The 72089-nt window shown below is 40.8% G+C and overlaps 1 protein-coding gene across 1 annotated transcript; it reads right to left on the reverse strand.

Annotated features, from left to right (window-relative positions):
* Window positions 1-14937: 14937 nt before the first annotated feature.
* Window positions 14938-38355, reverse strand: mrps31 (mitochondrial ribosomal protein S31). The gene is made up of 7 exons (XM_060826793.1): window positions 38210-38355; window positions 33029-33337; window positions 32136-32294; window positions 19286-19432; window positions 17536-17612; window positions 15572-15715; window positions 14938-15434 (listed from the first exon to the last, which is right to left on the reverse strand). The coding sequence occupies exons 1-7, from the start codon at window positions 38299-38301 to the stop codon at window positions 15202-15204; spliced, it is 1161 nt and encodes a 386-aa protein (XP_060682776.1). The 5' UTR covers window positions 38302-38355; the 3' UTR covers window positions 14938-15201.
* Between the last annotated feature and the right edge of the window lie 33734 nt (window positions 38356-72089).

Below are 72089 nucleotides of genomic sequence, written 5' to 3' on the forward strand. Positions count from 1 at the left end.
ATCCCTCTCCACTCCATTTCAGCATTCTGGAGAGACCATTCTCTTCGCGACTCCCTCTTCAGGTCCACGCTCCACCCACCCCCTGTCAGCTCACACAACACTTCCAACATCTTCCCCTGCCACCGCAAGAAGTGCAAAACCTGTGCCCACACCACTCCCCTCACCTCCGTCCAAGGCCCCAAAGGATCCTTCCAAATCCATCAGAATTTACCAGTACCTCTACCAATGTCGTCTACTGTATCCCTTGCACCCGATGTGGTCTCCTCCACATCAGGGAGACAGGACGCCTCCTGACAAAATGTTTCAGAGAACATCTCTGGGATACTCACACCAACTAACTCCACCGCCCCCTGGCTGAACACTTCAAGGACATGCAGGCTCTGGGCCTTCTCCATCGCCAAACCCTTACCACCCAATGCCTGGAGGAAGAACGCCTCATATTCCGCCTTGGGACCCTGCAAACACACGGGATCAATGTGGATTTCAAAAGTTTCCTCATTTCTCCTTCCCCCACATTATCCCAGTCCCAAGCTTCCAACTCGGCAGCGCCCTCCTGACCTGTCCATCACCTTTCCCATCCATCCGCTCCACCCTCCTGTCCGACCTATCACCTTCTCCCTCACCTTGCTCCTCCGAAGCCCCAGCTTCTTCCCATTTATCTCTCAGCTCCATAACCCACAAACCTCACTCCTGATGAAGGGCTATGCCCAAAATGTCAATTTGCCTGCTCTTCAGATGCTGCCTGACCTTCTGTGCTTTTTCAGCACTACACTCTCAACTCTGACCTCCAGCATTTGCAGTCATCACTTTCTACCTATGCACAGAATCATAGGATTATTGCGGCATGGGAGGAGAGACCATTCTGCCTGTCATGCCTGCATCAGCTCTTCAACTGAACATCATTACCTCGTACCAATCACAGACCAAAGCAGGATCCCTATGCCATATCAAACTACTTCTAACTTTCTGCTGTAAGTTCAGTTGTGTCTATTATGCAAGAACAGCAGGTCACACAATTTCAAGTTGAACCAGACAGCAAGAGACAATTTTGTGAATCTAATAGCAGAGAGCAACATTTTGATCGCTATAATTAATCATTCACTTATTTCTTTTGTTGTTATTCTGACAGCAAATAATTAGATTGTGGAGGCTCAGAAAATAATACATGGCATAGAAAATTCAGTCCTTGGGAATGATCAGTCTAATCACCACTGGTGGCTCAATGTTTACCAAATAACTATATAGATCTGAACTATTCAAGGTTAAATCCCAATCTGTAAAAAGGTCTCAGCTGTGTGATGGCATAAGTACAAGAAACAGTCTCAGTACCCTTAGGGAAGGGATCCTTGTGGGAATATGTAAGCAAAGCCATTAGTTGAGAATAGAAAGAGCTTTGGCTGTGATGTAACCAGTGATAGTATATTGATGAGTTTAATGCTCAACCATGAATAACAGTCAAAAAGGTACAATACCAGAAAGCATGTGTTCTGGATTGAATACCCGCAGATGAACGAACAAGGGGGAGAAGAATTAATTTAGTCTAGAAATAGAGTTATTTAAAGGATGTACATTAATGATGGGTTGTGAGATGGTCTTTCCTGCTTATTTTGATTCTTTTTTAAGGTTCTTTTGAATCCTTCTCCATCACAACTCTAAAACTCATTGAACAGTAAAACATTTGATTTTATTTTGATCATATTTCTATGAAGCACCTTGGATTATTTTCTGTATGAAATACATATTGGCCTGGAATTTGCAAGAGGAATAATGGTGAGACAATTTATTTAATAGTAAATTGGAGAGCAACATCCAATGCCTACATTTTCAGTTAACATGGAATTGAGGAAATTACCTGGCCATTTCACAAGTTCCACTACACTGATATTTTGCAAGGTGATTCAGCTTTCAAACTCTTGAAGCATGTCAAGTTGTAGTACTCATTAAATATGCCAGAAACATTAGGATTTGTCCATTTAAGTGGTGCAGTAGTGGAGTTTATAGAATCCCAAAGTGTGGTGGCAGGCCATTTGGCTCAGCAAATCCACACAATTCTCCAAACAGCATCCCGCCTAGACCCAGCCCACTCCTGTAACCCTGCATTTCCAATGGCTAATCCACCAAATATGCAAATCCCTAGTCACTACAGGCAGATTAGCATGGCCAATCTGCCCAACATGGACTGCCTTGGACTATGGGAGGAAACTGGATTACCTGGAGGAGGCCCATGCAGATAAAGGGAGAATGTGCAAACTCCATACTCGCAGTTGCCCAAGGGTGGAGTTGAACCTGGTTCCTTAGCACCAAATATAGCAGTGCTACCCACTGAACTATCGTGCCAATAAGTCTTAACTGCTTCACAAATACTTCTCAAACACTGAAAAATAATTTCAGAAATTATGGAAACTCATTCCTTCAGATTTGAATTATTGTTGGAGACCTTTGAAACAAAAGTTTCAAAAATCTTTCTTTGCCTCATTCATTTCTTTCTCTTAGATCCAATACTATCAGGTTGGTGGCAGAGTAGCAGGGTTGCACGCGGGTTGTTGCCCAAGGCTCACCTACTTTTGCTTGCTTTTTTGTCTTACTTCTCTTTTAGAGTCATAGAATCATAGAGATGTACAGCATGGAAACAGACCCTTCGGTCCAACCCGTCTATGTCGACCAGATATTCCAACCCAATCTAGTCACACCTGCCAAATGCCTTTTCAATGTTGCAGTTGTACCAGCCTCCACCACATCCACTGGCAGCTCATTCCATACACGTATCACCCTCTGTGTGAAAAAGCTGCCCCTTAGGTCTCTTTTATATCTTTCCACTCTCCCTCTAGTTCTGTACTCCCCGACCTCAGGGAAAATACTTTGTTTATTTATCCTATCCATGCCCCTCATGATTTTGTAAACCTCTATAAGGTCACCCCTCAGCCACCGACTCTCCAGGGAAAACAGCCCCAGCCTGTTCAGCCTCTCCCTCTCGCTCAAATCCTCCAACCCTGGCAACATCCTTGCAAATTTTTTCTGAACCCTTTCAAGTTTCACGACGTCTTTCCAAGAGGAAGGAGACCAGAATTGCATGCAATATTCTAACAGTAACCTAACCAATGTCCTGTACATTCGTAACATGACCTCCCAACTCCTGTACTCAACACTCTGACCAATAAAAGAAAGCATACCAAACGCCTTCTTCACTATCCTATCTACCTGCAACTCCACTTTCAAGGAGCTATAAACCACTTTCACTTTTTCTGGGGACTTCTGGCATCATAGAGGCAGCAGCAGAGCGGGGTGCCCCGGTTTCGGGGTGAGTGTGGATTCAGCACGGGACTTGGTGGTGGCAAGGTGGGCCCAACGGTGAAGAGATAGCACCTAATGAGTGGCAACTCCTACATGAGTTGGGCCAGTGCAGGTGAGGTGTGGAGGACTCTCTTTCAGTTATATCCGTGTACTCTTTTTATTCTTGACCTATTCAAAATGGCGCCAGATAGTGACAAGAGTTAAAGCTTTTTACTGTATTTTACTGTACCATTGACTGTAAAACACAAATGACAATAATAAATCATTCATTCATTATTTCCTCTTTATATTTAATTTTTTTGTACATGCATTTACATTGAATTTAATATTCTAATATATTGCCTGGTTAAGACTCCATGAGCCTTTGTAAGGATCCTTCACTCTCATTTGTTGCTTGCCCTGTTCACACAGATCAAAGGTGTTCTGTCGACAGAACCATGTTACATAATATGATAGCTATAACTTTAATAAATACCAAGCATGATCATTCATTGCTAACACTGCTAAGCAGAATACCAGCCAGTGCAAATTTCAGTTGTTGTTGCCTATCTTCAGCAGTTACAACAATCTCTGAAATAAAACAATTTTTTTTAGTTCTGACAATGAATTCAACTGTTTAATCTTCCCATGCTCCTTGATAAGTGTCATCAGGTAATGAGATTTCCGCACTGTTTTAATGTGGATTATTTTGTCTCAAAAGTCTGCAGAATACAGCAAAAACCACAAAAGAACTTTTAGGCAGGCACTCCTTTTATCTTAATTACTTTGTAGGACAGATGAAGAACAATATTTTGCAGCTTTAAAACCATTCAAGGTTACTTTCATGCATGCCCGTTACTAAGTTTCAACATGCAACCACAACTAAACCACAGGTGTCTGAATGGCTGGGTCCTATGTAGAGGGCTCTTCTTATGAGCACTTGCTAAACACAGGAACTAACATTTCAATTTAGTGCAATCTTCAAATTAACAAAGATTATTTAAAGAACAAAGTTAATACCAGTTACATTTGATAGCCTCTGAAAACAGATGCAAGAATTGCAATGTAAAATTAACCTATGCCTGTTGATTGCAATACAGCAGGTATTAATCACAGTATTCAGCTGGTCACTCAAAATCTTAGGATGCTCACACCAACTAAAGTCAGCCTGCACTGTTGAAAGCTAGTACGCAGGGCTTAAGGTGGCAGAAGCACTGACAGTTGAGCTGAAAGTGAGTCTGACCTATGAAGTAGTGAAGGATGACTTCAAAGATTTCAGATGTTGCATTGGAGGCCTTTAGTAGAGGAGCAAAGGAGAAATGCTTTGTAGCCACAGGGGTTTAGGAGACCCTCCAAGCACAAGCTGAAAAAGCAAATGTTAGCAGATAGTTGTAGAGATGAACGCCAGGTATCAAGCTCCAAAAAATTGGATGCAGAAATGCAAGGAGGTCAATGATCTCAAGTTGAATGTTCTCGGTCAACGAGTGCTTGTCAAATGCCATATCTTATGTGCATTAGTAACACCAACTAATGCTCAAATCATCACACTCAAAACGATCTCCAGCATTCATTTGTTTTATTGCACAGCACAAACTTAGCACTGCTGTAAAGTTCACACTCACACTTTAAATGTTGCCACACTGCTAGCTATTCAACTATGGCAGCCAACTCAACCAAACCTATTGCACAACACAGACTTTTTCTTGCAGGAGATGGCAACATGGGCCACCTGCAGGGAAATAAGCACATGCCCATGAAGGAGATAGTGCTGGTCACTATTGGCATGTCCATTGGCAAGGTCATGGCCTGCATCAGGTGGATGATCTGAGATGGTGGTATCCTCATACCAAACCTTTCTTTTCACAGCCCATTCTCTTGTCATCCTACAATCTCTTCTAACTGCCAAGATGCAAGTGGTTTTAGCGCGCACCTCTTCTCTACCACCCCCCACCCCATATCACAACCTTACCTTTTCTTCTTTCCAACATCAAAAGAAAGGCATCATGGTGAACCAATGGAGAAATAGCAAAGACAATGATAATTAAAATACTCCATCACTGAACTTCACACTTCCAGTTTCCAAATCAGATACTGATCCTGAGATACAATTTAGAAGATAACATGGAGGCAAGGTCTACATATGGTGAGACATCAGGTTCAAGTGCATTGCAACCAGGGCACAAGGATAGCATAAATGCCAGCCTGCTTGAGAGCAAGGTGACACAAAGGTTTGACTGTAGAGAACTCTGATCAGACATTTGATGGGGAAGGCTTGAAGGCAGATGATGCATATGCACATCAATATGTTTGGTATTTTAGGAAGTCTGCCAGAAAGTTCATGTTTAATGCCAACAGACATGGAAGAGATGTGGGCCAACTTGTCATGGATCTCAGTTTATTGCCAAGCTTGTAGCCAGTCCTTTCCTATGTGCAAATTTGGCCGATTATGTTCACCCAATTGTGAATCCATCGATGCTACAGTGTCTGACTTTTAATACTGGAACTAACATTGCAGCATCAATAGCGACCATCAGTGTTGCAATTCAGACTGCTGTCATGGAAGGTCTGCTTATTCTATGTAAATGCAGATTGTTGTCATCATGACTGTCAACAGTATGCAAAGGAAATTGTAAAAGGCCTTTTTTATTCATTCAGGGATATGAGCTTTATTGGATGGGACAGCACTTATTGCTTATCCCGACTTGTCTTTGAGGAGGTGGTGATGAGTTTCTTCCCTGAACAGTCACAATACTATTAAGAAGGGAGTTCCATAATTTGGATTCAGTGACACTGAAAGAATGTATGGCGAATGGAACACTTGCAGTTGGTGGTGTTCCTATTTCTCCTGCCCTTGTCCTTCTAGATGATATAGAGGTGGTGGGTTTGGAGAACACTGTCTATGGAGGATTGGAGAATATTTGCAAAGCTTCTTGTCATGGCACACACTGCTGACAGTGTGTGTCGGTGTTAGGGGAACTGAGTATCTGTGGATGTGTGGCCAATCAATTAGACTGATTTGCCTGAATGATGTCAAGCTTCCTGAGTGTTGTTAGAGCTGCATTCAATCTGGCATATGGGGAGTATTCCATCACACTCCTGGTTTGTGCCTTGTAGATTGTAGACTGTCTTTGAAGAGTCATCAAGGTGAGTTACACACAGCAGGATTACTAGCTTCTGATCTGCTCTTGTAGCCACAGTCTTTATATGGATAGTCCAGTTCAGTTTCTGATCAATGATAACCATCCCAGGATGTTGATAACAGTAGATTCAGTGATGTAAGTGCCATTGAATTTTAAGGAGCAATGATTAGTTTCTCGCTTGTTGGACATTGGAACACTGCAACATGGAACAGGAGTAGGTCATTCAGCCCATCAAACATGCTCTGCCATTTAATACAATCACAGCTGATGGAACATTTCAATGCCTTTTACCCACACTCCCCTCTAAACACTTTACACCATTAATAATCAAAATTTATCAACCTCTACTTCAAATATACTTAAAAGACTGAGCTTCCATATCCTTGGGGTATTCCTAAGGTTCATCATCCTTTGAATAAAAACAATTCTCTTCATCTTAGTCCTAAATGGCATCTCCTTTATTTTTAAATTGTGACCCTTGGTTCTAGACTGCTTAACCAGCAGAAACAATCTTCAAGTAGATCATTCTTCATTTTTCGAAATACCAGTGAATACAGGCCCAGTTTCCCAACCTTTCTTCAAAAGGACAGATGGTCATTGTCTCACACTTGTGAAGCATGAATAATACTTGCCAATTGTCAGGCTAAAGTTTAAAAGGGTGGCGCTGGAAAAGCACCGATCAGACAGCATCTGAGGAACAAGAGAGTCAACATTTCAGGCATTCTGATGAAGGGCTTATGCCTGAAACATATACGCTTCTGCTCCTTGGATGCTGCCTGACCTGCTGTGCTTTTCCAGCGCCACCCTTTCTGACCCCGACTCTTCAGCATCTGCAACCTTCGCTTTCTCCTAAGTGTCAGGCCAAACCTGGATATTGTCCAGATCTTCCTCCATTTCGACCTAAGCTGCTTCAATTTCTGAGGAGACGCAAATTATGCTGAACACTATGCAATCATTTCTGTCCTTATGGTGGAGAAAAGGTCAATGATGAAGCAATTGAAGACAGATGGGCCTAGGACACTGCCCTGAGGAATTGCAGGGACTCTAGTGGCACAGCGATAATGTTCCTATTTCTGTGCTGGTAGTCCTGGGTTAAGTCCCATTTGCTGCAGAGATGTCATAACATCTTTGATGAATTCCTGCTGAAATGTCTGACTTCTGACAACTACAATCATCTTCTTTTAAGTCAACCCTCCAACCAGCAGAGTTTCACTCATTCACAATAACTTCCATTTTACTATGGTTCCTTAATGACACTTGGATAATATCCTCATGGACAACATCAGCATAACAGGCATGTCTAGGTTTTTTCCTCCTATCTTCTTTCTCCTTATGCTCTTGTTCCTCAGCCACTTATTGTATAACAGATAGAAAAAGCTATCCCCTCACTGTGAGTGAGGTTTTTCAGTATGGAGGAGGATGCAAAAATCTTAACACTCACACTGTCAAGAATTGCAGGGCAGCTCCATAGGACTCCAGGCAGAAAAAACATTGTATAGACCATTGGTGGACTGAAACAATGCGTCGAAGTTCTTTGGAGGGATTTTCATTGCAAAGCTTGGCAAGTTTTCTCACTGTATCTTAATAAACTTGCAGCATTATCAACTGTGTCCATGTGGTAACTTTCAGGTCTGACTCTTAACACCATTTTACTACTTGCCATGCCCAAATCAACCCAGCACTTAGCAGACATTCATTAAATGGCCAACGTCCCTTGTGCATGCACTGTCTGTAAAAGGCCACTGTGCATCCAGGCAAGCATTGGAATTGTAAAGCTGCTCTATTCACATAAGGACAGAATGTGAATATGGTTGACTGGGTGGTGTAAAGGAGTCCTCTTCTCAGAGGACTGGCAGAGGAAGCCATGACATCAGAACCTGGCAACTTGTTCTGAGGTCACCACCTGGTTTAGCACCATCTCAATAGTGTGGGCAAACTGTCAGGAGTGGTTTCCTCACCAAACTTCCAGGGGACAACTGTTGAGCAGGGTCCCTTCAAGAACCAGGATTACATTAAAATGCAGTGGGATTGTGCAGAAGGAGAAAATGTACTGCAGACTCTTTGTCAGCATGGATGATAGATGACCATCAGATAACATATAAATGCTTGTGCTTCAAAAATTCATATGCTTGCTCACCTCTCCCAAAACATACTGCTATACCACCCAGCATCACTATGGGTTCAGAGACAAGGCTCAGTCCACACGGAGAGCCTACTGCACTTTGTGGAAGCAGGGTGACATGCAGTATGCCATTGAATAATGCAGTCACTTTTGCCCTCCTCATTTAACATCCCTACTGTTTAGCTTCCTCTGTCATTGATAACTGAATTGTTCAGCACTGGCTGTGGCAGGAAGGTGCAACATAGAGGCCTGAGGATAACCAAGGAGCAGGCAGATTGCATATCTGCATCCTGTACACAGTATGGGTCTGTAACAAATATACGGTCATTTAAAAAGGCCTTGCTTAGTGTCTGCCATAGCCGCTCCCTTACAGACTGAGCCACTTACTCCGCCCACTCCCAGTGTTCTCACAACCACTTCTCTATTAGGCACTTTTTAACTCCAGCATGATGCAAGGTAACAGTCAGTGCTCCTCTACTAGTAGCTTCCAGCCTCTGCCTGAAGATAGCAATAAGCCCCTGAACATCCACATCCCCCTCCGAATAGCTCACCCCGTCAACCTCATAGGTATCACACTTATTCAGGTCTTCATCCAACCTGGTGATGTGAGCCCACACATACCCACCTGATAAATGACTATGCCAGGTGTGGACATACACAGGTCTCCTCCTTGAAGTCACGTGCTCTTGAACATGGACACACACCCCTTTCAACTCCACATCACTCTTTTCCCTGCCATGTTCGATGGCATTCATCCCTCTTGCAAAACTACTGCCTGCTTTCACAATTGTACTACACCTTCCACAAAGCCTGCAGGTCCAGGTGCCAAACAGTTATCTGCTAATGCTCAATATTGTGAAAACAACTGCACTTGTTCCACCCATTGCCATCTTTTCCCTCATTTCCCGGAGGTAGACCCAATGCACTCACCATGATCAAACACCTCAACTGACTTGGCCCGAAAACAAGACAAGCCCAGACCCATGGCTAGTACAATCGCACCCTCCCTCCGGACTACATGGAGCAAAAGGACTGACTGTGACCCATTCCTCAGACAGCAGAGGCATGCACCTGTGACTGAGACCATGTTAGTCAGGTCCCTAAATGTGGCCAATGGGAGGCTAGCTTTGACTTCCTGTATTGGAACTAATTCTCTACGGACTTTGATGAGGACTTCCCCCCTAAGATTTTACAATACAGCTGATTTCTTGCTGCACATGAGAGTGGGTACAAGATTTACATACCATACAAAGCATATCAAAGCAAGCCATCTTGTTGGGTAATTGAGCTAATTGGTACTACAAAGTATGGCAATGCAAGGCATGGCGATAGGGAGTTTTTAAATCATTCATGGGATACTGGCTAGGCCAACATTTATTGCACAGCCCTAATTACCCAGGGAGCAGTTAAGAATCAACTGCATTGCTCTGGACCTAGGTGCACTTGTAGACCAGGAAACACTGTCAGTTTCCTTCGCTGAAGGACATTAGTGAACCAGATGTATTTTTCTGACAATTGACAATAGATTCCTGGTCATCAGTCGACTCCAGATTTTTAATAAATTTAAATTCCAGAAGTTGATATAGCAGGATTTGGACCTGGATCCTCAGATGATCATCACTGGGCTGCTGATCCAGATGATACCACCAAGCCAGTCACCTCCCTTTATAAAGTAAATGAGCACTAGTAGAGTAAGCAAGCAGCCCTAAGATACAGGAGGAAAAGGTGAGGTCTGCTGATGCTGGAGATCAGAGCTGAAAATGTGTTGCTGGAAAAGCGCAGCAGGTCAGGCAGCATCCAAGGAACAGGAAATTCGACGTTTCGGGCACAAGCCCTTCATCAGGAATGAGCGCTTCATTCCTGATGAAGGGCTTGTGCCCGAAATGTCGAATTTCCTGTTCCTTGGATGCTGCCTGACCTGCTGCGCTTTTCCAGCAACACATTTTCAGCCCTAAGTTACAGCCTTGTACAATCTGTGAGCTAGTTGTGTGCTCCTGTGCAAATTGCCCTTGTGACTGCCTTTCAATATTAGTTGACAGTGTTCCTTTCATTACAAGTCTGTGATGCTAAAAAGCATATCTCCAATGCACTAACAATGTCAGGATGTCATGAGCAGCTAGCACTGCTAATGTCCATAGAGGAAGGGGATCCTGAGTTACAGTCAGTTGTAGATAACATGGAGATCATTTGGAGCAGGTGGAGAGCAAATCTATCAAGTATACAATGTAGTGTCAACATCGAGATTTCCTGACATCCAGCGTATTTGGCAGGTTTGGTAACGTGGTAAGCTGGATATTAATGAGTCAAGTTGCCATTAGCAAGGCATTTGAAAAGAAGTCTTTACGGTCAACTGACAATTTTCCTTAGCAAAAATCTTGCTTTGCCGGTTATGAAATGCATTCATTCTGGATGTCATGATGGGCCTGGCTGGACTTGTCTGAATCTACGATAGCCCATACCATTCAGGCCCTTAAGGCTTTGCCCTGTGTTTCAAACATCAGCATCTTTATTAAATTGGTTACACACTGAAGGCATCAGGCATGTTACCCAGAAGCCTCCACTATTTGAGGAAGGAAAAAGAGAGAGAAAAGCAGAGTTAACATTGGATTCAATATGAATTATTTAGAAGTGAAATCCAAAATATTAACTGTGTTTGTCTCTCCACAAATGCTGCTGAGTTTCTACAAAACTTTGTTTCTATTTCAGATTTCTATAGTTCATTGCTCTAGTCCCAGGTATTGGCCTGTGTAATTCATGGTTTATGGTTACAGGTCTACCTGACATTGAAAGCGTGATTCTGGCCTAAGATAAAGTTGACATTCAGCATGCACATATAAAAGGTGCCCTGGTCTCAAGTGAAACACTCAATCCTAGGAAAGCTCTATTCTTTCTCCATCTGCTTGTCTTGGGTGAGGGAGAAATACATTCAGCTCTCTAAACAGAGAGCCTCAGGAACCTTTCATGCACAACAGCCATTATCAAATTGCAAGCTGTTGTAAATTATCTCCAATTCTAGCCTTGAAGGAGTCAGATACATAATAATTTATAGCCAGAATGGCCTTCAAATTGACTGGCAAATTGATTATTGCCCTGCTCAGAGGATGTAGGAATGGCTGCAGCAGTAGGGACAGCTTCAACAACAACATCCTTAGTGAGGCACAGATGTCACACACATTGTTCCCCATTGAAGATCAGATAGAAGAATTTCTCCAAACGGCCTGTGCAGATAGTAACTTGCCCCGTTAGGAGTTGCTTCTGCAAGTCAAGTTGCGTTACAAGGGAAACGGCCAGGAGCAACTGTTTCATGCAGAAGCCTTGAAGTCAAGAACAAATCCTTCTGCACCTGCCACACCACTCCCTATAGGTTTGTGCAACTTGAAACAACAAGAAAACATCAAGCACTTGCAGAATAGTAGCAAAATATAGAGGTAATTAGACAGCAACTAGCCTATAAGTAGTTGATAATCCTTTTAACTGCTGTTAGTGCAAGACTCTTCCTTCTGCTCAACAGGCAGTGATTCAGAAAAGGCTCAGTTGGAAACAGCACTGCCAAATTCAAAATAAGCTTTAAATCGGTGTCCACATGCTCAACCTTCTGCCATTAAACATTCACTATGAATGCCTGCACTGATATGGGATCAGACAAGATTCATCCAGTGAGCACACAGCCAACATTGTGAAGCAGCAAGAATACTCCATGCACAAAACAAGTGCCAATTTCACATTCAAGGAACTCATGTTGAAGGTAAAGAACAGTTACATACATGTAACACTGCTTCGGTTATTCTAAAAAAAATTACATAGTTCACCATTCAAAACATGTCTGCTTCCTTCAACAAACAGAATACTGAAGAAACGCACAGGTCTGCCAGTAATTGTGGAGAAATCCGATAGGACCTTTCTTCACAATCATACCAGATGCAAAACGTTAATTATTTCTCTCTCCACAGACATAGCCAGTCTTTGCTGAGTTCCTCCAGTATTGTGTTTGTTTCAAATTTCCAACATGCACAGGATTTTGCTTTTTTTCTCTTCTTTCAATCTGCATTGAAATTAACATTTATTATGTACATTTCTATTGTAATACATTATGTCACAAGTGATCAAAGCTGTGGAAATTCTCCACTAAAAGCCCACATGTGGAATGTCATTTGTTCCTGGAAAGTACACAAATCTAGCAAGGTCACATATTATCTATTCCTAAATGTTCAGAAGTAAATAGTGTAACATTGATGTTTTTAATATGGTGTAATATCTTGGAATTTTTTACATGATGAAAAAGAATTTTCCTTTTTCCTCACTGAATGACATCTGTGAAGGTATCCTGGATTACTGACAAGAGTTTTTAAAAAGACTTGGGAGGAATGGATTCTTAAAAACTAACCAAACATATATGCTGAGAGAAAAAAAATAGACAGTTCAAAGCAACAGGCTTGAGTTATTTTTGACTTTGAACGCTTTGCACAATATGGTCAAAGTGTTTTAAGGTAGATTCCTGCCTACGGAAGGTAATGTGAAATACAAATTATATGAATGCAAGGTTACATTAGGACCCAATTGAAAGAAATATATGGCATTAAATAAAATTTGTCTACACTTAGTCTTTCCACATATTCAATAGTTAGTGCAACATTTATTAAATTAGAAAATTATATCTAAGAACACTGATCACCACAATGGTCTAAACGAAAATATTTTCAGACTGTAGCACCACCATGTGGTAAACGTCACTATGAGAAAATAAATACAATTTAGTCTTCTAATCGTCGTGCCAGTTACATCATAAAACTGCACAGACCACCCTAATGTCTGCTTGAAGTCTAAGTCATTGAGTGTATTTAGACAGAGACAGATAAGTTCTTGATGAGTAAGAGGGATCAAGAATTATAGGGAGAAGGAAGGAGAATGGAGTTGAGAAATGTATCGGCCTTGGTTAAATGGCAGAACAAACCCGATGGACTGAATAGCCCAATTTGCTCCTCTATGTTGTGGTAATTAATTGTTTAGTGTCAGGCTACACCCCAAAATACAATTGATTATGTGAAGGTAGAGAGGGAAAGAATACCTATTCTATGACTGATCCAGCCCAACAAGGTGCAATGTTAATAGCTCATCTGCCAAAGTCAAAAGGAAAAAAAAAACTTGACATTCTTGTGGCTTAGTGTATAGGCCTGCTGTGCATTTCTAGCATTTTCTATTTTTAGAAGTGACAAGCAATGTTCATAGACCCTTATGCATAGAAGACAGCCATTCAGTTCATCACGTGTGCATCAGCTTTTTGAGAGATTTCCCCCCAGAAGCCTACAAATTCAAATTCTTCGAAGTTGTGTCCAGTTGTTCGCAGAAACTTTACACAGACATTGTTTTCACAACTTCATGTAGTGTATTCCAGATTTCAACAACCTTCCAAGAAATTTGCAATTGTCCCCTAACCTTTTTAGCACGTATTTTAATCTGAGACTTTTGATTGCCTACTTGCAAAATAAAAAGTATTTGCCTACATTATCTGAATAAATTATGAAAACTCCTATTAGATCTATGGGTCTCTTATTTCTAAAATGTACATGTAAAATCAGTGCTCACAATAATAATGTTACATTTTGAATGGTAGGTTAGCACTTAGACCAGCATTTTCCTGTGATAAAATTTCAAATGATATTTCAGTGTCATAACTAGTAACTTTATCCTGATGACAAAGTATGACCTGAATGTCTTCACCACAAAGTAGTACAGTGCTCAATGCTTAAACTTCTGTTTGTAAGAGATCAAAAAATAATTTAAAATCTGATTGAAGAATTAGAATTGAGGAATCCAGTGTTAACCTGACACTATGTATACTATCATAATGGCACAATATAATCATATTAAATGACTTATGCAATAGTTCCATTAGATGGTGATCCCTCAAGTGCTTACTGATACTACATTTGTTTCATATTAACACAAGTATTATTTGTTCTAAATAGCAGGTGCTAACAAACAGGATCACAACATTTCGAAAGATACTTAAACAGGAATGATTTGAAACTAACGGGTTTAATGTGACAGTTTCACTATACCCCTGACCAGCAAGGGGGGAAAAGATTTCTTATTACGGATCTTTGGTAATTGGTCAGAGAGAAACACAATTCAGACCATCCCATCACCCAAACGGAGGACTATGGTATAAAACGATCCACAATGGAAAATAAAGTTTATTTTAAACTTAGCATTTATAGTTAAGGGTGACACAAAAAAGTGCCTTTTCTGGTTATGAAACAAAGACAGTTTGTTGCAAAGCTGTCAATTTTCAAAAGGAGCAAAACGTTTATGATAAGTCATTTCAAAGGCAATCCGGTGTGGTTTAAAAAAAAGACACAAATTGATTATTTGATTATCTTTGTATTTATTTTTCAAAATGGTACCTCACTGGCTGTGAAACATTCTAGGTTGTCCTAAGATTGTGGAAACATACGTTTATTCAGAGGTTTTTTTAAAAAAAAAGCCTTAATTCAACATTACATCTATAATGTGAACATTATTACCTTGTGTACATTTTCTAATGGAAATAATAGCAGCCAGTAGGGACAGAGTTATGGTAATCAGCTTATAGTACATTCAGAATCATACAATAATTTATATCTGTACAAATGTATTAAAAGTGTCCACAGTACACTTGAAGAAATAATTTCAATTAATGTATACTTCACTTTCCTTCAAAATATCTTCTTTGTCTTGGAAATACTGACGAAACCATTCTATGTGTTCACTTTTTTGTTGTACCGTTAAGTACGGATTCTTAGATAACCCATTGACAACCAGCTCCATGAAATGGCGTATTGGTCCTTGTTCTGGAAATCCCTTTAAATGTTTCTCCAGAAATATGTGCTCATGGAATTCCACGCCTTCCTCAGCTTCCATTCCTAAAGCAGCGCCATTAATTTAAAATCTAGTTAGCTATATGAGGCAAGCAAAGCATTTTACCACTCAAATTAGTTCTAACAAGATGTGTCCTTTGTCATTCATAACTCTTACTACAATTCTTTTAAATAAAACTCACCAGCTTCATTGTTAATAGGAAACTGCCTGAGTTTTCCTTCCTTTGTCCAGCGGATCATCTCTTCAAACCCATTTCGAGGCAATTGTTCTGTCGCAGCTGCTATTTGATTGGCCAGTTCAGTGTCCCATAGTGATGGCAGAGACACTGTTTCAAATGCAATTTAATCAAATGATTATACACAGAAGCACTACTCTCAAACATGGAGACAATTAGCAATGAACATTTACCCTTATTACTACAATGACAATCCAACTAATTTTTAGGAGGTGCAACAGTAGTTTGACAAATAGCAAATCATCGTGTTTAACTTGTAGGAAAATCCAGGGGTGATAACTGAGAGAGAATAGCAGGAATTCCATTTCTGTGCTACTAACACAAATGGCTGTACAGAATTAGAATGTTCATACAAATACAGCTGTCCAAAGATATACTGTATTAATATTTTTCTATAACTTTGATAGTAAAGAATGCATGCAATAACGGTTGAACTTCTTAAAAAATTAAAACGTTAAAGAATACATATACAGAGGGGGAGCAAAGCTAAGTAAGTCCCCTAATTATGAAGCAGTCCCACATACAGTTTGTTCCAAAATATCACCTAACTTCAGTCCATCTGGTGCCTCCAGACCGGACTGTTTTGTAAAGCCTCTCAAATTCCACCCTTCATTAAGAGATTTTTCCAGTATACTTTACCCCGTTCCTAGCTCTCACAAGGTTCTGTACATTTAATCAACCCCATGGTCTCTATCCTATATTGGCTTCTGATCCACTAGTCCCATGATGTTAAAATTTTCATCCTCACGTTCAAATTCATCCATGATCTCACCCCTTCTGGTCTCTAACTCCCTCAAGCTGTACAACCCTCCAATTATGGCTACTTGTCCACAATTTTATTTTGGGAAGTGTCAGGGAACTATAACCCATGTAAGTGAACAAGGTTTAAAAAAATGAGGGGCAAGCAGAACGGCATGTTGAATGGCAAAGAGTAGAATTTTGGATGAGTTAGATTACAAAGTAGGGAACATTGTTGGAATGCCAGAACAAACAGACCACTGAAATGATTAAGTCTGAAAGTGACAAAGAAACTATCGCCTCAACTTGTGTGCAATAGGAACTGTAGACGAGATTAGCAATATTAGAGGTGGAAGTAGGATAGTACATGATAGAGAAGGATGAATAAGAGACATGGCTCATAGCTGAATATGAAATTACAATTAAAACGTATTTGGTTCAATCTGGGACAGTGACAGGAAGGGGGATGAAATCATTGTCAGGGGCATGGAAAGGGAAAGTTCCCAACTATCCTTCAATTGAGTAGCCACATTAACTATTGTACAGAGAATTGAAACAAAGGTTTCAAATTCTAATACCCACATTCTATTTTTTTAAAAAATTAACATTTTTCTCATGAAGGTCTGCAGAGATATTACTTCACACCTCTGGTGCAAGTAGGACTTGAACCTGGGCCTCTCAATCCAGAGGCAGTGACACTACCACTGTGCCACAATCTATAGATTCTACTAAAAATGAAGAACATTTACTTCAAATGCTATTGTTGAATTTGGTCTGGCCATAAGTTAGCTAAGCAATCCACTGGCGATATAGGCTGGAAATGCAATATCCCTTTGCTGTATATTCACATTCCCTGCACTATCAATCATTAAAAAACAAAAATACCAATAGCATACTGAATTATTGTTCCTTATACATCAAAGTTTTTTTTGTTGATGCATAAACAGACAAACTGAAAAGATACATGTGTCTTAAAGTTTCATCACAGCAGCTAAGACGAATTACACAGTAAACAGATAGAGGCATTGCACCAGATTCAATAGTGGCATATGATGAGGCATAAAGAAAAAAGTATCAGTTGGCATTTATCATTCAAATTTATATTTAAAAGAAATAGGAGTTAAGTGTTGCCAAATAAATATAAAAGATAGCCCAAGAGAAGTACAACTAACCAGCTTCTGGCACATCCTCAGAATCACCAGCATGTATAGGAAAAATGTTTAATTTCTTCCCAGTAAACAGTCCTTTCCTAAGTAAAGAAGAAAATGCTATGGAGTTTTTGTTCTTAGTAGATAAAAGGAACAACACTGTTCATATAAAAAAAGGTGATCAAGTAACGTTTCTATATAAAAAAAACAAAATCACCACATTATAGTATATGCACGGATTCTTAAGTGTAGGTATTTATTCATGACAGTTCCTTTAAAAGCATCATACATTCCACTTCTTAAGTGTGCTCCTCTGGAAATTTATAGTTTTAGGTTTTCCCAATACTGAAATGCTAAGAATTACACAGAGGAAGAACTTTGTCTTTCATATTCTCAAGGTACCTCAAAATTCTGATTCTCTGTATATCTCGGTGGTCTTCATAAACACTGAGGTTTGAAAATTTTAAAGATTATTTAACCTGTTATTAGTCTAGTGATATTACAATATTAAGATGGTGCAGCGATAATGTAACCAGATGCAGCTACTGATTTATGCCCAGCAAGGCATGCTTTAAATGATTTTGGTTGACAAATCAAAGTTGGCTCATTGGCTCTCCTTTAAATATTGTCTGAGGAACTTTAATATCTGAGAGGAGGTGATGGGACCTTGGTTTAATAGCGCATTTGAAATAATGCCCTCCCTACAATGCAGTATGCCTTTAATACTGCTCCAAAGAGACAACTGACATTATGTGCTCAAGTTTCTGGATTGGGAGTTGAATCTCAGACTTTCAGATTCGTGAGGGAAGCTGCTGCCATTTAGTTAAAGCGATAAGAAAAATAGGAGTTTGTTTACAACACCTCTGAAGTACAGGATTCAGCCACAGGCACTGCACTTCAGCAAAGATGCATTGGGGCAAAATAGCTGGGATTAACTGTACAAACTGCAAGTACAATTTGTATAAATCGGGTTTGCATTCCCTCGAGTTTAGCAGTTGGGTAATGGTCTAACCAACATAAATAAAGTAATAAAGGATTTGCCAGAGGAGATAGAAAGAAACCAAGGCATCTGGGGTGAAATGAGGAAGCACTGTTTGCACAAAAAAGCAAGTGGAAATGACAATCCTTTGCTTGAGGTTTGAATTAAACATTTTCAAGGCTGAGATCAACAGATTTTATTGGATAATAGTAATCAAAGCCTAGTAAATACATAAGAGTTAAAAACTATGGATTAGCCATGATTTAATTAAATGGAATAACAGGCTTACTCCTGGTTCCATACATTAATTTAAATAAAGTAACATTTCAGACCAACTTGGGGCACCAATCTGGATCCACCAATCCCAGGAATGCTTTCTGCCATCAGCATTCAGTTCATAGCATTTTTGTGCACCTTTCTGGGATATTACTGTATATTTGATGATTTGACCCAGAAACAGTGTTGCATTTTTATCTCTTCTCCCCACCCCAGTAAATCTTTGTTTTAACTGGTGTATTGGACTTTAAGAGGAAAAAGCTTTCTGTAAGATCAGTCCAATACAATTATCCAAAAAAGACATTTGCAAGATTTCATGAAAAAGTCCTATTTGGATCTTCTTTCCATAAGACATTAACAATTCATACAAATAATTAATTGGGAATCACCGAGTAAGCTTGCAACTTATTAAACAAAGACTTACAATTAGAACAAGTAACTGTTCTAAAAATGAAAATAATTTCTCCCAACTATCTGCACAACATTCCGTTTCGTGTTATACTAGATTAATCACATTACCTCTTCCTCATTGCATTAAATTCACTTGTGACACCTCGATCAGGAGTATATCCTTGCCCATCATCATCAAAGCGGATTTGACTGACTGATCTTATCCCAGCACGTGCACCAGGACGCTTCCCAATCTTCATGTCCGCAATGATATCACTACGTCAACACAATTCAAAAACAAAGTTTACCTATAAATCCAGGTAAGCTAAAACTCCATTTGCTTATTTCAGCACTACAGATGTCATTTGAGATGCAGGGTTTTAGAAATGAAATTACACAATCCTTGCAAGTAATTAACTACAAGGTAAACAAAGATTTAAGCAGCTTTCAACTGATCCCAAGGAAATCAATTTGCTATATGCACAGAATTTACCCAATATCAAGATCTGAATAAACAACAGGAAATAAATTGACCCAGTTTCCAGAACTCTATGTTACTGTTAAAACACACAATGCCAAATGAATTCTACTCTCAAAATTAGAAGAATAATCCTAATTTTGTACAACTGCTTTCTCCCCATATCCATTCAGTCCTTAAAATGTATTTTTTTCCAGTGTTCTGGATTCCACAGCTTTCTGGGGTAGCTAATTTCACAGGTTTAATACTGAGTGAAGATTTTTTTTTGTTATTTCAACGCTTAATGGCCTACCTATATCCTGAGACTAAGAACCTTGGTTCTACACTGCCCAACCAGGGGAAACGTCCGCCCTGCATTTAGTATGTTATAACTGAATACATTTCAAACTGTACTGTTCATCGCAGCAAAAGAAAAATTCTGCAATCATTTCTAGACATTAGAGTCATAGAGATGTACCGCATGGAAACAGACCCTTTGGTCCAACCCGTCCATGCCGACCTGATATCTCAACCCAATCTAGTCCCACCTGCTTTTGAATAACTTGTTAACAATTGAGCAGTAAACAGTGAATTCAACCATTAGAATTCTGTGTTGTAAACAAGTTGACATGTGACAGATTACAGTTACGAAGTCTCTCAACTAGCTGAATTGGGTTTGACTTCCAGACACTGGTATTTCTGTGCTTTGCTTTTGCAGCTTAACTGAAACTACAGTACTTCTTACTTTTCACAATACCTTTTTTCCCCACCAGTGTGATGTTCAACTAAGACCTTCTACCCACTCAGGTGGACATACAGGTAGTAATCCTAGGGTACTGCTCTGAAGAATAATCGTGCTTGGTCGATATTTATTTCTCAAGTCAACATCAGAGGAGAAAAAAAAACTGGTCATTGTCACGCTGTCATTTGTAATAACAGCATTGAGAAACTAATTTGCCACACAATTGAGGTACAAGGTTATTTAGTTTTGGAACTACAACATTAAATTTAGGGTCACTGAAGGAGGTCATATGACTTGCTCTACAGTCTGCTAGACAGTAAACCTAGGTAACAAATAAAACTAAAAGTATTGCAGATGCTGGCAATCTGAAATAAAAATCAGTGTGAAGAAATTCAGCAAGTCTGGCAGTATCAGTACAGAGAGCGCGAAGCAGAGTTAATGTTTTCACTCAGAGATGAACTCTCTAATTGGGGATTTAAAATTGTTAGAAATCAAAAGTCAATACTGGTTAGAGCATTGAGTGTAGGAGTTGGGAGGACATGTTGCGACTGTACAGGATATTAGTTAGGCCAATATTGGAATACTGTCTGTAGTTCTGGTCTCCCTGCTATAGGAAGGATGTTGTCAAATTTGAAAGGGTTCAGCAAAGATTTACAAGGATGTTATCAGGGTTGCAGGGTTGAGGGAAGAATATCAAATATACTGGGGCTTTTTCCCTGGAGTGTCAGAGGCCGAGGAGTGACTTTACAGAGATTTATAAAATCACACAGAGCAGGGATAGAATAAATAGACAATGTCCAAAACTAGACGGCATAGTTTAAGGTGTGAGGGAAAAGATTTAAAAGGGATTTAAAATAGGGGCAACTTTTTCATTCAGAGGGTGGTATGTGTATGAAATCAGCTGTCACAGGAAGTGATGGAGGCTGGTACAATTAAAAGGCATCTGGATGGGAATTTGAACACAAAGGAATATGCACCAAATGCTGGAAAATGGGATTAGATCAATTTAAAGATAACTGATTGGCATGAACGAATTGGATCAAAGGGTCTGTTTTTGAGCTGTATATCTCTACGACTCTGACTGAGAATATGGCACATGGAAACAATTGCACAAGTCACTGAATTTACAATCAGTAGACCCCAAGTCTCCCAAGCTCCAGAAAGGTTTATAAGGTATCAGATTGTAAAGTTGTGTTATAGACTGTCTATTTACTTTGCAGATCAAAGAAATTTTGGACCAAACATTGCTAATTACTATTTTTAACCTGGCAAAAGATTAACATGTTTCATGTTACAACGGGCAAGAGATTAAAGGAAACAAGTTCAGGTTACAGGTTTTCCCATAAATCAACTAATACACATGTAGAGAGAAAATACTCTTTGGTATGGTGAACTACCACAGCCAGATGTGGGAGGGAGACAGTTTCCAGTTGAAGAGATGGTTTGTGTGTGGTATGAGCTTCCTGAGGAAGTGGTGGATGTGGTCACACAATTACAACGTCTAAAAGTACATTTGATTAAGTACATGAACAGGAAAGGGGAGGGATATGGGCCAGGAGGGGGCAGGTGGGACTAGTTTAGTTTGGGATTATGTTTGGTATGGACTGGTCAGATCGAAGGGTCTGTATCCATGCTGTATGACTATGAAGTGAAACCTCTCAGTCTGCAGCAAATCTCTTTCTTAGTACTATCTGTCTATATCATTAGGGCTAACACAGACCACAACCACTATAGCCCACTGCAAGTTCTTCTCCAGCCAAAAGCAGGTATCCCAAAGCCTAGCACAAGGCACACAACACAGCCAACTGGATTCTCACTTTTGCTACAGACCCCTCTCACTAACTTCTTGATCCTAAGGCACAGTATGTAGTGGTACTTTCTCAAATGGTTTCTTGTACCATGGTATCCTGGCATGTTAGCCCATCCACCCTGCAGCCTTCACTCTCAAATCAGTGGAAAACATCAAACTTATTCTACAATTGCAAAGGCTGAGGGTCCTGCCCTCTGGGTCTTCGGACCTGCATCACTTGTAGTCACACCTTGCTATGCCTGCCCAATCAGAAGATCCCAACCAAAGGAGTATGACCACTACCTGGAATACCATGTATAGGTAACATTCCTCCTCACTGATACATAGTGTCTGCAGTTGGGCCTCCTGAACAATAACTCTGAGCCAAAGTTCCTGCAATCACAGATATTTAATTGTAGAACTGCATTGCCCTGAATCACATTTAGTATCCAGAAATTCCCACATCCTGAAATCACAGGCTATTGTCTATTCTACCATCCTTAAAATCTGTTAATTCGCAATTACTACGTAATTAATAGACTATAACTAAAATATTTTAGCACCGCCAAGGAACATTAGAACAATAACAAAACATCACAATACTTAAAATATTGATTAAAGTTTCTAATAGTGGCAGTTTTAATTCACCTGCTCTTTCTGTACACAATTGGAAATCAAATGCTTGAAGTTGAAAAAAACGTAATAGAAGAAATAAAACCTCCACCCCTAACTTTCACAGAACTCCTCACTCATCACACTTTATTTCTTAGAGTACAGCTGACTTGGAGCTCTTTTTCGACCATGAAACAAATTCCCACTCACACACTGCCATTGTCTCAAGCAAAGTATCACGCATTCTGACTTGTTAAATGATGTTAAAGGATTAACTGCGAGTCTGTCTGGACATTAAAAGGTTAAAGCACACTGACTGAACATCTGGAAGTGGAATGCGGATGACTCCCACTCCAGTTAGACAGTATTTGCTACTACTCCTCCTACTATTATCAAATTGAACTATCATTCGATCTCTACCACTCAGAAATGCTTTCTAGCCATCACCCGAGGCTAGGTATGTTGCACCTGCAATATCTTGGGGAATCACTGAGCCAGGAAATTGTCTGCACAACGATTCCCCAGGATTAGGGCATTTACATTTGCATTATCTCCGAGGACGTCCTCATTCTACCACTGTGCCTGGTATAACGTGATGGTGAGTGACTGGGTGTTGTCTCGAGTGGCATGTGACTGTTGGGGAGCAGCCAGAGTATCTGTGAGCATGACCAACTGACTTGTATAAAGAGGACATGTTTTCTTTGTTCAGGGCCTCTTTTGACTCAACCTCGCATGCCTGCAAGAGGGGTCAAAGGGGTCACCTAGCTTGTACAAGCTTTAATAAACTTTAACTGTTTGCAGAAGTTGGTGTGTGCAAATTGCATCTCGTGTGTGAAACCTCAGGAAAAGAACCTAACATAAGCATACTTCCTTATTATCCGATTTGTTCATTTGCCAAACCAACACCTCTACGAAAGTTTACTTGCCTACCAAATCAGCACATTCTTCTCATACAAATGTACGAGAGATGTTCCCCTTTGAATTGGTATTCTTGTAAAGAGTCCTTATGAGTGCAAGATAAAAAGCTCAACAAAATTTCTTCTTCCAAATATTCAACATCTGTACCACTACAAGATTCATTTTGAAATACCCAAAAAAGTTCAATGTATTTCAAGGCTAACTGCATACTAATGGAAGCTTTTCTCCAATTGGTTTCTAAAGCTACAATTATTTTCAAAATTTGTGTTTACCAAAGCCAATTACATCATCTATTCATTAGTAATAGTGACAGGGTGTTCTTGTTAAGAACAGTGGAAAGTATTGATTTAGGTTGGCTCAGACACAAGTGAGCAGATTGTGGATTTAAGCGCCATGCAAGGATTTTATCTTCTTACCTGACAGAACAATAAAAGAACATTCAAAAATGTGCCATTACTAACATTTGATCAAATATACTTATATTTTGTGGAAGAAAATATTGTCCTTGACTGAATTGTCAATGACTTTTAAAAAACAGGGAGCAGCTGAAGTAGCTTGACAATAAATAATAATATTACAGCTTCGAACCACCCAGAGAGAAAGTCCAAATCCATGAAAACAACCAGGAAGTTTTGAAGCCCCAGTCACCAATGCTGCTTCCCAGGTATTGCTGAGGAAGTGTCACCGGACCTAAATTGTTAACTCTGATTTCTCTTCACATTTGCAATTTTACGTTGGCTGAGGAATTTTAGTCTGACCTTCGCAGTTGCTATTTGCTATAGAACATCCTCAGCATGTGCATTTCACTGACTCCATGAAATGATTTAGCAGGAAAGGCACCTTTTGAAAAAGAATTACAATTCAGCGCAAAATTCTCTTCTACAAAAGTAGATCTGAAACAAAAACAACTTTACACAGAAACGTCTAGCAGTTACAAGAGCGAAATATGCCCAACCAGCATATCAACTATTATAGACCTCAAGCATCCATAAAGACCATATCTCAGCTGGGAATTGATAATGTGTGAAAGTTTTATTTCTAATATTAGAAAAGTGCATGCACGTATTTTAAATACTTTTCCATCATCTGATACTGTCCAAAATATTAGTCAACAAAATGTCCTCTGAAAATTACTTTACTCCCTCAGGAAGTGAACAAGAACTAATACAGTAGAGGGTGCTTTGAAATGTACTGACTTGGATGGAAAATAACCTCTGCTCTTTAAAAGGTCTTTCAGGTCCGATGTACTAATTTGTTCAGTCACATCATTTTAAGACATTGAAATCTGGCCAGACTAGGATTAGCAATTTAATTGTTGTTGTTTATGTGTACTATTGGTGACAGATGGTCAAATGAATCAGGCCATGACATTAATATAGTGAGCTACTCGAAACTGATCTTCGACTAAACTGACTCTTGCAGGAGATTGTATTCACGGGTATATTAAATTAGATCCTGCTTTAATGGCGTATTGTGAATCATCAAAAATAAAATTAAAAGCATCTAATTGTTATACGTAGCTTCGGACTATTTTTAATTTGTCTTTCTGCACGGGTCTTAGTGAAAAATCAGCACTGCATTCTATCCCTTTTTAAACAAACTTGACAAACCTTGTGTCACATGTGAAACTGACTTGGATCCAGGTGATTGGCATTTCACATGAGTGAAATTTCTACATTTATTTGTCACAAACTATTTTGTATCTTTGTTCTAAATGATCCTAATTTTTAGGTACAGTGTCCCTTGTTCTGGACTCTCCCACAATGGAAAATATCCTTTCAATAATCAGTGTCAAGATCATTCAGGATTCAATAAACTTCAATAGAGTTACCCTTCACTCTGCCAGACCGAGGTGAAAACTCATCCAGTTTCCAACTATCCAACAGTTGCTCACAATGTTAAAATAAAAGCCTTTCAGTATAATTTACATAATCAAAAAAATCCTGCATAAAATTACTTTAGTTTTGATACCCACAACGTATAGTTCTCCACCTTAAAGGTTTCTTTTGTAGTTATGGCAACTGAAAGTTCAAAAAACAGTTAATTCTGGCTTTCAGGAACAAAACCGCACAAAACTGTCAGAAAATATTCAAACTGCTACAAGAAATAATTCACACCAAGGAATATAGTAATATTCTGCTTTAAATAAAATAAAATATCTCTTGCTGTCCACAAGCAAGAACATCAACTGGCAACAGATCCATTTCACTCAAACTTTCACTTTGAAAAATCTCCTAAGGCAATGATTAATAATGAAGAGTAATTCAACTTACTCAAGTCTAAACATTTCCTAAGTAAGAATATTCTCCAACCTTTTAAAAATCAAAATTTATCCCAAATTCTCAAGTCCCTTTACACAGCTTGCACTATTAAGAATCAATCTGCATTCAGAAATTAATATGTTTCCTATTGTCAGCTGGGGATACAAGTATATGTAACATGTACCAATCTGACTTTTCATCATAGCTTCTGTTACTCCCCTTTCAGCACAGGTCAGACAGGGCAAAATGATGGGATCAAGTCGATGTTTTTCCCTTCCCTGTCACTTATGTTCCAATTCATCAATGTTATGTTACATACTCTCACTTATTCACTTCGCACAAGGGCAAAATTGGAAATGCCCTTGAAAACAAAAACAGGATTACCATCTAGCAATAGCCTCGTATTATTCTCACCAGACCAGTAATCCAGAGACCCAGGTAATGATCTGGGGAACTAGGTTCAAATTCAGCCATGGCAGATGGTGGAATTTGAATTCAATAAAAATCTTGAATTAAGAAACTAATACCATGGTCAGTAAAAGAAAATTTGATTCAATGTCCTACAGGGAAGGAAATGGCATGCGATTCCAGATATTAAGTAATGTGGTTGTGGCAGAAATAAATTTCAAAATGAGGGACTGTTTGTAAGAAAGAATTGAGGTTCAAGTTATTGGTATTATTGTTCCTGGTCTTCTCTTTTCCTCCTAAACTGTTCACCACGATGACGATGTAATGCAGCTTGTAGATCACAACAAATCACTGCAGACAGGCAACAGTAACCATCTGGCTTCTCCAGAGTGGCTCAAGCAACAGAAATATCATTTTAGCATGTTAATGGTGTACTTCATCACATGGTATTCATTGTATCCAAGTTACATGTACATGGATTATGCAATGGAGTCAACAGCTACATTTTCAGCAGATAACGCTTCGTGTTAAGTAGTAGATCTGCTATGGTAGTTCAAATACAGAACCCACAGTAGAATGCCACAGAATGAAAGCATCATGACTGGTTCCAGAATTAATCTGATAATTGCCTGTGGTCACACACATGCTGGATGTAGAGAGAGTAGAATCTCATTCAGTTCTGCAATAGCAGAGTTCCCATGAAGTGCATGCATAGTGACAGGTGCATAGTCAATAGCACCCTGCATATGGGAAGCCTGCAATCCTAGCAAAGCCATGTGCTTACACTGCCTGCTGGTCTGTGCAAAGTGAGAAAGAAACATGGGTAGCTTTCTATAAATATACAGCTATAGTAATCCCTTTTAATGCAACAAACTAGAAAATGTATCTCAGCTCAATTCTCAAAGGAAGCTGGGCATTCAAATTCATCACCATTTTTAATTTCACAACCACCAGTGGTCCTTTCACTGCACGGAGACTGCTGTTAGCAAATGCAGGATCATTACAACAGAAAACGGGGTATTGGAGTATAAGAACTGAAAATGCGTTGCTGGTTAAAACACAGCAGGTTAGGCAGCAGCCAAGGAGCAGGAAATTCGACGTTTCGGGCCAGAGCCCTTCATCAGGAATGAGGAGAGTGTGCCAGGCAGGCTAAGATAAAAGGTAGGGAGGAGGGACTTGGGGGAGGGGCGATGGAGATGTGATAGGTGGAAGGAGGTCAAGGTGAGGGTGATAGGCCGGAGTGGAGTGGGGGCGGAGAGGTCAGAGCTGGCAAGTTAAAATTGTACAAGTCATTGGTTCGGCCGCATATAGAATGCGGTGTACAGTTCTGGGCGCCACATTACCAAAAGGATGTGGTCGCTTTGGAGAGGGCGCAGAGAAAGTTTACAAGGATGTAGCCGGATATGGAAGGTGCTAGCTATGAAGAGAGGTTGAGTAGGTTAGGTTTACTTTCACTAGAAAAAAGGAGATTGAGGGGGACCTGATTAAGGTTTACAAAATCATGAAGGGTATAGACAGGGTGGATAGAGACAAGTTTTTCCCAGGGTGAAAAATTCAATAACGAGAGGTTATGCTTTCAAGGTGAGAGGTGGAAAGTTTAAGGGGGATACACGCAGCAAGTACTTCACACAGAGGGTTGTGGGCATTTGGAACGCGTTGCCAGCAGAAGTGGTAGAGGCAGGCATGGTAGATTTATTTAAGATGCACCTGGACAGATGCATGCCACAGAATGAAAGCATCATGACTGGTTCCAGAATTAATCTGATAATTGCCTGTGGTCACACACATGCTGGATGTAGAGTGTAGAATCTCATTCAGTTCTGCAATAGCAGAGTTCTCATGAAGTGCACGCATAGTGACGGGTGCATAGTCAATAGCACCCTGCATATGGGAAGCCTCCAGAAATCCTAGGGAGCAGAGGGATACAGATGCTTCGGAATTGACTGACAGGTTTAAGACAGTACACTTGGATCGGCTCAGGCTTGGAGGTCCAAAGGGCCTGTTCCTGGGCTGTAAATTTTCTTTGTTCTTTGTTCTACAACAACCAGCAACTATCCGTTAAATAGTTCACAAACCCTTCAAATAACATTGGTGTCAGTGGATGGAATGGGATTTTTCCCGGGGCTGAACATGCATTTAGCAAGATCAAGAGAGTATTTTGCATGGTGCATTAATCTCTGATTGTTTCAAATGACTTTTGCATGCTAATTAACATCAATCTAATTTCTGCACACTTCCATCAAATGTCATTTTAAATCAGAGACTACATTGAAAAAGCAAACACACTACTTGCAGATACCAACAAGTGGCGAGAGACCTGACCCCACAACTAGAGAACCAAATCACAGCCCTACTCAAAAAGCTTTGGAAATCTGGAGAAATAAATAAGACCATCTTCCAAAAAAGGAAACCATAAGGATCCAACACACCATGCTTCTACGGATTACCCAAAATTCACAAACCAGGAGCCCCCTCCCCCCACCACCTATTCCACCCAAGAAATCCTGAAGACAAATGACACCAAGATAGAATATAATGAAATAATGGTCTCCTTTGATCTAGCTGCCCCGTTCACATCCATCAATGTCAACCTTGCCAAGGAAATACTGACTACATTATTAAAAGAACCAAAGACATATACACCAAACACCAACTTCATCAGCAATGTCAATGTCGTCAAGCTTCACCTTCAACAATAAAACCTACAGACAAACCAATGGAACACCCATGGGATCTCCGACATCAAGGTTCTTAGCAGAGGCAGTAATGCAGAGACTTAAACAAACAGCTCTGCCAACCATCCAATGCAAACTTTCGGTCTGCTATGTGGATGACACCTTTGTCATCACTAAATGAAACAAATTAGAGGAACCTTCAAGACCATCAATAATACCCTTACTGGCACAAAATTCACTAAACAGGAGGAAAACAACAAACTGCCATTCCTAGATGTCGCAGTAGAGCGAACAGCCAATGGGAAACTTCAAACCAGTGTCTGCAGGAAAACAACACACTGACCAAATACTGAACTATGGAAGCAATCATCCAACACTCACAAACAGAACTGCATTAGAACTTTATTTCAACGAGCCACCGCACACTGCAGCACAGAGGAACTACACAGAGCAGAGGAAAATCACATATACAGTGTACTCAAAACAAACAGGTACCCAATGAACACAGTCCACCAATTTGTCAGCAACAAACCCCAACATCCAGAAATCCTAGCCACTCTCCCTTACATTAATAACATCTCGGAAATGACTGCCAGACTACTCAGACCTCTTGGCACCATGGTAGCCCACAAACCCACCAACACACTAAAACAGCAGCTAATGAACTTGAAGGACCCTATGCAGACAAGCAAAACGAATGTCATTTACAAAATATCTTGCGAGAACTATATCAAACACTACATTGGACAAAACAGGCAGAAAACCAACCACCAGGATACATGAGCATCAACAAGCCACAAAAAGACATGACCCACTCTTATATCCTTACATACAGATAATGAAGGACACCACTTCGACTGGGACAACACATCTATCCTAGGACAAGCCAAACAGAATACGCACAAGAATTCCTACAGGCTTGGCATTCCAACCGGAACTCTATCAACAAACATATTGACTTGGATCCCATTTACCACCCCTGAGAAAAAGAACTTGAAATGACATCACCAACCCAAGGAAACCTAAACAAATAAATAGAAAGCAGGCCATGCCACCACTGCTTCATCCGGAGGCTCATTGATGATGTTATGGTGATGAAATGTCTGAAAACAAACCTTCCAGCTCAGCAAGCAAACCCACATCCAGATTCCGCTTCCACGTTTTTTTGTCCTATTCTTTTAACTTCAGACACAACTCAAAAGAACACAAGCAATCCATACTTATACAGCACTTACGAACCTTCTTAGTTCAAATTTCCAACAATCTTTACAGAAGCTGGGTTACCAAATAGAGAGTTTTATTTGGAACCAATTTCATATTTAGCTTTGCCTCTATTCAGAACTTTAGGTATGGGCAGTAGTTCAAGATGGCAACTCACTATCAATTACTCATGGGCAACTAGGGATTGGCAATAAATACAGGCCCAACCAATGACGCCGACACCTCATGAATGAATAAATATAAAACGTATTCATTTTTATTTTCATTATAATTAAAATAAAAAGGACATTTGGGTTTGCACATGGCAAGTAATATTCACACCACAGAAGTACTAGGCAATGACCATCATCGCTTAACATTCAATGGCATTAACATTAATCATCCTGGTAGTCACCATTGACCAAAAACTGAATTGGAGCAGCCATATACATACTATGCCTACAAGAGCAGGTCAAAACCTAGGAACCCTGCAAGTAACTCAGCTCCTGACTCCTCAAGGTTCCATCATATTCCTTTGCTGACATAAGTATAATTCCAACATCACAAGAAGCTTGACACAATCCAGGACAGAGCAGCCCATTTGATTAGCATCACACCCATAAACATTCACTCCCCTCCATCACCAATGTTCAGTAGCAACAGTGTGTACCATCTACAAGATGCACTGCAGAAATATACCTAGGCTCCTTACAGCATCTTCCAAACTCATGCACCATGAAGAAGGATAAGGACAGCACATATATGGGAACATTACTGCCTACAGGTTTCCCTCCGAGCCTGACTTGGGAATATCACCAAACCTTCAGCATCACTGGGTCAAATTAACCAGGTCAAAACTTTAATATTTCCTCCCAAACCTCATTGCAATTTATCTACAGCATTTGGACTAAAATCATTCAAGACAACAGCTCACCACCACCTTCTCAATGTCAACTAGGGACAGGCATTAAATGCCGGTCCAGCCAAAGATGCCCACGTACCATAAATACATTTAAAAATGCAAGTACATTCAGTCCTTATTAAGGAGTGAGGGAAAGGGACACTAACATCCCATGTTAAGAAACACTGACATCTCTCCCATGTGACGTTTACCAAGGCAGATTAAATAAACCAGTGGAATAAATTTGAAATTGGGTCCAATCCCAACCTAAGAGCACACAAATCTGCAGTAGCAAATCAGTGGATAATGAGGATTGAATGTACTATATTTATTCTCTTTGTGCAAAAATATTTCATCTTATTATCAAAAACACTCAAAATCAGTGGGAAAGTAAAGCAGAACTTTATTATAGCTAAACTGATACTTTAAAAACTTTGTTAATTCCTTTTGAATACAAATTGCAAGCTGGAAGATAACCTTGTGATCTACACAAATAACTGCAAACTAGATGTAAATGGATGGCTATTTCATGATTATTAATTCATATTAAGACAACATTTTAAAAGTATTTACTTAATCTTCAGAAATCTAGTTGTATAAATTGAAATTTTACAAACACAGCAAAAACACTAAAAACGGTCGATGTAATACAATGTACAGGAATCAAGCCTCTACCCACACCCCCCCAACCCCATTTCCAATCTTCTGAAATTCAACTCTTGGGTTTGAATGAATGTTATGGTTTCTCACACAAATGTAAAGGTTTAATTTTACCGAAATAGGAAGTGAGAGGCCGTAGGAGCTTGCAGCTAATTTTGAGATCATATTCAGAAAAACATGGAAACTGATCATTCGTTCAACCTCTCTACAGGAAATAATGCGAGGGGATCAAAAGGGGTTGAGGTTGGGGGAGGTGGAATTAATAAGTACTTTATTCAACACAAACAATAGATTCTTTTCCAAGTTACACAGCAAGACATAACTGCCTATAACTATGTCACTGACCACTAACTTACCCAATGTTGCTGGCTTCGCCATTTTTCTGGGCTTCAGTTTCCGACTCATGCTTCCTGAGTTGTTTAAGCAATTCTGATTCAATCTGTTTCTTATTGTAGGGCATAGAAGATGCAACCGCTGAAGCTGCTGCAACAAGGTCTGGATTTAATGTCTTTTTACTGCCAAAAAAAAGTCCAAAGAAAGGTTTACTTGTAAAAAATAGGTTTCAGGAAATGAGAAAATACAGCAGCAATATGCATGAATAAAAATATAAATAGTGCTCCTTTTGGAACAAAACTCTTGCCTTGAAGAATTCAATCCTGATCTCAATTGAGAAAGCAGCTGAAGTACCACAAATCACCTCAACATCCTAGTTTGGGAGGGAACATCAGTCAGGGCTTCTGCCTCCTGACTGAATGTTTTCCAGGAGAGGGCAGGCGCAAGTGTCAAATATACACAGGATTAGCTCAGCTGAGAGATCCTCAGTTGCAGATAGCCTTCCAACACTTTGTTTACGCTTACACTTGAGCAAAGTACTGTAATAATGGGCGTAGTTTCAACTGCAAATAAATTATTATGGCATTTTTTGCACATGATAATTGTGGGACCTGAATACATTTTAGCTTGCTGCATCACTCTCCTCCAAATTACAATTTATGAAGCTACAGATTATAATAATTTCAACACCCAGTTAGACATATTGAAATGTTTAAAATAATTTAAACCAATACCATGGCTTCTGAAATCTCCACGCCTGATGTCAATATGGTCCCCTCATCAATATAGTACCCCTTCTTTCAACAAACGCACTTCTGAACAAAATTTCTCAAATTTCAACTTTTGAAAACATTTAGTACTGTGTTGATAAGACCTAGCCAACTTTTGAGACTTTCTAATATTAATCATTTATTACCATTCACTTTTGATATCTTCATTCACTTTCTGAAACATGCTCGGTGCACTCTCCACAGCTTCTGGCTGATTCTTTGCCTCATTGTTTAGTCTCTGTGTTCTCAATGCTTGGAACTTTTTCTTTGAGCTGACTTCTACTTTCATGCCACCTATTATGTTCAATAAGTCACTCTTCCCTGCTGTAGCAGATGTTCTTTCTTCAGAATCTTTCTGCTGTCCAGGGGCAGAACAAGGCTTAGGTTCATCATCTTTGAGCAAAGCAGAACAGGTGAAGATATTTCTTTGACCAGTTCCAGTCAACCTGCAGAAACTAAAGGACATAATATAATAGGAAACATTAATAGAGATTTTGTTTTAAATTAGCAACAGCTTACAGCTCTTCTTCCCACATGGCACCTCAATTACAAAACATTTATTAAAAAATATGTAAAATTCTGCTTTGAAACTAACGCAATTACTTGCAAAAACCTTTCAGCATTTAAAGAAATTGTAAAGCATTGCAATAAATCCCTTGACTAGCTAAGTGCCAATCTTTCAAAATAATATTAAGGATGTTAGATAACTCTAGATACAGCAGAAATACTAGAGGATTGAGAAAGGCAAATGTGATATCTTTATATAAGAAAGGATGTGAGGACAACCTAAACAACTATACCACTGTTAGCTTAACATCAGAAGTGGGTAAGATTTTAGAATCTCTAAATCAAGGCAAAATAAAAGGTTACTTCGAGAGGTGAGTTAATTAAGAAAAGCCAGCAGATTTATAGAAGGTAGATCACGCTTGACTAGCCTCAGTGATATTTTCTTGATGGTGAGGGAAAATTGACTAGGGAAACGTGATTGGATTCTAACTATACAGATTTCAATAAAATATTTGACAAAGTACTTCATAAGAAAGCCAGTGAACGAAAGTGATGTTAATGGAATAAGAGCATCAGCAAGTCATAGTAGATTGGTTTTCATTTGGAGGATAGTTAAAAATAGTCAGTGCTAGAACAATTGTTTTTGCTATTTATGTAATAGACTTGAATCTTGGAATACAGAATAACATTTTGTTGATATAAACAAGGAGCAGCAGTAAACAGTGAGGATGACTAAAACAAAATCACCAGTCATGACTTAGGCTAGCTAAATGGACAGACAAGTGGTAGATGCACAACTAAAATTAAAGTGAATATTGGTTATGACTCCAAGTGCCCTGATTCCTATCGACTTTAGTTTTGCTAGAACTCCTTCATGGCAACTCAATCAAATGTGACCTTAATCCCAAGGGCAGCCAATCACAGCTCCTCTCTGGTGTTGAGCCCTTTTGTCCACCTTCGAACCAAGAACAATAAATTGGTTAAACAGTTTGCCTTCACAAAATCCATGCTGACTCTGCTGAGTTACTTTGAACTTCTCGAAGTGCCATGCTAAAACATCTTTTATAATTGCTTCTAAAAGATACCCTATGACAGGTGTTAAGATAATTGGCCTGCTCCTTCCTGCTTTTATGTCCTTTTATGAGGCGATTTTAAAATTACTATTTTCCAATCTATTGGACCTTTCATGAAGCCAGGGAATTTTGAAAAATTAAAACCAATGCATCTACCATCTCATTAGCCATTTCTTTTAATGTCCCAAATAATCCTGTGCAGAATCCTTTAAATTGGTAAACTAAAAATAATCATAATTCAGAATTTCATGAATGAAATCTGTAAGTTAAACATTAACTTATGTATTATGTAGCAAATTTAATTAACATGGTTGAGGCATGCTTTACTTTCTCTTAAAAGTCTGCTTTTGTTTTTTTGGTTAAAGTGCAAGATGTATTGAAACTCATGACACCATATTACAATAAACTACCCTGCCCAAGATGATATATTGTCATTTTAACAAAATATTTGCAGCAATATATACTAATTAAACATACTCTACTTTTGCAGGTAAAATCAATTTAAAAGGCAGCTGGATGGATAGATGAATAGGAAGGGTTTAGAGGGATTGGGCCAAATATAACTAAATTAATTTATGATACCTGGTTGACATGGACACGTTGGATCGAAGGATCTGTTTCCATGCTGACTATGTTCTTCCCATGTTACATTTTCATAGAAATGAAAAGGATTTGCATTCATAAAGCACGTTTCATAAGCCTCAGCATATGACAAAGTACTTTACCAGTCTGTAAGGCATCTCTGAAGTACACCAAAAGGGATGCACCTATGAAAATCCAGTATTCCATGTGTAACACATTGGAGTGTTAACTTGGATAGTCATACACAAGTTTAGGATGGGATTTAAACCACAACCTTCTAACTCATGGACATGCAGAAATATGAAGAGTGAACAAGGAAATTACCTTTACAAGCTTCATGAAGTGATGAAGAATGTGCAGCCTTCCTGTCTGAGAAGCAGCGTCAGACTGGCAGACTTCAAACTGTCAACTGCAATCAAACTGGCCTGAATCAAGTCAAATTGAAACAGAGTACTGAGCGATTGGTGCTGCACCTGCAGGCATTTGAGAGGATAGGGGTGATTCCTACTCATGGAATTCTGCTGTATGGATCCACAGGATTTGGAAAAACTTCTGCTGGTAAAGACTGCAGCCTCCAGCTGCCAGTGTTCTTTCCTGTCAATCAGTGGAATAGATCTCTTCTCACAATTTGTAGGTGATTCAGAAAAAACATTGGCTCGGGCTGTTCAGCACGCTCAAGCTAGAGCTCCATCCATCCTGTTCCTGGATGAAATTGATTTCATCTTTGGATCACATCCATTTGATGGAGCATATGGCTATTCTGCTAAGGAGCAGATACTTTCAATTCTTTCAAATCTGCTCTGTCATTCAATATGATCATGGCTGATCATCCAATTCAGTACCCTTTATCCCATTTTGACCCCAAAAATACCCAACTCCTTCTTGAAACATTCAATGTTTTGGCCTCAACTGCTTCTATAGCAAAGGATTCCACTGGCTTACAACTCTGGGTGAAGAAATTCTCATCTCAATCCTAAATTTCCTAAATTTGTTGACTGTGATCCATGGTCATCAGGAACATCCTTCCTGCATTTACCCTGTTTCAGTTTGTTGTTAGGACTTTATAGATATCTATGAGATCTCCCCTCATTCTCCTAAATTTCATTTGAGTATAGTCTTAACCAATTCAGCATCTCTTCATAAGTCAGTCCCACCTTCATAGTCAAAATATCCATCTTCAAGGAGAAATGAGGACTGTAGATGCTGAACAGTCAGAGTCAAAAAGTGTGATGCTGGAAAAGCACAACTGGTCAGGAGAGTTGACATTTTGGGCATAAGCCCTTCATCAGGAGTGTGGGCGGGACGATGGAAGGGGGCTGAGAGATAAATAGGAGGGTGGAGTGTGGGAAAGGTAGCTGAGAGGGCAATAAGTAGACTCAACAAGGATAGAAAGTCCTGATCTTTCACCCCAATAATCTCTGCCATTTCCACCACCAGAGACAGATTTTCCTCCCTACCCCTATCCACGTTCCACAGAGACCATTCTCTCCATGATGCCCTTTTTAGGTCCACAACCCCCCACCAACCCACTTTCCACAGCCGGCACCTTCCCTTGCCGATGCAAGACGTGCAAAACTGACACCCAAACCTCCCCCATCACATCCGTCCAAGGTCCCAAAGGATCTTTTCACACACATTGTAGAGATTTTCCTGCCCATCCACCCACCTCATATACTGTGTCTTTTGCTCTTGATGTGGTCTCTGCTACATCTGGGACACAGGATGCCAAGTCGCGGTGTGTTTCAGGAAACATCACTGGGGCACACACACCAAACAATCCCACCGCATTTTGGCCAGATACTTCAACTTTCCTTCCCACTCTACCAAGGACATGCAAGTCCTGGGCCTCCTCTACCACCAAATCCAAGCCACCCAAATGACTAGAGGAAGAACGCCTCATTTTCCACCTTGGGACCCTTCAACCATACGACATCAACATCAACTTCACCAGTTTCCAAATCTACCCTCCCTCCCCACATGATCCCAGATCCAACCCTCCATCTGGGCACTACCCTCTTGACCTGTCCATCTTCCTTCCTACCTACCTGCTCCATCCTCCCCAGCGATCTATCACAATCACCCCCTGCCCCGCATCTACCTATCGCCTTCCCACCTACCTTCTCCCCAGCCCCACCCCCATCCTCCTATTTATCTCTCACCCACCTTTCCCTGCCCTTTATATTCCTAATGAAGGGCTTATACCCGAAAGGTTGACTCTCCTGCTCCATACATCCTTCTTCAGGTAAGCTCTTACCAAGGCACTGTGCAATTGCAATAAGACTTGAACTCACATCTTATTCCTACGAAAGCCAACATATCATTTGCCTTCTTCATCACCTGCTGTACCTGCAGGCTTGCCTTCAGCCACTAATGCACAACGGCACCATGTCTCATCGTACCTTCCTCTTTCCAAGTTATTGCCATTTAGATGATCATAGGCCTTCCTGCTTTTGCTGTCAAAGTGGGTAATTTCACATTTATCCACAGTATTCCTAAGCTGTAATTCCCCAAAGTTCACCCTCCCCACTTAGCTTTCTGCTGAAAATGCGCAGCAGGTCAGGCAGCATCCAAGGAGCAGGAGTATTGACATTTCAGGCATGAGCCCTTCTTCAGGAATTCCTGAAGAAGGACTTATGCCCGAAACGTCGAATCTCCTGTTCCTTGGATGCTGCCTGACCTGCTGCGCTTTTCCAGCAACACATTTTCAGCTCTGATCTCCAGCATCTGCAGTCCTCACTTTCTCCACTTAGCTTTCTGTCAGGACAACAAAACTACCACAATCAAACTATGAATTTCACAGTGTAGGGGTGGGAATCCGAGCCGTTGCAACCCCTGTTACAAAGCAAGCGAGACACGTGGAAATATTTGTTCCTGGATTGATTAGCTGAGTTGATCAGGGCCATGGGAGGAAAACATCTAGATAGGACAGCCCTGAAACAGAAAACCGAAAGAACTGCGGGTATTATAAATCAGAAACAAAAACAGAAATTGCTGGAAAATCTCAGCATTATTTGTGAAGAGAAACCTCTTTGTTAAATTTCTTCAGAAGAGTTTTTCCAGACCCTTCTGCAGAACTGAGTTTTTTTTTCCCCCAGCGATTTCGTTTTTGTTTAGGCCTAAGACGGATCTCTATTTATCAGACCTACACCTATTAAAGATACTCACCGGCAGGCCTCCCTCCCGGGGTTTCCAGAGGCCCGACCGCCCGAGCCGGTCACCCCAGCTTTCAGCAACACCTTCACCAGCAGCCGCTGCATTCTGTCCTCGGCACAATGGAGGGCACGCGCAACCCGGAATACAGCCGGTTACACCGCCGCCTTTCAGCTGTACCAGACCGAAATATCTTCCTTCCAGACAACAAGTGGTTCCCGCCTGTGGTTCCGGCTCCGCTGTTGCCATGGTGAAGGTTCACCTGATTTTCAAAGCATCCACGTCCTACCTGCTCCATAAAATAAACGATGCCTCGAATTGCCGGTATTTCACTATATTTTATCTCTTTTTGCATCTTTAAATGTTTTCTAATAATTAGTTTTGAACCCCACAGTGCATTATTCGGATCCTCATTTGAATTTGTGCTGAAAGTATTGTTTTAATTAAAATGGAAGAAGGTAAAGTGCTCAAATGCCAATGTTTTCTATTTTAGGGACATTAACTCTACTGTATCCCTGAAGATTTGATCACTTGGCCTTCAATCGCATGACATTTGATCCATTGCCTATCTCAAAATCAAACCTTAAATTAAATTGTTGACCCCTTTTATTTTGTAGCAATAAAATAATTTATAAATTAAATTAGGAACACAAAGAATTCGGAAATGTTAAGGGCAAGTTATGTAATATTCTACATGTTTGTAACATATGTAGATAAATCCATGACTTCATTAAGGATCCCTAGTTGCATCTTTAATGATTATATGTTTGGTTTCTATGTGCCACGACAGACCCTGCTAAGGTAAGGAAAGCATTACCTTATTTAAGAAACATGGAATTGCCAAAGGACCGCGAGATCTGACAATCCATGACTTGTTGTGATGATGTATACCGTTCCTATGGCCTGTCACAGTCAGACTGAACCTCTTGTGATACATATAAGAAAGTAAATTTAATGAGACGTTTCTGCGTTCAACTGTGAAAAATCAGAATGGTATGTTGCCTCCCGGTGCCAGGATCAATGATGTCTCAGAATGTTCTCAATGAGGAGAGGGACCAGCAGGAGCTCATTGTACACATTAGTACCAACGACATAGGAAGGAAAAGGATGAGATTTTGAAGGGAGAAGATAGAAAGTTAAGCAGGAATTTAAAAAGGAGGTCCTTGAGAGTAGTAATATCTGGATTAAACCTGGTGCTACAAGCTAGTGAGGGTAGGAACAGTAGGCTAGAGCAGATGAATATGTGGCCGAAGAGCTGGTGTATGGGAGATGGATTCACATTTTTGGATCATTGGAATCTCTTCTGGGGTAGAAGTGACCGATACAAGATGAATGCATTGCACCATGAAATGAAAGGGACTACTCTCCTGGCAGGGAGATTTGCTAGAGCTACTTGAGAGGATTTTAAACTAGTAAAGAGGGGTGGGGGAATTTGACCCAGAAAGATACTGAGGAAAGAGATCAATCTGAGACTGGTACAGTTGAGAAAAGCAGTGAGTCAAACAGTCAGGGCAGACAAGAACAAAGCAGAGAACCAGGCAGGACTAATAAATTAAACTGCATTTATTTCAATGCAAGATGCTCAACTGGGAAGGCAGATGAACTCAGGGGATGGTTAGGAACATGGGACAGGGATGTCATAGCAATTACAGAAACATGGCTCAGGGATGGACAAGACTGGTGGTATAATGTTCCAGGATCCAAATGCTATAGGAAGGATAGAAAGGGAGCCAAGAGAGGATGGAGAGTGGAGTTTTTGATAAGGGATAGCATTATAGCAGTACTTAGGGAGAATAATCCCAGAAATACATCCAGTGAAGTTATTTGGGTGGAACTGAGAAATAAGAAAGGGATGATCAGCTTATTGGGATTGTATTATAGACCCCCCCCCCCAATAGTCAGAGGGAAATTGAGAAACAAACTTGTAAGGAGATCTCAGCTATCTGTAAGAATAATAGAGTAGTTATTGTAGGGGATTTTAACTTTCCAGACATCAACCAGGACTGCTATAGTGTTAAGGGTTTAGATGAAGAGGAATTTAAGAGTGTACTAGAAAATTTTCTGAATCAGTATGTGGATGTACCTGCCAGAGAATGTGCAAAACTTGACCTACTCTTGGGAAATAAGGCAGGGCAGGTGACTGAGGTGTCAGTGGGGGCGCACTTTGGGGCCAGCGACCATAATTCTATTAGATTTAAAATAGCGATGGAAAAGGATAGACCAGAACTAAAAGTTGAAGTTCTAATTTGGAGGAAGGCTAGTTTTGACGGTACTAAGCAAGAACTTTCAAAAGCTGACTGGGCCAGATGTTTACAGGTAAAGGGACGGCTGGAAAATGAGAAGCCTTCAGGAATGAGATAACGAGAATCCAGAGACAGTATATTTCTGTTAGGGTGAAAGGGAAGGCTGGTAGGTGCAGCAAATGCTGGATGACTAGAGAAATTGAGGATTTGGTTAAGAAAAAGAAGGAAGCATATGTCAGGTATACACAGGAGAGATCGAGTGAATCCTTAGAGTAGAAAGGCAGTAGGAGTATACGTGAAGGAAAAAAAAAGTAAAAACAATGACTGCAGATGCTGGAAACCAGATTCTGGATTAGTGGTGCTGGAAAAACACAGCAGTTCAGGCAGCATCCGAGGAGCAGGAAAATCGACGTTTCGGGCAAGAGCCCTTCATCAGGATTACAGGCAAAGTGCCTGAAGGGTGCAGAGATAAATGAGAGGTGGGGGGAAAGTAGTATAGAATACAATAGGTGAGTGGGGGTGGGGATGAAGGTGATAGGTCAGGGAGGAGGGTGGGGGAAGGTAGCAAAGAGTACAATGGATGGATGGAGGTAGGATGAAGGTGATAGGTCAGAGAGGAGGGTGGAGTGGATAGGCAGGTAGGACAAATCATGGGGGACAGTGCTGAGCTGGAAGTTTGGAACTGGGGTGAGGTGGGGGAAGGGGAAATGAGGAAACTGTTGAAGTCCACATTGATGTCCTGGGGTTGAAGTGTTCTGACGTGGAAGATGAGGCGTTCTTCCTCCAGGCATCAGGTGGTGAGGGAGCGGCGATGAAGGAGGCCCAGGACCTCCTTGTTCTCGGCAGAGTGGGAGGGGGAGTTGAAATGTTGGGCCACAGGGCGGTGTGGTTGATTGGTGCGAGTGTCCCAGAGATGTTCCCTAAAGCGCTTTGCTAGGAGGTGTCCAGTCTCCCCAATGTAGAAGAGACCACATCGGGAACAACGGATACAATAAATGATATTGGTGGATGTACAGGTAAAACTTTGATGGATGTGGAAGGCTCCTTTAGGGCCTTGGATGAAGGTGAGGGAGGAGGTGTGGGCGCAGATTTTGCAATTCCTGCGGTGGCAGGGGAAGGTGCCAGGACAGGAGGATGAGTTGTTGGGGGGGGCGTGGACCTGACCAGGTAGGCACAGGGCAAAAAAGGGGATTTGAAATAGCTTTGGCAAATAGAATTAAGGAGAATCCAAATTGTTTTTACAAATGCATTAAGGACAAAAGGGTAACCAGGGAGCAAATAAGGCCCCTGAAAGTTCAGCAAGGCAGCTTTTGTGTGGAGCTGCAGGACACGGGGGAGATACTAATCAAGTATTTTGCATCAATGTTTACTGTGGAGAAGGACATGAAAGGTATAGAATGTGGGGAAATAGATGGTGACATCTTGAAAAATGTCCACATTACATAAAGATGGATAAATCCCCAGGATCTGATCAGGTGTACCCTAGAACTCTGTGGGAAACTAGGGAAGTGACTGCTGGGCCCCTTGCTGAGATATTTGAATCATTGCCAGAAGACAGGAGGTTGGCTAACATGATACCATTATTTAAAAAAGGTAGTAAGGACAAGCCAGGGAACTATAGACTGGTCAGCGTGACATCGGTGGTGGGCAGGTTGTTGGAAGGAATACGGAGGGACAGGATTTACAGGTATTTGGAAAGGCGAGGACTGATTAGGGATAGTCAACATGGCTTTGTGCAAAAGATATCATGTCTCACAAACTTGATTGAGTTTTTTGAAGAAGTAACAAAGAGAATTGATGAGGGCAGAGCAATGGACGTGATCTATATGGACTTCAGTAAGGTGTTTGACAAGGTTCCTGTGGGAGACTGGTTAGTAAGGTTAGATCTCATGGAATACAGGGAGAACTAGCCATTTGGATACAGAACTGGCTTGAAGGTAAAAGACAGAGGGTGGTGGTGGAGAGTTGTTTTTCATACTGGAGGCCTGTGATAAGTGGAGTGCCACAAGAATCAGTGCTGGGATGTATATGTAAATTATGTGTAAATCCTGTCCCTCAGGACTCTCTCCAACAACTTGCCCACCATTGATGTCAGGCTCACCAGTCTGTAGTTCCTTGACTTGTCCTTACCACCTTTCTCTCACCTTAACTCCTCTTCTCAGATTTCCTAAAAAGGAGGGAAAAGGAGTTTCATCAATCTGAACAACAGGTGAAGCTAGTTGCCTCATGCTTTTGGTCATTTTATATAAGTGATTCAGATGTGGGCATAAGAGGTTACATTAGTAAGTTTGCAGATGACACCAAAATTGGAAGTGCAGTGGACAGCAAAGAATTTAACTCTGAATACAATGGGATCTTGATCAGATGGGCCATTGGGCTAAGGACTGGCAGATGGAATTTAGTTTAGATAAATGTGAGGCACTGCATTTTGGGAAAGCAAATCTTAGCAGGATTTATGCACTTAATGGTAAGGTCTTCGGAAATGTTGCTGAACAAAGAGATCTTGGAGTGCAGGTTCATAGCTCCTTGAAAGTAGAGTCGCAGATAGATATGATAATGAAGAAAGCGTTTGGTATGCTTTCCTTTATTGGTCAGAGCATTGAGTATAGGAGTTGGGAGGTCATGTTGTGTCTGTATAGGACATTGGTTAGGCCACTTTTGGAATATTGCATGCAATTCTGGTCTCCTTCCTATTGGAATGATGTTGTGAACTTGAAAGGGTTCAGAAAAGATTTCCAAAGATGTTGCCAGAGTTGGAGGATTTGAGCTATAGGGAGAGGCTGAACAGGCTGGGGCTGTTTTCCCTGGAGAGTCAACAGCTATGGGGTGACCTGGTGGAGGTTTATAAAATCATGAGGGGCATGGATAGGGTAAATAGACAAAGTCTTTTCCCTGAGAAGGGGGAGTCAAGAACTAGAGGGTGAGGTTTAGGGGAAGAGGGGAAAGATATAAAAGAGATGTAAGGGGCAACTTTTTCACACAGGGTGGTGCATGTATGGAATGAGATGCCAGTGGAAGTGGTGGAGGCTGGTACAACTACAGCATTTAAAGGGCATCTGGATGGGTATATGAATAGGAAGGGTTTATTGAAATATGGGCCAAGTGCTGGCAAATGGGACTAGATTAGGTTGGGATATCTGGTCAGCATGGACGAGTTGGACCGAAGGGTCTGTTTCCATGTTATACATCTCTGACTCGATATACAAACACTACATGAGACAAAGAGGCAGGAAATCAACCACCAGGATACATGAACATCAACTAGCCACAAAACAACATGACCCACTCTCACTATGAGGATGAGAAAGGACACCACTTGGACTGGGACAACACATCCATCCTAGGACAAGCCAAACAGAGACATGCATGAGAATTTCTAGAAACATGGCATTCTAACTGGAACTCTATCAACAAACACTTTGACTTGGATCCCATTTATCATCCTGAGAAAAAGAATAGGAAATGACATCACCATAGGATATGATGTCACAACAGGAAATGACATCAACTCTAGGGAATTAAAACATATAAATAGAAAGCGGGCTACACTACCAGTGCTTCATTCGGAGGTTCACTGAAGATCTTACCTAGTATGGTGACGAATAATCTGAAAACAAACCTTCCAGCTCAGTGAGCAAACCTATATCTAGAAGACAAATGTTACTGTTTTTTTAAAAAAAAGCAATGTTAACAACAGTTGTCAGCAAAACTAGAATGTGCAGCACTGGTGGCACACTTCAATAATATTTAGATATTGCTTAAAAAAAATAGGCAGAAAGTGAGGACTGCAGATGCTGGAGATCAGAGTCGGAAAGGGGGGCACTGGAAAAGCACAGCAGTATCCGAGGAGCGGGAAAGTCAACGTTTCGGGCAAAAGCCCTTTATCAGCCCTTCACATTCCTGCTGATGGGCTTATGCCCAAAATTCCAGCTCTCCTGCTCCTCAGATGCTGTCCGAACTTCTGTGCTTTTTCAGCGCCTCACTTTTGAACTAAAAAAAAGACACAAAGGGTATTCACTATATATACTCACTGTATATCTCTCAAATTCAAGAATGGATTCACAACTTTTGGCCCTGAGAAAAACACGGTCTAGCAAAATCACACATCTTGGAAACAGACCCTTTGATCCAACCAGTCTGTGCCAAGCATAACTCTTCTTCTCAGATTTCCTAAAAAGGAGGGAGAAGGAGTTTCATCAATCTGAACAACAGGTGAAGCTAGTTGTCTCATGCTGCTTTCCTGATGACCAAGAAATAGCCATCAAGCCAAAAAAATGCCTTGCTTCCAACAAAAATTTAGTAATGAGTTTCAGCATGTGTGATGCCAAGTCTGTAAGCCATACATCCCTATTCTATGACAGGTAGACTGCATCAAACAACACATCATCATGATTATTCAGAGCAGTCAATGTGCCAATCATGGTCAATCATCCCATGCTTGCAAACCTCAGAAAACCATGGCCAATATTAGATACTGTTCTGCTGATGGATAATATTTACTAAATAGGCTCACAGTAGCTACATAAATGAACACACAGGGCCCTGTTATCTGTCAGCAAAAAGGAGTTCACTGAGACATTGCACCTTTTCATTGAAGATAAGATCTTGGAAACTACAAATCCTTGCTGCATTCCCCATGGCAACACAATCAGTAATCAGTTTACCTACCAATTCTTGAGTTTTTTTCAGCTAACTAAAGATGACAGTGAATAGTTCCTGCCACCTCTCCAACCAATCAGTATCCTCTTCTCGTGTTGTGTAAATTGGTGCTCCATTTTAAAGTTTTGTTTCTTGCATGTCAGTCCTCATGAGTGTAAGATTAAAAGCTTTGCCTTTGTCCCTCTTCTTGTCATTATTAAAGCTCTACACTACCAAGCAGTTATGTGAATAATTGCTTTAAGTGCTTTAAATGAAGAAAAGGAACTTTGCATTATAACAATGTAAAGCAACTATGTTGACACCATTGTGCCATTGCAAATCTACACCCTTTAATATTTCTACATGGTGCAACCCAGCTGAGGGAGAAGCCAGCAGAGGCAGACCACTCCCAACCCTGCTGTGAATACTGTAATATTCTTGGCTGATGTATTATCTTATCACCTCAGAGCACACAAGGTTCCGTCAAAGTCAGTTCCAACAACATTCGCAGAAGCAGGAATGGTCATCAGGGTATGTAAACAGTCAGTAGTTCCTCAAGTGGAAGCTTACTTTCATTTCATTTTACATCATCAGTTTTCTCATGGCCTAGTCACAGTCTAGGGCTGCCACTGTGCTATAAAATGCTTTCCTACATATTGTTAGGACACTGCAAAGCCAAGGTTAGGGGTCATCCCTTTTAAAGAGGTATCCAGATACTACAAACCTTATTCAAAGCCCCCATGCACTACTCCATTGCCATGTTTGATGTTTCATGCAGCTGACCAATCTGTGGTGGTAGATATCATTACAATGGTCCTCAATAGCATTCATAGAATCATAACAATATATAGCATGGAAACAGACCCTTCAATCCAACTTGTCCATGCCAACCAGATATCCTATATAAATCTAGTCCCATTTGCCAGCATTTGGCCCACGTCCCTCTGAATCCTCCCAATTTCGTATATCCATTCAGATGCCTTTTAAACAATGAAATTGTACCAGCCTCAACAACTTCCTGTAGCAGCTCGTTCCATACACGCACTAATCTCTATGTGCAGAAGTTTCCCCTTTTCATTATCTTTCCCCTCTCACCTTAAACCTATGTCTCCTAGATTTGGAGCACCACCACCCCAGTGAAAAGACCTTGCCTATGCGCCCCTCATGATTCCCCTCAAGGTCACCCCTCCGCCTCTGACGTTCCAGAGAAAATAGCCTCAGCCTATTCCGCTTCTCCCTATTGCTCAAACCCTCCAACCCTGGCAACATCCTCATGAACCTTTTCAGAACCTTTTCTAATTTCAAAACATCCTTCCTATAGAATCGAGACCAACATTGCACACAATACTCCACGACTGGCCGAACCAATGCCCTGAACAGCTGCAACATGACCTCCCCACTTTTATAATCAATGAACTGACCAATATTGGCAAGCATACCAAACCCCTTCTTCACTATCTGATCTACCTGCGACTCCACCTTCAAGAAACTATGAACTTGTACTCCATCATCCTCCTTTTCCTTCTTAATGCTCTTGCCCATCTGCCTTCCACTTTTCCCTGTTTTTTTATTCCCCATCCTTACATTCCCCAAGCCCATTGAAGTAGTGAGTAGTAAAATGGCATGCAGTGAGAAATTGGCTGGTTATGCATCTATCATACACCTGTTGTCAATTTAGCCACCAATATATACACTCATATGTAATATTGACTCTTCAAACTCATAGACAACATTATTGTGATAGGAAAGGTCCAGCCTAATCCGTTTTAGTGATTTGAGAATGCTCAACATGGTGGGGTAACAATAATATCATTCTGAAGCCTTTAGATACAGAAGATCACCTCTGAGGATGCATTACTTTGGCAAATCACAATAAGGAGACGATAGCCTAGTGGTATTATCGCAAGACTATTAAACCAGAAGTTCAGGTTCAAATCTCGCCACCCTAGATGTTGGTATTTGAATTCAATTTTAAAAATCAGGAATTAAGAATGTACTGAAGTCTATGGAACCATTGTTAATTGTTAGAAAAACCCATGTGACTCACTAATGTTCTTCAGTGAAGAAAATCTGTCATCCTCACCTGGTCTGGTCTGGTCTGCATGTGTCTCCAAACCCACAGTAATGTGGTTGACTCTCAACTGAAATGGCAACTCAGTTGTATCAGTCACTAACAGAGAAATGAATTCAGATGACCACCAGGCATCAACTGAGGCACAAGCAATGAAAACAAGAACATTCCTGTTGACCCTGTAAAGTCTTCCTGATTACCATCTGGGACTAGTGCCAAAGTTGAGGGAGCTGTCTCACAGTTCACCTGACAAAGGGGCAGTGCTCCAACGCGTGTGGTTTCAAATAAACCTGTTGGACTATAACCTGGTGTCTTGTGACTTCTGAAGAAATGATCGAAGGCATTGGATACTACAAAGGCTATGGGCCTTGACAAATTTGGGCAAAAGTGTGACAAAGCTGTTCCTTGAGCAAAGTTATGCTGTCCTTGGGTTTTCTTTCAGAGACGTTGTAAACAACACAAGTTCCAAAACGTGTGAGTTTCAGAAAAGTTTGGATTTTAGGACCAATTTGTTTACAGCTAACAGATTCTGCCTTAGACAGAAGGCTTTCAAATTTAAAAAGAACACTTGTATAATGAAAGGGGAGTCATCAGTTCTCCTGGCTCATCTATTCTCTGGTTTGGTTTTAATGCGTGTGTGAGTGTGTGTGTGTGAGAGAGAGAGAAAGAGAGAAGAAAGGCTGCTAGACTCTCTGAAGGCAGCGAGTGGTAGGTGTTAGTGTCTTTTATAACGGGTGTTGATTCGGTTGGTTTAAACGGTGCTTGGGATAGCAATGGCTCTTTGAGTCACCAAGAGTTTTGTGGGGGTAGAAGAAGTGACCTTGGGGATTTTACAGAAAGTGATTAAGGTCAAGCTGCAGGAATTAGCAGGCAAGCTGGACTTGGAGCTGCCTCCTTCTGTGAGGAAAGAAGAGATAATTACAGCAATACCTCAGCATTTAAATTTGCTGGAAACACCATCAGAATTTTTAGAGATGGCTAAATTTCAATTAAAAATGAAGCAGCTTGAGTTAGAGAGAAAAAACAAGGAAAGTGCAACAGAAATAAAACCATTTGAATTACAATTAAAAGCGAAAGAGAGATAAAGAGAGCACGTTTGAACTTCAGAAATTGGTACTTCGACAGGAAAATCAGTTTAGAAGGATGGAGATGAAGACTGAAGGGAAGCTTTGTGAGGATGAGAAAACCCATGGTAGTCAAAGGCTTGGTGGGGATCTGTTTAAATGTATTCAAGCATTGACTAATTTTGATGTAAAGGATGTGGAAACCTTTTCAAAGCAGATTTTAAAAAATTGACTAAACAAATGCAGTGGCCAGTGACCATGTGGATTTTGTTGATCCAAACCCAAACTTGTAGGTAGAGCTAGTGAGGTATTCACATCACTATCAGAGGAGGTATCTGAGGTGTTTAAGGAGGTGAGGAAAGCCATCTTAAATGCAAATAAGCTTATTCTAGAAGCCTACAGACAACAGTTCAGGAATCTAAGGAGGGACCCTGGTCAAACCTACATTGAGTTTGAAAGGATGAAACAAAGTAATTTTGATGGGTGGATAAGAGCATTAAAATTAGAGTAAACCTATGACACTCTAAGAGAGAGAATTATTTTGGAGGAGTTCAAAAATTCACTTCCTGAAGTAGTGAGAACTCATGTGGAAGAGCAGAGAGTTAAAATGGCAAGATTAGTAACTAAATAGCTGATGATTGAGTTGGTCCATAAAGCAAAATTTGGCATCCAGAATCAATCTCAATCATGAGAGATAGAAATTGGAGAAAAGAGAAATCCTCACGTGGAAAGGAAAAGGTAGATTTCGGTGAAGATCATAAGGATAACTTACCTCAGGTTGAAAAGGAAACCCGTGAAGGGGACAGAAGTTAAAAAGCTCCAGTGTTTTCACTGCAACAAAGTAGGCACATGAAATCACAGTGTTGGTGGGTTAGGAGAAGCACTGGGAAGCCAGATGTAGAAAACAGGATAAGCCAGTGAATTTTATTGGAGTGGTAACAGAAAACACAGTGGAGGCTAGAAAGCTGCACCAGAGTGTACAAGCTGGTCAGAGGTTTGTTAAGGAGGAAGTGCCAGATCTTCTTAAACTGTATCCCTGCAACAATAAAGTTTATTTGTGTAGGCCAAGAGCAACAGGTAAAGAGGTTACAATATGAAGTGACGCAGGATTCTCTCAGTCTGTGATGCTCAAAGATTAGGAGACGTGTACTTCTGAAGGAGTATTGTCAGAAAAGGTACCAGTAATGGGAATTCATGGTGAGACAAAAAGTGCTCAATTATGTAAAGCGCGGTTAGATTGTCCAGAGAAGAGTGAAGAATTTGTGGTAGGAGTACAGTAATCTCCCCGTACCCATGGGGGATACATGCCAAGATCTACCGTGGATAGGAGCGAACCCATTCATTTGAATGGGAAACTTACCTTGCCAGCAGCCACTGGTCCCTCATTTCAGAAGGATCCCTATAATATGTTCAGGCCGCAGTAAACCGCAGTTAACTGAAACCATAGAAAACAACTCCATGGATTTTGGGGTTGCCCTGTACTGGAGGAACTCTCAGCTCCCGGAATACAATTTGTTCTTGCTAATTATATAGCTGATTCACTAGTAGAAATGCTGCCTGTTGAAAAGCCATTGGAAACTCAGTCAACTGAAGAATTGCAGGGGGCACATCTTGGAATGTTTCCTGACTGTGTGGTAATGAGGTCACAACAACACCAGTTGAAAGAAGAGAGGTCAAAGAGTACAGATAAGAAAGTTGAAGTGGAATTAGCAGAGATCCTTTTTGATCAGATGGTTGAGACAAAGCAGGAGCAAATAGATGACAATGCAGACATCTTTAGCTCAGATAAATTAATTGAGTTACAGCAGAAAAATGAAAATTTAGAGCCATTGTATCAAAAGGCATACACAGAAAAGGAATCCAAATGTACCCCTGAATGTTATTACCTTTAAACATGATGCTTTAATGAGGAAATTGAGACATCACATATTCAGGCAGATGAGAGGTGGGCAGAAATTCATCAAATCGTTTTGCCAGTGAGGTGTAGAATGGAGGTGTTGTGAGTGGTGCATAAGCTACCACTTGGAGGTCATTTAGAAGTGAGGAAAATACAGGCTAAAATACAAAAACATTTTTACTGGCCTGGACTGCACAAGGATGTAGTTGAATTTTGCCAGACATGTCATACATGTCAGGTAATTGGAAAACCACAGGCAATAACAAAACCCGCACTTTTAATATCTACTCCTGCATTTGAGGAACCTTTTTCAAGTATCTTAATTGATTGCGTAGGTTCCCTACCTCAAATAAAAAATGTGCATCAGTATTTGTTAACAGTAATGGATGTATTGATAGATTTCCAGAGGCCTTTCCAGCTAAAATTAGAGAAATTACTCAAATTTTTCACTAGATACAGGCTACTGACAGATCAAGGGTCAAACTTAACATCAAAATTATTCCAGGAAGTTATGGATAGCTCAGGAATAAAACAATTCAAATCTACTGCATACCATCCAGAATTGCAGTGAGCATTAGAAAGGTGGCATCAGATATTCAAGACCATGTTGCGATAAGGCAATTCTGTTTGTGCTTTTTGTGATCAGAGATGCACCAAATGAATCAACCAAATTCAGTCCATTTGAATTAGTTTTTGAGCATGAAGTAAGAGGACCATTAAAATTGATTAAGGAGAATTAGTAAGTCAGAATTCAGAGATCACATGTTTGGACTATGTGTAAAATTTTAGGGAACGACTAAATAAAACTGGGAGTTGGCTGGACAGCATTTAAAAGTGTCACAGCATATAATGAAACAGGAAGCAGACAAGAAGTCAAAAATTCACCATTTTGCTATTGGGGATAAGGTTACTTCCAGTGAGAGGTGAACTTTTTAAAAGCATGATTTAGTGGATCTTATCAAATCAAAAGGAAATCGAGTGAGGTGAACTACTTGATAGGGACTCCAGACAGAAAGACCTCACATAATGTGTCATCTGAATATGCTCAAAAGGTATTTCGACAGGGAAGGAAAGACAGAGGAGAATGTGTTATTGATTACAACACTGAGGGAAGAACTAAATTCAGAGGATTCTGAATTGGACATTCCTTAAATTAGACAATGAGGAAGTTGTCAAAACTTGCGATGAATTATTGAGTTACCTTCCCGAGGAAAATCAAAAGAGTTACTACTATCACATGGGGAGATATGCAGAAATAAGCTGGGAAATACTAACCTGATTATGCATGATGTAGATATAGGAGATGCTGTTCCAATTAAGCAACATCCTTATCGGCATAACCCTTTAAAGTTGGCACAGGTTCAAAAGGAGATTGAAAGCATGTTCCAAGATGACGTAATCAAATGAGTTACAGTGATTGGAGTTCACCCATAGTAATGGTGCCAAAACCAGATGTTACCCAATGGTTATGTATGGGCTATCGTAAGGTCAATGCAGTTAACAAAACTAATGCATATCTGATTCCGTGGTTGGAAGACTATGTTGAGGAGATGGGACAAGCAACTTACATTTCTAAGTTGGACTTGCTTAGAGGATACTGACAAGTATCTGTATCACAAAGAGTAAAGGTAATTGCAGCTTTGTAACACTGAATGGACTGTATCAGTTTAAAGTCATGCCATTTGGCATGAAAAATGTGCAACCCAAATTTCAGAGACTAACTAATAAGGTCACTCCCAGGTTACCCAATTGTGTGGTGTATATCGGTGGCCTGGTGATTTTTAGTCCTGCATGAAAGGAACATTTACAGTATTTATCAGACTTGGTTGATCAACTTCGAAAGGCAGGCTTGGTGATAAGCCTGGCTAAAAGTGATAAATGGACCCATTGGGTGCTAAAACAAAGGTAATTGGGGAGTTTCCCATACCATCAACAAAAAGAACAGTACTATGGTTCCTCAGATTGAGTGTATTTTATCAAAAGTCACATTTTATCACATTTTAGCAGTGTGGCTGCTCCACTCACTGAATTGCTAAATAAAGGCAAGAGGTTTCAGTGGACAGCCTGAAAGTTGTGTTAACCACTGCCCCTGTGTTAGCCATTCCTAATCACGCAAAGCCATTCAAGATGGCTATCAATACATGTGATGTGGCTATCGATGCTGTACATTTGCAAGAAGATGACAAGTAGATAGAAAGACCTGTTTGGTACTTCTCCAGAAATGTTCAGTGTTTGAGAAGGAGACTTTGAGCTTGACATTACAACACTTCAGAGTTTTATATTACCAGTAACGCATCTCTCTCTGTCTGTCTGTCTGTCTCTCTCTCACTTGATTTGATTTTACCTTTTGTGCCAAGGGGTCTTTATAGGCATTTTTGCAAGTATTTTGGCACAGCTTCATTAAGTTGGATAGTCTGCTGGGTTTTTGGATAGGATAAGTTATTTGGTATTCTGTTTTCTGTTCTGTGTGTTTCGTTCAGTAATTTTGGAAAAACAAAAGTCTGTTTTGTTTAAAACTAAATAGTTTGATCAGCTGATTCTCTCCTGGAATAGCCACTCAACTTTGCTATTTGATTTAAGCAAATGTAAAGGTCTGGACTACTTTCTTGAAATGTTTTGAGTGGTTCAGACATGGTCCATAACAATAGCACTACAGCACAGTGCTCCAGAACGTGCCAAGCTCCTCCAGTACAGTTACAACAATGGCAGCTACCTGACAATGTGGAAGATATCTCATTCACAAAAAACAGGACAAATCTAAACTGGCCAATTACTGCTTCATTGGTCGACTCTTGGTCATCAGTAAAGTGATAAAGATCTTTTCAATAGTATGATCAAGCAGCACCTGATCAGCAATAACTTGCTCACTGATGCCCAGCTTGGGTTCCAGGAGGGCCACTCAGCTCCTGACCATGGACAAAAGAGCTGAATTCCAGAGGTGATTGTCCTTGACATCCAGTTGCACTCGATTGGGTGTGGCACCAAGGAGGCCTAGCAAAACTGGAATCAATAGGTTTAGAGGGTTGAAATTTAAGATGGTTGTGGTTGTTGAAGGTTATCATTTCAGTTCTGAGACATCTCTGTAGGATCTCCTCAGGAGAATGTCTAATTCCCAACCATTGGCTGCTTCATTAACGACCTTTCCTCCATCATAAGGTCGGAAGTAGGGATGTTCGCTGATTAATGTAGGACTCTTCAGATACCAAAGCAGTCTACACTCAAGGCAACAAGATCTAGACAATATCCAGCTGACAAGTGGCAAATAACATTCACACCACACAAATGCCAAGCAATGACCATCTGCAATAAGAGACAACCTAACTACTGCCTTTTGGCATTTGATGGTGTTACCATCACCGAATTCCCCACTATCAACATCTGAGATTTACCATTGACTAGAAACTCAGCTGGAAACCCTACATAAATTGGCTACAAGAGCAGATAAGAGTCTAAGAATACTGTGGCGAATAACTGACCTCCTGACTCCCCAAAGCTTGTCCACCATCTACACGGCATGAATCAAGAGCGTGATAGAAGACTCACTATTTCTGTGGATGGGTGCAGCACCAAAAACTTTCAAGAGGATTGACAGGTTCTTTTCCTGAGATTTCACACACAAAATTCAATTCACACACACCAACTTCTGCAAACAGTTAAGGTTTATTAAAGCTTGTTCAAGTGAGGTTGACCTTCTTTGCAGACGTGCGAAGTCAAGTTTAAGTGAAGCTCTGAATAAAGAAAACACATTCTCTTTATACAGTTCAGTTGGCAATGCTGACAGAAACTCTGGCTGCTCGCCCACAGTCACATGTCGCTCAAGCCAATGCCCAGTCACTCAGAGTCACATGTTACCCCAGGTACAACGATCATCCTTGGAGATAATGCAAATGCTAATACCCTAATCCTGGGGAATCGTTATGCAGATGATTTCCTGACTCAGTGATTCCCCAAGTCAATGCAGGTGTGAGGTGTCCTGGCTCGAAAGCATTTCTGAATGGAAGATATTGAGTAACGACAGTTTAACTTGATAATAGTAGGGGAGGAGTAGCAAATGACTGTTAATTGGGGTGTGGGTAATTTGCATTCTTGCATAAACATTGTTCCCACCCACTTCCAGAATGTTCACTCAGTACAGTTTAACTCTAATATTACATCAATGTCCAGAGAGATATTCCAATTTAATATTTTAGCAATGCAACACCATCCAGGACAAACAGCCTGCTTGTTTGACACCACATCTGCAAGCATCCATTTCTTTCACCACCAATACTCAGTACACACTGCTGCTACTATGTACTAATGCACTGCAGAAATTCACCAAAGTTCCTTAGAGAGCACCTTTCAAACCCATGGCAATTTTCAACTCAAAGGACAAGGGCAGCAGATACATGGGAACACCATCACCTGCAAGTTCCCTTCCAAGCCATTCACTATCCTGACTTGGGAATCTATTGCCATTCCTTCACTGTTGTTGGGTCAAGATGCCGGAACTCCCTTCCGAACATCATGGTGGGTCTACCTATAGAACATTGATCGCAGCTTGACCATTGAGAAGGCAGGAGAAAGTGAGGACTGCAGATGCTGGAGATCAGAGCTGAAAATGTGTTGCTGGAAAAGCGCAGCAGGTCAGGCAGCATCCAAGGAGCAGGAGAATCAATGTTTCAGGCATGAGCCCTTCTTCAGGAATCACCACCACCTTCTCAATGGCAACCAGAGACAGGTAATAAATGCTGGCCAGCCAACGACACCCATGTCTTGCAAGTAAATAAAAAAATGCACAAAGACAACAGTGCAGAATGGCAGTTCTCCAACTCTTCCTGTTCTTAAGCAGGAAGAGTTTCCTCCGGGTGCTCCGGTTTCCTCCCACAGTCCAAAGATGTGTGGGTCAGGTGAATTGGCCATGCTAAATTGCCCGTAGTGTTAGGTAGGGGTAAATGTAGGGGTATGGGTGGGTTGCGCTTCGGCGGGTCGGTGTGGACTTGTTGGGCCGAAGGACCTGTTTCCACACTGTAAGTCTAATCTAATCTAATCTAATCTAATCTAGTCTTAAACAAGTACAAACTACATTGCATGTTTTCATACACACAGTCTATAAATAAAGTTATTAGTGTCCCACTTTCATCTGTCCCTACACATACATTCTGTGCTTTGTCCTTAAGACATTTACGTCTTCTAATGGTTTTGTTGGTTGTTCATCTGGTGTCTGCTGGTTCCTGGAATAAGACATCACCCCAGCAATGATATTTGCTGGAGGTAAGTATTGCACCTAGCAATTATTGATATTAAATCATTACTTTGCAATGTTAGGAATGTCACGACTGAAGCATGCTTTCAGGCATTTTACAACCTTACTGGTACTCATTGATATCAGCTGGCTAGGTCCCAGGAGTTAGAATGATAATGACGCCAAACAGGTGACAACATAATCAGTACCAGGGAATCCATGCTACATCCATAGTCTCCCTGGGAAATAATGAGGACTATTTAGCTTGCTTAGCTTGGGTTTCATTACAGGCATTGTGCTAACCAATGCCATGTTAATTTCATTGCTTGTGCAAGCTTCTGATCCCCATTTCACCCTGACACCAGGCCCTCTGTGCCCCTGGGGAATGTCTGGCACTAAGACTGACCCCAAAAAAAGAGACAGAAATAGAAATAGAAACTCAGCAGGTCTGGCAACATCTGTGGAGAGAGCAGAGTTAACATTTTGAGTCCAATGACCCTTATTCAGAACTGAGAGTAGGTAGAAATAAATGGTGTATATGTGGCTGTAACACTATATTCTGTTCTGCTATCCTGATGACTTTGTATGGTACGATCTGCCTGTAGTGAACACAAAATACTTTTCACTGTATATCCTAGTACGTGTGACAACAATCAATCAATCAATCAATTAATTAATTTAAATTCTAAAGGCATTTCCCAGAAGCATGATAAAACAAAGTGTGACAGTAAGTTACGTACATAGGTGAGATGAGTGAAAGCTTTGTCCAAGAGGTAGGTTTTTACAAATGTCTTAGGAATGCAGTCCCTCAAAAATATTGGTGGTGGAATCCTCATCTCTGAATATTTTTAAGGGAGAGGTAGATAGGAGTAAAAGGGTGAAGAGTTGTTGGGTGTAGGTGGGATTTGAGGTTAAAATCAGAACAGTCATGAACTTAATGAATCACAGAGCTGGTTTGATTGGCAGAGCAGCCTACTTTTACACATAATTTATATGTTTTAAAGGAGGCAAGCTTAAGTAGCGATGCAGAAATGTATCGAAAGGGAATCAAGTTTGGAGCTTAGGCAATTGGATGTACAGTCATCAATGGGCAGCGATTAGAGTTGGGGAATGTACAAGAGGCCAGAATTAGAGGAGTGCCGATATGTCAGAGAATGGTGGAGATGGCAGAGAAAACAAACATCGTAATGGGCAAGGCCAGAAGGGATTTGAAAAACAAGGATGAGAATTTTAACATCAAGTTGATAGGTAACCAGTGTATGTAGCTGAAAATGTGTTGCTGGTTAAAGCACAGCAGGTCAGGCAGCATCCAAGGAGCATCCTGATGAAGGGCTTATGCCCGAAACGTCGAATTTCCTGTTCCTTGGATGCTGCCTGACCTGCTGTGCTTTAACCAGCAACACATTTTCAGCTCTGACCTCCAGCATCTGCAGACCTCATTTTTTAACCAGTGTATGTAAGCAAGCACAGGGGTGATAGGGGAATAGGATTTGGTGCAAGTCAAGACATGGGCAGCAGAATTTTGGATGCTGTCAAGTTTACAGAAGGTAGAATGTGTTAGACCAGTTCTGAGTACAGTCGTCAAGTCTAGAGTGTGGGTTTCACTCTAACCAAGTTGAGACTGGAGTGAAGTTGAACAATATTGTGAAGGCGGAAGTAGGCTAGCTTAGAAATAGAATGAATGTAAGGTCAGAAGATCATGCCTAGATCAAATGTAACAAATTGCAAACAGGCTTAATCACAAATTCTTGCGAAGAAGTGGGATGAAGTTGAGAGTTAGAGAAAAGTGTTTAGAACAGGGTCTGAAATAGTGGCTTCAATCTTCCCAATACTTAATTGGAGGAAATTCCCGCTCATCCAATATCAGATGTGGATAAATAGTAGACAGCATAACAATTGTGGAGGGGTCAAGTAAGGTGATGGTTAGCTGGAGCTGGATATCATCAGTATGTATGTGAAAACTAATGGGGAGACTGTGGCTTTGTGACAATGCTGCTGGACAACTTGGCCAGATGTTCAGGCTATTCCTCTGGGTTATTGGTTCAATAGACAATAGACAATGGTGCAGGAGTAGGCCATTCTGCCCTTCGAGCCTGCACCATCATTCAATATGATCATGGCTGATCATCCTTTATCAGTATCCTGCTCCTGCCTTATCTCCATAACCCTTGATTCCACTATTCTTGAGAGCTCTATCCAACTCTTTCTTAAATGAATCCAGAGACTGGGCCTCCACTGCCCTCTGGGGCAGAGCATTCCACACAGCCACCACTCTCTGGGTGAAGAAGTTTCTCCTCATCTCTGTCCTAAATGGTCTATCCCGTATTTTTAAGCTGTGTCCTCTGGTTTGGTACTCACCCATCAGCGGAAACATGTTTCCTGCCTCCAGAGTGTCCAATCCTTTAATAATCTTATATGTCTCAATCAGATCCTCTCTCAGTCTTCTAAACTCAAGGGTACACAAGCCCAGTCGCTGCAGTCTTTCAGCGTATGGTAGTCCCGCCATTCCAGGAATTGACTTCGTGAACCTACGCTGCACTCCCTCAATAGCCAGAATGTCTTTCATCAAATTTGGAGACCAGAACTGCACACAATACTTCAGGTGTGGTCTCACCAGGGCCCTGTACAGCTGCAGAAGAACCTCTTTGCTTCTATACTCAATCCCTCTTGTTATGGAGGCCAGCATGCTATTAGCTTTCTTCACTACCTGCTCTACCTGCATGCTTACCTTCATTGACTGGTGTACAAGAACACCCAGATCTCTTTGTACTACCCCTTTGTCTAAATTGATTCCATTTAGGTAGTAATCTACCTTCCTGTTCTTGCCACCAAAGTGGATAACCATACATTTATCCACATTAAACTGCATCTGCCATGCATCTGACTACTCACCTAACCTGACCAGGTCACCCTGTAATCTCCTAACATCCTCCTCATATTTCACCCTGCCACCTAGCTTAGTATCATCAGCAAATTTGCTAATGTTGTTACTAATACCATCTTCTATATCATTAATATATATTGTAAAAAGCTGCGGTCCCAGCACTGATCCTTACGGTACCCCACTGGTCACTGCCTGCCATTCCGAAATGGAGCCGTTTATCACTATTCTTTGTTTCCTGTCAGCCAATCAACTTTCAATCCGAGTTAGTACTTTGCCCCCAATACCATGCACCCTAATTTTGCTCACTAACCTCCTATGTGGGACTTGATCAAAAGCTTTCTGAAAGTCCAGGTACACTACATCTACTGGATCTCCCTCGTCCATCTTCAGAGTTACATCCTCAAAAAATTCTAGAAGATTAGTCAAGCATGATTTCCCCTTCATAAATCCATGCTGACTCTGACCTATCCTGTTACTACTATCCAGATGTGTCGTAATTTCACCCTTTATAATAGACTCCAGCATCTTTCCCACCACTGAGGTCAGACTAACTGGTCTATAATTCCTGCTTTCTCTCTCCCACCTTTCTTAAAAAGTGGTACAACATTAGTCACCCTCCAATCGACAGGAACTGATCCCAAATCTATCGAACTCTGGAAAATAATCACCAACGCATCCACGATTTCTCGAGCCACCTCCTTCAGTACTCTGGGGTGTAGACCATCAGGCCCCAGGGACTTATCAACCTTCAGTCCTAACAGTCTCTCCAACACCAATTCCTGGCAAATAGAAATTCCCTTCAGTTCAGGTCCTTCAGCCACTGTTACCTCAGGGAGATTGCTTGTGTCTTCCCCAGTGAACACAGATCTTAAGTACCAATTCAATTCTTCTGCCATTTCTTTGTTCCCCGTAATATATTCCCTGTTTCTGCCTTCAAGGGCCCAATTTTAGTCTTAACCATTTTTTTGCCTTTCACATACCTAAAAAAGCTTTTACTATCCTCCTTTATATTTTTGGCCAGTTTACCTTCGTACCTCATTTTTTCTCTGCATATTTCCTTCTTAGTAATCCTTTGTTGTTCTTTAAAAGCTTCCCAGTCCTCCGTTTTCCCACTTATCTTTGCTATGTTATATTTTTTCTCTTTTAACTTTATATATTTCTTAACTTCCCTCGTTAGCCACAGCCACCCATGCCTCTTCCTAGGATCTTTCTTCCTTTTTGGATTTCTGTATTATACACAGAAATATCCGCTATTGTTCCTCCACTGTCATGCCTACTAAGGTATTGCACCATTGAACTTTGGCCAGCTCCTCCCTCATAGCTCCATTTCAACTGAAATATTGTCACTTCTGATTGTACCCTCTCCCTCTCAAATTGCAGATTGAAGCTTATTGTATTGTGGTCACTACTTCCCAATGGCTCCTTCACTTCGAGGTCCCTGATCAATTCTGGTTCGTTGCACAATACCAGATCCAGAATTGCCTTCTCCCTGGTAGGCTCCAGCACCAGCTGTTCTAAGAATCCATCTCGGAGGCACTCCACAAAGTCTCTTTCTTGAGGTCTAATACCATCCTGATTCTCCAGTCTACCTGCATGTTGAAATCCCCCATAATAACTGTAGTAACATCTTTGCGACAGGCCAATTTCAGCTCCTGATTTAACTTACATCCGACATCCAGACTACTGTTTGGGTGCCTGTAGATAACTCCCAAGAGGGTCTTTTTACCCTTAGAATTTCTCAGCTCTATCCACACTGACTCTACATCCCCTGACTCTAGGTCCTCCCGCGCCCATCAGTCTGTCCTTACGATAGCATGTGTAACCTTGAATATTCATTTCAGGCCCTGTCCACTTGAAGCCACATCTCAGTTATCCCCACAATATCGTATCTGCCAATTTCCAAAAGAGCATCAAGCTCATCCATCTTATTTCTAATGCTTCGTGCATTCATGTATAGTATTTTTAATTTGTTACTGCCCTCACCCTTCCCATCAACTCTTATTTAACTCAACCTTACAGCATGATCCCTTTCTGAGTTTTCTGCCTCATTGATACAGTTGTCTTTCTTGACTTCCCTTGTTCTAACTTTCCCTCCAATTTCCTTCTTAAACATCCAGTTTGTCCCCCCCCCCCTCACTGAGTTTAAACGCGGCTGTGTTGCAGTAGCAAACCTGCCTGCCAGAATGCTGGTCCCCAACCCGTTAAGGTGCAAACCGTCTCTCTTGTATAATTTATGCTTACTATAAAACATACCCCAGTGATACAAGAATTTAAATCCTTGCTTCCTGCACCAGTTCCCCAGCCACACGTTCAAGTCCATTATCTCCCTGTTTCTGGCCACACCAGCCCGAGGAACTGGAAGCAAACCGAGATAACCACCCTGGACGTCCTGCTTTTCAGCTTTCTTTCTAGTTCTCCGAAGTCCCGCTGTAATATGTTCCTCCTCTTCTTCCCGACATCATTTGTGCCGACATTTACCACCACCTCTGACTCTTCACCTTCGTCCTTGAGGATTTCCTGCACTCTGTCTGCGATGTCTTTAACCCTGGCACCAGGGAGGCAACACACCATCCTTAAGTCCCACCTGCTGCCACAAAATCCCCGGTCAGTTCCTCTCACTATGGAAGCAGCAGTGGACTTTAAAAAACATTTGGAATTGAAAGTTAATCATAGAGTTAAACAGCATGGAAATTTATCCTTTGGCCCAACTCTTCCATGCCAACCAGACATCCTAAACTAATCTAAACCCATTTGTCAGCATTTGGCCCATATCTCCCTAAATCCTTCCTATTATTGTACCCATCCAGATGCCTTTTCAATGCTGTAATTGTACCAGACTCCACCACCACCTCTGGCAACTCATTCTATACACATACTAACTTCTTTGTGAAAAAGGTGCCCCTCAGGTTCCTTTTAAATCTTTCCCTTCTCAACTCAAAGCTATGCACTCTAGTTTGGACTGCCCTAAACTGTGAAAAAGACCATGGTTATTCACCCTATCTATGCCCCTCATGATTTTATAAACATTATAGGTCACCCCTCAGCATCTGATGTGCCAGGGAAGAAAGCCTTGTAAATTTCCTGTAAATCTTTTCTGAACCCTTTCAGGATTACCAACATCTTTCCTATAGTAGGGAGACCAGAATTGAAAGCAGTATTCCAGAAGTGGCTTCACCAATGTCCTGCTTAGCTGCAACATGAGGTCCCAAATCCTCTACTCAGTGCACTGACCAATAAAGGCAAGCCTATCAAATACCTTCTTCACCATTCTGCCTACCTGCAACTCTACTTTCAAAGAACTGTGCCCCTGCACCCCTAGTTCTTTTTGTTCGGCAGTACTCCCCAAGGCCTTACCATTAACTGTATAAATTCTGCCCTCTCTGCGCTAGCAACAATAATACTCTCTCACTGTTGTAAAACCCATCAGGTTCATTAATGCCTTGTGAGGAGGAAATAGAACATCCTTACTTGATCTGGTCTACACGTGAATCCAGACCCACAACAATCAACATTCCCTCTAAGCTGCATAGTCAGCCACTGGGAAACTCTACGATTGGTATTCTGCTTTCAGAAGCCACTGTGGTGCACAGACCTCTGAAATCCTCACAGCGGCAAGATAAAAAGAGAGAAAGTTGACAGGAGTGCGTTTGATTCATAAGTACTCTTTGAAATGGCCTAGAAAGCTGCTTAGTGCGAGAGCAACCAGTCTTGGCCTTGCCATTAATGCTTGGAATCATGAAGGAATAAAAAAGTTCAATGCTGTCAGTCAAGAGGAGTGTGTAAGTGGCAGTAGGGAGACACCAAAAACAAAGGATTGATGATGGTAGTGCAGTAGATGTTCACTGTAGCAATAAATCTAACTAAACATCGTGTTGAAATGTGTGGTTATGGAAACACACAGCAGGCCAGGCAGTATCCAAGGAACATGACAGTTGCCGTTTCGAGCGTAAGCCCTTCATCCTGAAATATCGACTCTCCTGCTCCCCAGATACTGCCTGATCTGCTATGCTTTTCCAGTGCCACATTTTTTGACTCTGATCTCCAGCATCTGCAGTCACCACTTCCTCCTAATTGAACACAGCCAATAGGATACTTGTGATTGAGTACAAAGTTTGGGTTTAGAATCCTCTGGAATTTACTCTCCATTGAAGTCAATGGAAAATAACATTCCATAAGAGTTCCGAAATATCTTTCATAGATTTCATATAATTCTTCTAGGGTTTTCTTGTCGTGTGAGTTAGCTTAAAATCACCAATTATGGGTGTATGTGAAACCTACTTGGTTATTTAGTTGTACAGTGAGAAAGGAGCAGGATAATGTATTAACAGGAGAAAATCTTAATTTGTTTTCTTCACCATTTCCATAGTACTGCCACTTAGTAAATCACACTTCGTTCTCCAATGGTACAACCAAAAACGGTCTTTTAATGAATAACACTAAACAAACAATCTGATTGACACAAATAACCCTAAATGCCAAGGTTTTTTTTCCTTTTGAAAAGAAAAGGATTACAAACTAGGTTGTGGTCACAGCAACATAACATCAACTCTTAAGAATTATTTTCTAAGCTGTCTCTGAGCCAGTGAAGGACTTAATCATGCTGCAATCTGATTATAATTCAAGTTGTGTACTTCAGTTCAGCAGCCTCCTTAATCAACCCATGCACATATCAGCCAGAGAATCTTTAATGCTTTCAAGGGAGATTAGCAGAGAATTGCCATCACAATTTCCAAAACAAAGATTTCCGCTCAATGAATACTCATTTGAAACACCATATTGGCATTTGCACATATAAAGTACAAGTAACTGTATAATCAAATATTAAAATGCATGAGTAATTATTATGATAATAGAGTATTAGAGGAGGGAAATAAAAGGAGTTTTATATCTGAGGTAATCAGTGAACATATTGGCAGACGGTTGATAGATTTATTGCTCGCAGAATTGTGACCAAACTCACCATCCATGTTGATGATGTGTATGCAGATAAAGATGAGAACCAATATGGTAAACTTTCAGGTGATGGTGTTTTTAATATGTTTGCTACATGCTGATTCTTATTTTCCAGCCAGTTGCATTTCACTTTCAGGTTTTGTCTAAAGTTTCTGCTGGAGAGCAACTTTTTTATTGAAAATTTTTTCAAAATACATCATTGAATATTCCAGTCTACTTCACGTATCAGTTCCCCCCCAAAAACCTCCGAAGGATGTCAGACAAGGTTCTGAAACTAGATTAACTGCTTTTTACAAGATTCTATTGTAATTTGGACACTACCTAACATTGTTCATAAGGATTGCATTATTTTACTAGTTATTTATGAAAGCTCAATAGTTCTGAAATGACCTGATTTGATATAAAAACAGTGGATTGTTTCCAGTTCTCTGGGGCATCCCTGTCTCTGTTAATATGTCATATTCACTTTACAGATTTTATTCTCACCCCCAGCACGATTTATTTTTTATTTCTTTGTGGGAATCACAGGCTCGGATTTATTGATCATTCCTAATTGTCCTTGAGGAGGTTGTGGTGAGTTGCCTTCTTGAACTGGCAGCTGAGTTCCTGTAGTTAAACCCACAATGCCATTAGGAAGGAAGTTCCAGGATTTTGACACTGAAGGAAGTGTGATATATTTCCAAGTTAGCACGGCGAGTGACTTGCAAGTAATGGCATTCCCTTGTATCTGTTGCCCTTGTCTGTCTAGATGAAAGTGGTTGTGGGTTTGAAAGATGTAGTCTAAGGAACTTTGGTATTTATATGGCTATTCCAGTTCACTTTCCAGTTAATGGTAACCCTGAGGGTGTTGATTGTGGAGAAGTCTGTGACAATAATGCCAAAGGGTGATATTAGATTCTATTTTGGTTGGAGATGGTCATTGCTAGACACTGGGCAGCATGAATGTTACTCCAGGCATTTCAGTCATATGTACCTCCAATTTTTCTTAATTGTGAACTGAAGAAGAGTTATACTGGATTTGAAATTTCAGCTGTTTTTTTTTCTCTTCTCAGGTACTGCCAAACCTGCTGAGATTCTCTAGCACTTTCTGTTTCTGTTTCAGATTTCAAGCATCTTCAGTGTTTTGCTTTTATCCCATTAACTCCAGGTTTACTAGAATTCCATGAGGTCACACTGTCAAAGGCAGTCTTGATGTTAATGACCGTCACTTTCTCCTCACTTCTGGAACTCCTCTGTTTGGTAAATGTTAACAGAAAAGCCGTAATGATGTCAGGAGCTGAGTGACCCTGGTGGAACAATATAAGAGATATCAGCATTTATTGCCCATGCCTAGTTGCCAGTGAGCTGCTTCTTGAACCACTCTATCCATTTGGTGTAGGTACATAGACAATGTTGTAAGGAATTTTCGTAATTTGATCCAGTGCAATAAGCGGTGATAATGTTCCAAGTCAGAATGGTGTGTATGGCTTCAAGAGGAACTTGCAGGTGGTGGTGCTCCCATGTCTCTGTGGATCTTGTCTTTCTAGATGGTAAAGGTTGCAGGTGTAGAAACTGCTGTCAAAAGTTGCTGCAATGCATCTTGTTAATGGAACATATTTCTGTCAGTTCATGTTGGTGTTGGAGGGGTGAATTTTTGAGATGGTGGATGGAGCACAATTGGTGGTAATTGACAACTGAAATATAATGCCATTAAAAATAGGCTACTTGGGCCTGAATGATGTCAAACTTCTTGAGTGTTGTTGGGGCTACACTCATCCACTCCTGATTTGTGCCTTTCAGATAGTGGTTTTAGGAAGTCGGGTGTTGAGCTAGTTGCTGAAATATTTCCACTCTCTGACCTGCTCTTTTAGTCACTGTATTTATATGGCTAGTCCAGTTCGGCTTCTGGACAGTGATAACTCCAGGATGTAGATAGTGGGAAATTCAGGGATGATAATGCCTGTGGGGGGGGGGGCATGGTTAGGTTGTCTCTTACTGGAGATTGTCATTCTCTGGCATTTGTGTGGCGCAAATGTAACTTGCCACTTGTCAGTGCAAGTCTAGGCCTTGCTGCATTTGGACGTGGACTGCTTCAGTATCTGAGGAGATGTAAATGGTGCTGAACATTGTACAGTCATCAGATGGAGGGAAGGTCATTGATAAAGCGGTCAAAGTGGTTAGGCCAAGAATTCTATCCTGAGGAGTTCCTGCAGAGATGTCCTAGAGCTGTGAGGACTGACCTCCAACAACCACAACCATCTTCCTATATTTGTATGACTTAAAACCAATGGAGAGCTTTCCCCCTAACTCCCGTTGACAGTTTTGCTAGGTTCCTTGATGCTATACTTGGTCAAATGTAGCTTTATTATAAATGGGAGTCATTTTTCATTTTGCCTCTGGAAATCCTGCTCTTTTGTCCATATTTAAATAAAGGCTGTAATGAGATCAGGAGCTAAAATGGCTGTCACTGTGAGCAGGTTATTGCTGAGCAGTTGCTGCTCAATAACACTGTTGATGACACCTTGCATTACTTTACTGATGACTAAGAGTAAACTGATTGGGCAGTAATTGACCAGGTTAGATTTGTACTGCATTTTGCGTACAGGACAGACCTAGACAATTTTCCACATTTTTTAGTAGATGCCAGTATTGTAGCTATATTGGAACAGCTTGAATAGGAGTGCAGCAAGGTCTGCAGCACAAGTCTTCAGTTCTATGATTGGAATGTTGTCAGGTCTGTAGCCTATGCTATTCTAATTAATAAAGCATATGATATCCTTGGGTTTATTAATAGGGAGATTTGAGTGTAAGAGGAAGTAGGAATGTTGAACTTGTACAAGATGATTGTTAGACCTCACCTAGAGAATTGTGTACAGCTGTGGGATGTCCCATTTTGGAAAGATGTGAATGCATTGGAGAGAGTGCAGAAGTGATTTATAAAAATGTTTCAGAAACTTAATTCATGAGGATAGATTGAAGAAGTTGGGACTGTTCTCCTTGATAAGAAGAAGATAAAGATGAGATTTCATAGAGGTTTTCAAAATCATGACTGGGACAGACAGAGTAGATAGGGAGAAGTTGCTCCTGCTCGTAAAAGAAAAAAGAACAAAAGGGCGTAGCTTTGAAGTAATGTGCAAACAAAACAAGAGTGATGTGAGAACAAACTTTCATGCAGTACGTAGTTAGGGCATGGAATGCAGTGCCTGGAATATGGTAGAGGCAGGTTCACTTGAGGCATTTAAGAGGGAATTAGATGATTATGTGGACAGACTTGGGTGTGTAAGGAAATGAGGGAAAGACAGGAGATTGGCATTAGGTGATAGAACTAGTGCAGGCACAGTCAGTTGAATGGCCACCATCTGCAATGTAACAAGTCTGTGATACTGTGACATGGGACTGAGAAGTTGCAGATGATACCAAATTGAAGGTTGTAGCACACAATTGGTGGTAATTAACAACTGAAATATAATGCCATTAAGTATGAGCCGATTGATTTGGTAGGATGAGTAAGCTGCCCACTATTCCTTGGAAGGCGAAAAAGTAAAAAGTGTGGGGTTGAACACAATAGAGAGATTTGAGCTAACAGTTGCTTGGGTTAAGAAATGGCCAACGCACATTTTCAAACACATAACTTGCTTTCTGCCATTAATACTGGATTTCTGGATTGAGCCTTGCTTTTACATTCTTTGGCTGAGTTGCTAGTGTCTATCGCCCTTCTTTAGGCAATATTCATTTAAAATATTATTTTTAAATCAACCTGTTTGTACATGATATGACACATCTTGGTGGCAGGTGGGACTTGAACCTGGACCTAGTGGCCCAAAGACAGTGATGCTATTACTACACTGCAAGACCCTCATTTTAAGTGTGTAAATATTGAGCTCAGAGCCATATCAGTAGCAGATCAGATATCAAACCCTGGATAAGCTATGGTCAGGAACATAGCTGGGATCTGTGGCCTATTAATAAACTCAACAAAAATTAGGAAAGCGTGCACTTCCTAGATATATTGCAACCAGTTTTGAAAATTTGTACAAATAAAATTAGATGACTTTTGGCAGTCACCGCTCATGGTACGATAGCTGTTAAATAATCCAGAACAAGTACGCAGCACAAGACAGCCTCTGCAAAGGAGCCTAAAATAAATATCAAACCTCACGTTTACCTAAGAAATTGGATGAAGACCAACTTCAGACTGCTATGCCTTGGGGTACAGAACATTCAACTCAATATTTGCCCACATTGCTCCATTTTCCACTGCAATTCTAACCCTATAAATCATTACAAGTACCATGAATTCAGTGTATGAATTGGCCTTTAATGCTTAAAGCTTTCATCCAAAATCAGGGGTCAACTTATATGCTAAGGATAAAAGTGAACCACCAGTGTGGGTGTGTGTAGTTCTCATTTTGAAATGTCATCAGAATCTGACGCAAACCGTAGGCGTTTGTTAAATTCCCACACATCTTTGCAATACCACCATATTGCCTGCTTGGGCCTTGCATCCAGTTATAAGATTAATGCTGAGTAAAATATGCATTTTTACGGTGAAAGCTGAAGTCCAGTACTAGTTTTGAGTATAAAATGTTGTGGCTGCAAAGTGGTGGGTGGGAGGGAGTCAACCTGTATGCAAAATAGAAATAAAAATATGATTTTGGAGATAATAGTTGGAGTCATACGCTGAGTCAACTGATATGCTATAACTTACAGTTGGGTGTCCATCAAGCAGGATGGATAATGAGTGGAGCTGGAAAAGCACAGCAGGTCAGGCAGCACCAGAGGAAAAGTGGAGTCGATATTTCAGGTCGGAAACTGATGACAGATTCCAACCTGAAGCGTCGACTCTCTTTCTCCTCGGCTGCTGCTTGATTTGCACTGTCTTTTTCTAGCTCCACTCTTTATCCACTCTGACTCTCCAGCATTCCTCACTAAGTCCATCAAGGAATATGCAATGTTCACCAGCACAGTGCAGGCCCAATAGGGCTGCACAGCGTGGGGAGGGCACCATCAGTCTGGATATGATATTTTGATTTGATTTTGATAAGTTTCCATGCTACTTTTGAAGTTTCTGTTGACTATTTGCTTTGTTCCTGTTACATTATTTCTCCAGTGTCTGCCTAATCTAATGAATGTTTTGTTTAAAAGAGTAAAATCCTGATTGAGACTCTTATTATGAATTCCTCCCTCTGGGCCAGAAGGTCCTGGCTCAAATTTCACCTACCACAGAGGTGACAAATAAGAGAAATATGGCTGAATGGTATTATTCATAGAAGCTGTTATTTTATTTTAGTTGATCTATAATAGTGAATAGAGTGAGGGTATTTGTTTTTAATGTTCTACTGAATTTTATGATAAAAGATAGGTACTAAGGTATCCCAGAACAGTGTTCTGAGAAGGAAGACTGTGCTAATGCTGAGTTTTTGAGCCAAATGTGTTGTGTTTGTTTTGAACTATTTTCTGGGTCTGAAGGTTGTTAAAGGGACAGTTATGGCTTTTAGTAGAGTGATGTTCTCTCCCTGTGGGATGTGGATGATCAGGGCGTATGTCAATGTTCCTGGAGACTATATTTGAAAGAAGTGTCTTCGATTGTGAATACTATTGGATTGCATGGATCAGTTGAAGCTGCAGTTGAAGGCAGTGAGGAGTTTGTAGGTGCCGAGGGGTGTGATGGATGGCAGTTCAGGAAGGTAGGAAAAGATACAGTCAGGTAGATGGCTGACTGTTAAGAAAGGTAGGAGAGGTAGGCAGATAGTGCAGGATTCTTCTATTGCTGTCCGCATCTCAAAATAGTGTGCTATTTTGATGTCGGGGGTGATGGCCTCTCAGGGGAAAATAGCACTGACAGCCAGGTTTCTGATACCCTGACTAGTTCAACTGTCAACAGGGTTATATCTGGTTCCAAGTGATTATTTTGGGGACTTTCTAGTCAGGGGCACAGACAGATATTTCTGTGGCTGTCAGCGAGCCATCAGAATAGGGTGTTGCCTCCCTGGTGTCAGGATCAAGGATATCTTGGAGATGGCACAGAATATTCTCAAAGGGGAGCGTGACCATTAGAAAGATGTTGTAAGCATTAGTACCAATGACATAAGAAGAGAAGGGGATGAGGTTCTGCAGATGGAATGAAGGAAATTAGGCAGGTTAAAAATTAGGTCCTGGGGGTAGTTTATCTGGATTACTCACAGTGCCATATGCTAGTGAGAGTAGGAATAAGAGGATAGGCAGATGAATGCATGGCTAAGAAGCTAGTGTTAACGGCAAGGATTCACATTTTTGGACCATTAGAATCTCTTCTGGGATAGAAGTGACCTGTATAAGAAGGATGGGTTGCACCTGAATTGGAAGGGAACCAATATCCTGGTGGGGAGATTTGCTAGTGCTGCTCAGGGAGGCTTTAAACTAGGATGTTGGGTGGAATAGGGTGGGACCCAAAGAGATATTGAGAAAATAGATCATTCTGGAGCTGGTATAGTGGATGAGGGGAGCAAGTTATAAAGCCAAGGCAGACAAGAGTGCGGCAGAGAACAAAGTAAGACTGAGAAACAAGAAGGTGGGGTACTGGGCTAATGGTCGGATACTTGGTAGTGTGGATGAGCAGAGGGATCTTGGTGTCCATGTACACAGATCTCTAAAAGTTGCCACCCAGGTAAATAGTGCTGTGAAGAAAGCATATGGTGTACTGGCTTTTATTGGTAGAGGAATTGAGTTTCTGAGTCCAGAGGTCATGTTGCAGTTGTATAAGACTCTGGTGCGGCCACATCTGGAGTATTGTGTGCAGTTTTGGTTGCCATACTATAGGAAGGATGTGGAGGCACTGGAACGGGTGCAGAGGAGGTTTACCAGGATGTTGCCTGGTATGGTAGGAAGATCGTATGAGGAAAGGCTGAGGCACTTGGGGCTGTTTTCATTGGAGAAAAGAAGATTTAGGGGTGACTTGATAGAGGTGTACAAGATGATTAGGGGTTTAGATAGGGTTGACCATGAGAACTTTTTTCCACGTATGGAGTCAGCTATTACGAGGGGCATAGCTTTAAATTAAGGGGTGGTAGGTATAGGACAGATGTTAGGGGTAGATTCTTTACTCAGCGAGTTGTGAGTTCATGGAATGCCCTGCCAGTAGCAGTGATGGACTCTCCTTTTTGGGCATTTAAACAGGCATTGGATAGGCAAATGGAGTATAGTGGGCTAGTGTAGGTTAGGGGGGCTTGGATCGGCGCAACATCGAGGGCCAAAGGGCCTGTACTGCGCTGTATTTTTCTATGTTCTATGTTCTAAATTAAGCTGCATTTATTTCAATGCAAAAAGCCTGACAAGTAAGGCAGATGAATTTAGACATGGTTGAGAACATGGGAATGGGATATCATAGCTATTATTATAGAAACATGGACTGGCAGCTTAGTGCTCTTGAGTATAGATGCTATAGGAAGGATAGAAAAGAGGGCAAGAGAGCAGGGGGTATGGTGTTTCTGGTTAAGGATAACATTGAGGCTATACTTAGGGATGATATTCCTGAGAGAATGTCCAGAGAACTTATGGATGGAACTGAGAAATAGGATTGGGATTGTACTATAGGCCCACCAATAGTCAGCGGGAAATTAAAAAGCAAATATGTAAGGAGATTTCAGACATCTGTAAGAATAATAAGGTTGTAATAGCAGGGAATTTTAACTTTCCAAACATAGGCTAGGACTGCCACAGTGTTAAGGGCTTGGATGAAGACAAATGTGTTAATTATGTACAAGAAAATTTTCTTATTCCATATGTGAATGTAGCTACGGGAGAAGGAACAAAGCATGAATTTCTCTTGGGAAATAAGGCAGGGCAAGTGACTGAGGTATCAGTGGGGGATTACTTTGGGCAAGTGATCGTAATTCTACTAGTTTTTAGATCGTATTAGAGAACTAGCGACCTGATCTGTAAGTTAAAGTTCTAAATTAGTAGGCAGGCCAATTTTGATTGTATTAGGCAGGAACTTTCAAAAGTTGATTGGGAGAAGTTATTCACAGGTGAAGGGATGGTTGGAAAGTGGAAGGCCTTCAAAAGTGAAATAACAAGAGTTCAAAGACAGTATGTTCCTGTTAGTGTGAAGAGTAAGGCGGGTAGGAATAGGGAATGCTGGATGACTAGAAAAATTGAGGTTCTGGTCAAGAAAGAATAGCAGGCAAATGTCAGATATAGACAGCTGGGACTAAGTGAATCTCTAGAAGATCATAAGGATGGTAGGAATAAACTTAAGAGGAAAATCTGGAGGGCAAAAAGGGAACATGAGATAGCTTCAGCATATAGAGTTAAGGTGAATTCAAAGAGATTCTACAAATTCATTAAAGCAAAAAGAGAATATAGCCCTTAAGGATCAACAAGACCACCTATGTGTGGAACCACAGGAGAAGGGTGACATACTAAATGAATATTTTGTGTCAGTATTTACTGTGGAGAAGAACATGAAAACTGGGGAACCTGGGGAAATGATAGTGATTTCTTAGCACGTATTTCACAAGAAGAGAAGCTGGAAGTCTTAAAAATGCATAAAGATAGAATAAATCCCCAGGGATGTGATCAGGTGTACCCGAGAACTTTGTGGGAAACCAGGGAAGAGATTGATGGACCCCTTGTTGACATATGTGTATCATAAATAGCCACGAGTGAGATATCGGAAAGCTGTGTGTTGGCTAACATGGTGCTATTATTTAACAAAGGTGGTAAGAAAAAGCCAGGGAACTATGAGTTGTTTTTTGAACCAGAGGCCTGCGATCAACGGTCTTTCCAAAAGATCAATGCTGTGCATATAGGAGGTACGGTTAGTAAGTTTGCAGATTACACTAAAAGTAGTAATGTAGTGGACAGTGAAGAAGATTATCTCAGAGTACAACGGGACCATGATCAGATGAGCCAATGGGCTGAGGAGTGACAGATGGAATTTAATTTAGATAAATGTGAGGTGT

The sequence above is a fragment of the Hemiscyllium ocellatum genome, chromosome 6 (assembly GCF_020745735.1).
Source record: "Hemiscyllium ocellatum isolate sHemOce1 chromosome 6, sHemOce1.pat.X.cur, whole genome shotgun sequence".
NCBI lineage: Eukaryota > Metazoa > Chordata > Chondrichthyes > Orectolobiformes > Hemiscylliidae > Hemiscyllium > Hemiscyllium ocellatum.

Coding starts and splice junctions, on each gene's coding strand:
- mrps31 (XM_060826793.1), bottom strand. CDS start 38,301: ATGCAGCGGCTGCTGGTGAAGGTGTTGCTGAAAGCTGGGGTGACCGGC. Junction 33,338..38,209: donor CCCGGGAGGGAGGCCTGCCG/GTGAGTATCTTT, acceptor TATGTCCTTTAG/TTTCTGCAGGTTGACTGGAA. Junction 17,613..19,285: donor TTTAATGCAATGAGGAAGAG/GTAATGTGATTA, acceptor TTCTTTACTTAG/GAAAGGACTGTTTACTGGGA.